This window comes from Thamnophis sirtalis, unplaced genomic scaffold, assembly GCF_051295495.1.
Source record: "Thamnophis sirtalis isolate CommonGarterSnake01/CBP01778 unplaced genomic scaffold, rThaSir2_p1.2 scaffold_7, whole genome shotgun sequence".
NCBI classification, from domain to species: domain Eukaryota; kingdom Metazoa; phylum Chordata; class Lepidosauria; order Squamata; family Natricidae; genus Thamnophis; species Thamnophis sirtalis.
In genome coordinates this window covers 66,489,306-66,551,118 of record NW_028261387.1, presented here as the reverse complement: position 1 = coordinate 66,551,118, position 61,813 = coordinate 66,489,306, and the positions used below count along the sequence as shown (strand labels likewise).

At 36.2% G+C, this 61,813-nt stretch overlaps 2 protein-coding genes across 2 annotated transcripts; both read right to left on the bottom strand.

Annotated features, from left to right (window-relative positions):
• Window positions 1-1,413: 1,413 nt before the first annotated feature.
• On the bottom strand, window positions 1,414-9,004 carry DYNLRB1 (dynein light chain roadblock-type 1). Its single transcript, XM_014053152.2, has 4 exons — window positions 8,903-9,004; window positions 5,601-5,676; window positions 3,441-3,608; window positions 1,414-1,776 (listed from the first exon to the last, which is right to left on the bottom strand). Exons 1-4 carry the CDS (start codon window positions 8,903-8,905, stop codon window positions 1,733-1,735), a joined length of 291 nt encoding a protein of 96 aa, XP_013908627.1. The 5' UTR covers window positions 8,906-9,004; the 3' UTR covers window positions 1,414-1,732.
• Window positions 9,005-11,733: 2,729 nt separating this feature from the next.
• On the bottom strand, window positions 11,734-60,601 carry ITCH (itchy E3 ubiquitin protein ligase). The gene is made up of 24 exons (XM_014053151.2): window positions 60,497-60,601; window positions 44,427-44,517; window positions 39,941-40,082; window positions 38,309-38,433; window positions 37,024-37,161; window positions 34,324-34,366; window positions 33,388-33,551; window positions 32,339-32,555; window positions 30,678-30,773; window positions 29,860-30,034; window positions 29,238-29,298; window positions 28,328-28,412; window positions 27,417-27,545; window positions 25,787-25,859; window positions 24,511-24,582; window positions 24,249-24,337; window positions 22,898-23,057; window positions 21,790-21,923; window positions 20,868-21,008; window positions 19,741-19,861; window positions 18,260-18,364; window positions 17,450-17,546; window positions 14,843-14,915; window positions 11,734-14,324 (listed from the first exon to the last, which is right to left on the bottom strand). Exons 2-24 carry the CDS (start codon window positions 44,494-44,496, stop codon window positions 14,225-14,227), a joined length of 2,610 nt encoding a protein of 869 aa, XP_013908626.2. The 5' UTR covers window positions 44,497-44,517; window positions 60,497-60,601; the 3' UTR covers window positions 11,734-14,224.
• Window positions 60,602-61,813: the final 1,212 nt, after the last annotated feature.

Sequence of the window (61,813 nt, the reverse complement as noted above, 5' to 3'; positions counted from 1 at the left end):
GCCCTTTTATAGGGTTCCAGCAGGGCCTTCAACCAATCAGATTTAAATGAGTTCCCGCTGGTAGCAGCGGACCTTGGTGGAAACTACATGCATTCAAGGTACTTAACATATTCAAAGTACTTAATAGTAGCCATAGCATTCATACCTAATTGAGAGTTATATATATTTTATATTAAAAATGCATCTACTGCACTGGTGGGATTAGATTTTTTTACTACCGGTTCTGTGGGTGTGGCTTGGTGGGCGTGGCATGACATAGCTTGGTGGCCGTGGCAGGGGAAGGATATTGTAAAATCTCTATTCTCTCCCAACTCCAGGGGAAGGTTACTGCAAAATCCCCATTTCCTCCTGATCAGCTGGCACTCAGGAGGCAGAGAATAGATGGGGGGTGGAGCCAGTCAGGTGTGGTATTTACCAGTTCTCCAAACTACTCAAAATTTCCACTACCGGTTCTCCAGAACTGGTCAGAACCTGCTGAATACCACCACTGATCTACTGTGGAAAAAGCTTCCTTTGAACTTTGTATCAATTAGCTCTCTATGATCATGTGCTCAGTCAAAAGATGTGCAAATTTTAGTAGCGGACATATTCCCCTATTACCTTCCTCGGAAGGTCATGCCACATATATGATCTGGAGCATTCTGGCTGCCCTCTAGCACAGACTGGGAACATAGAAAATAAACCAAGAAGATGACTGTTCAGGTACGTCAAATGTAGCTGATATTTATTTTCAGCTGGTCTATTCATCTTTGGAGGTTTAAAACATCTACTGTAGTAAACCAAATTTCCTAAATATCTAATTTAGAGCAGGGGTGTCAAACTCAAGGCCCATGGGCCAGATCTGGCCTCCGAGGTGCTTAGATCTGGCCCGCTGGCCAGCCCTGAAAACAGCAAAGGACTGGACCATGGTGCCTCTGATGTCCATTGCAACCAAAAATGGAGTTCAGGACCCCATTATCGCTGGTGGAGTGCTCAGGCCGCCACAGGTGCCCCAACACAAGTGATGTCGAGCTGCCTATGCCCCGCGAGGTCAAACAGAACCCTGATATGGCCCTTAATGAACTCGAGTTTGACACCCTTGATTTAGAGGGATTTTGGCCTTCCCCTAATCTAGATACTAACAAATTGGAATTACCTTTCCTACTGGAATACACTATTATAAGTTTCATGGCACTTATATTTGTGTATGTATGTATCTTTACAGAAAGGGTTTACTTCACAATAGGTTGACTAAATGACCAACAAATTGTCTTCCTTATTACTGACACCAGTAATGGAAGGGTTTGATTGAAAGGGTACACCAAGTATTATAAATAAACTGATTTTCAGAGAAATATTTCAATAGCATGAATTTCAAGGAGGAAAATGCTTTGAAAACCATGAGAAAACTTTACTGAAATCAACACACAAAGGTTTGCTTGATTATTTTAATTTGCTTTAAAAGAAACAAGTGCAAAATAAAAGGAAGACAAAAGAGATTTACAGTTATTACAAGTGTTTAGAACAAAGTTATTCAGTTATATATTTGCTAAAGAAACCATCCATCTTTGATCCTCTTTTTGGTTTCATGTTTTGTCTCCTCCAAGGAGTAACCCTTGAGTAATTTGAACAGACTCCTTAAATCTTTAGTACACTAAGAAAGGAATCTCAGACATTACCATGGACAATAATTACCAGTTTTAAATAAAAATATACAATTAAGTAAAGGAATGCAGGCCAGTTGGGGAAGTTTTCATTCTGTTGGATTCTGAACGACAATCAGGAAATAGTCCTTATCTGCAAAAATATAAAGGAATTTTGTTTCAAGATTTGATTGTTACTATTAACTCATAACTCTTGTGTCATGTTACACTATCTCAACTGCTTTGTAGAGAGAGATTATGCGCCTTCCTGGCATTATCAGTTACAAAGAAATTTGGTTAGTGGCACATGCTGAAAAGGACTTCTTCATGAGGTTTTGCGAATATAGTACACATAGTCCTTGATTTACAGCTGTAATGGAGCCTGCCTATCATGGTCGTCAGTGGTGACAATTGATTTTATGACCTGTATTGTGGAGGCCATTGAGCAAACATGGCAGTGGTAAAGTGAATGCCATGGTCATTAAGCGAGCAATTGTTCACAATGGGTGCAGATTTGCTAAAAAACGGAAGTGCCCATTTTCAGCCAAACTTTTGTAAAACACAGTCACGTGACTGCAGGATGCTGCTAACAGCCATGAATGCGGCCAGGTTGCCAAATGCCCAAAGGTCAGTCATGGGACCATAAGGGGAGAGGCAACAATTGGAACTTTGAATCCAAAGTAGATCCATCAAAACTTTGCCGGATCTAAGTAACTGGTTGTAAATTGGGGACTACCTGTACTAGTTGGAAAAAAAACAATACTGGACAAAGCAGATTATAAATACATACATGTTCCTCATGCAATTTCCTTTTTGGAAGCGCAGTTATATGAAATACAGAAAGGGAATACGATATAGTAACCCAAAGAAATGAAGGAAAAGGCACAAGAAAAGGCTAAATATAAACATGTAAAATCAATAAACCACATAGAAAATTCATTCAAATATTACAAACATTAGAGTTGTTAAATCAGATCAGGCCAAAAGCTATCTACTGCGACATTGTTTCTTAAAATGAAGCAATAGGCTTGATTGATATCTGGAAATATCATTTAGAACAACAGCCCCCAGCCTTTCTGGATTTGAGGACTGGTGGTAGGAAGGGGGAGGGGATGGTTCTGTAGAAGCGCACATGCAGCTCCATTTGCACAAGCGGTGGGCCCACGGGCCAGTTGCTTGTGTAAATGGAAGTGCATGTGCGTGCACTCGCCTGCTGCATGTGCAAGTGGAGCTGCACACATGCGCCCGCTCACCCACCACTTCTGCAGAAGGTCTATGACAATTCACCGTGGCTAACTCGCAACGACCAACTTGCCACAGGACAACTCACCACGGCCGTCTCACCACAGGACAACTTGCTGCAGGACAAGAGTTACACTAATATCAGAACTGGTGGATTTGAATCATTAAAGAAATGATGCAAAAGGAGGAACAAAATAAAATGTGAAGGGCAAAAATGAAAATATTTTTTTATTTATTTTAAATAATTAAACAGAATTGCTACATTGTCTCACAGTGAGTCATCCCTTGGTGAATTGGCCATGACATATATCACTAGTTGGGTTGGCTGCAACATGTTGGCCATGGTGATTTGGCTGCAGCAAGTTGGCTGTAGCAAGTTGTCCCATTTCCTTCCACGGACCAGTCCTGAATGGACCACAGACCTGGGGGTTGAGGACCCCTGATTTAGAACCCATTCTTACCTACATCTTTTAGAGAAAAGCTGTGGTACAGACATAGATTGCCTATTGCTGTTACATTGGGGGACAACTCTACCAGAGGCTCCAAAAGATCTCCCCCTCCAATTTTTAATTTTACCTGGTGCAACCATGATCTCATTTTTCTTGGAGCGAATCCGCAGGAATGTAAGATCATTCTGGGGATCTATGTCTCTGACAGTGCCCCTTGCCTTCATTATTAAGTTGTGCATTGAACCTGCATACTGCACTGTGGAGGAGTTGTCCATGGTGCTTTTGATGGGGATACCTGCAGAGTGCAAAAGGATTATTTGGATAAATTATTTAAGACATTACTTGATCAGAAAATCTTAAGATCTCCATTTTTTACTGAACAGTTTTGATATAAAATCCTTTTACTTCATGCGACAGTTTTAACTCTCCAATGTGGAATTCGCACAGAACTCCCGTTCATTGTTTTTTTTAATATACATTCCTCTGTTACTACTCTGAGATCCTTTGTGACCTCTCAAAGTATCCTAAGCCTGATAGTGGGGTGATTTTCACTGAATGAACATTCTTGTGGAAAGCAACAAGTGGTGTAGCATTTCCTCCATTTCCACACTATCAGCCTGACTGTGGCAACAGTTTTATAGTCTCTCCCAGCCTAAGGAACAGCAACTTTCTATCTGAGGTTTAGAAAGATCTCTTTTAATTATGCATGATTTGCTTCAATCATCCTGTGCAGTGAAGAGCCAAAGGTGGACACCCAGATGTGTTTTTAAATTTTGTTTATTAGATTTGCAGGCCACCCAATTCCCAGAACACTGTTTGCAGCTTAGCATCCAAGGATGTAAGACACGATACAATGCATTGTTTTTAGTACTGTTTATTTAACCAGAATTTATCTATATGTTAGTAAGATTTAGATCACTCTTACAGAACCAATGGGATGGTTTTTACTTTGGTTGCCAATTTGTTTTCTTTACTTCCATTCAGCACCCAGAAATCTGAAGTTGAGATCAGTAGCCATAAAAATGGAAATAAACAGATACACACCTGTTTTACATATACGATAGTGCTCTAAAATTAGCAGTCAACAGTCCTTTTGCACACATTGGCTAACATGGCTCAATGTAGACTGAATTTTTGTATGGAGATGTTCTCTCTTTCAGCCTCAACTCAATCTATCCTTTAAAAAAGTTAAAGGCAGACCAAAATTACACTATGTTATACAAGTTCTGTTTGGGGGGAAAAAACCAGAAATAATACTTTGAATTTCTAAAAAAAGCTTTTAAGAAGTTTAAAATTCCAATCTACTTTGCTTGTTGCTGTTGTAAAAGAAGGGGCACATAGCAAGCACATATGTAGATTATTTATTTCCATCTCTTTAGTAAAGATGGATCAATACAATTGCCTTATTATACTAACAAGAGTCAACCCATACATTGCAATCCAGACTTATCACAGAGGGAGAAAAATGTTTAACTCTTTTCTCAAATTATGGAGTTTGGAGGGGAATTCCCAAACTCTTATCTTTATTTTTATTTATTTTTTGCTTGGAATTGAAGTTTCAGTAATTTAGGGAGCTATTTAATGGATCTACAGTTTTGCTGTCAATCATTATATCACACACTATAAATCCAAGACAGCAAAATCTTATAAAAATGTTATAAAATAGATGTCTTTAGAGGAAGGGTTCTAGAATTAAGAATCCACCTTACAAAGTTCTACAAAGGACATACACATGAATAGCTTCTTGGCTATTTTGAAAAGATCCTGAAGAGCTAGAATGTTCCAGATCCCTATATATTTCTGGCTTAATAAATATTTATTAAGCAAATCTATTGGGCAGCCTACCTTGATCAATTGATTTGATTTATATGCTCTTGAATTAACAGAAGCCTATCTTATTTTACATTTTTGATAGTTATTTTATGTTGTGCTACTTTCATAGCTTGGATTTGTACACTCCACTGGTTTTAAAATGCCACTTTATAACTGTACTGGGGAGGCTCTGTTTCAAAAGACTTCAATAAATGTTTTAAAATAAATTTAAATCAGAAAGTTTATTACAATTTCTAAAAGAAGATACTAAATTAATGCACACTAATAATCAGAGTTAGCACAATTTCAAAATATTGTCAAGGCTTTTGATATAATGTGATTCACCTCCTCCCTAACAGCCATGTAATTTCAGCCTTAGTTTCATAATGAATGTCTGAGTCTTAATCCCAAACAACACTGATTATGTGCTATGAAAGGGCAGATTCCATTCCCATCAACTTAGCTTTCACAGTACCTTCTGAATTCACAATAATGATCCCTTGGACTCCCTTTTGACTCTGAATTCGCTTCAATGTTTCCTCCACCTCAGCCTGAGAGGGAGAAAAATATTAACAGCTTGAAATATGCAATTTTGTTTCTGGATCACACTCTGTGCTAAGGTATCTAGAATCGGAAGGAGCATAAAGGATTCAAAGAGATACTCTTAAATACTAACCCAAAAGCACAGCTATTTTGGGAACAGACGTATCAATGCCTACTTTTCTTAAACCCATAATTTTTCTCCTATCATTTAGAAATCAGCCTTGGATGCCAGACATTTGTTTCCTGTAATTTTCTAGTAGGTTTTTTTGTTATTGCACTCAAAACGTCACACCACATAGGATATATATAGTGGTTAAATCTTACTTGCTCAATTTCCCTGTCATAATATAAGGATCTTTTCACACACAATCTTCTATATGGGGATAATTTCTATCTCAGAAAAGATTTGCAGGATTCGTCTTTGAAAATGTAATGTAAATATTTAAATGCTGATTTGAACACATAATTGCAAAGTCAGCATCTGGAGTGTCATGGCTTTAGTGGCAATAACATGCTGACACAGATGAAACCTAAAAACCTTTAGCCAGATGAAATTATGCTTAGAAGACAGTAGTAGAGACTATATATACAAAACGTAGGGTTGACTGGTTGGATTTCTTGATGTTCTCTGAGACTAGGTGACATCATCATTGCCTGAGTTCCCAAGCACTGATGATGCTAGACTGGTAATGAAACATCTGTAGAAAAACAAACTCCAAGAACCCAGTTTGGAGACAAAATAGAAATAGCAAGAACATTGCGTGAAGTAAAATGTAATGCTTTTAATTCTTTATATTTAATTCTTTATGTTTCAGAAATTAAAGCTAAAATAATCAGACACATACTCTGAACTTCAAGGAAGCAAATTTAGATTCAGAGCAAATAATAAATATAATTCCACAAAAGGTTAGAGGTAAACTGGCAAACAAGAATTTCTTTTAAAAAAGAAAATAACAACATGATTGCCCACAATTCCAATGAAGTAAAAAGGAAGACGTAACTCATGTGACTATAAAAAGACTTGGGGATGATTTGAAATACATAGGAAGTGGAAAGAAAGAAGAAAGGCTATAAGGAAAAAGTAGCTCAAAATTTTAAAAAGTATCTGGAAAGTAAAAGAGTGAGCTGAGGTTTGCGATGGATGCTAAGAACGTTTTTTTTAAAAATTACATCTTCAGAAATGTTCAAAGAAGGACAAACCAGCTGCTATGTCATATAAATGCACTTGAAAAAGCAGAATATACAGTTTGCAAATAAACTAATTTTTAATATGAAATAATGCAGCTAAAGGCAGTGCTTGTTAATGCATTGTAAGATTCCTATTTCTTTCAACTTCAGGCTATGATGTAGTGATGAATAAAGTATAAAACTGAGTTTAGCTCACACCAGGACAGAGAGATAAAGAGAAGCAAATCTGCTAGCCTGGGATTCTGCATACACAGAAGCTTAGGTCATTATGTATGTATGTATGTATGTATGTATGTATGTATGTATGTATGTATGTATGTATCTATATCTATCTATCTATCTATCTATCTATCTATCTATCTATCTATCTATCTATCTATCTATCTATCTATCTATCTATCTATCTATACACATGTGGATGTAGATGTAGATATGGGCAACCGAAATCTGTGGGAAAATGTTACAGGAAACATCCTTTTTCTAAAAAGAATACTTCACTTCAACAAACAATCAAGCCATTACATAAGTAGAATGTGAAACTGCTTTTTAATTGTGCCATTACTCTGCCTAATTCAGGGAATTTTACTTCCTGGCTGATACTGTTTTCCATTAGAATCTGTTAGAACAACTTTTTTTCTTTCGAAAAATAAATGATTAAATAATTGAAGTCAGAATAGTGCCATGATCACTTTCTGATTAGTAATAGTGTGAGGATTTGTTTCCTTGGAAACACTGTTCTATTGATATTAATCACAATTCACTGACTGAAATCTTTTGAGTTTTGGTTCTCTGAAAGAAATATTTGAAGAGAGCTACTTCTGAAAACATTGTGATATCCTCAACTATGTCAATGAGTTCCTTATTTTTTAAATCATTAATAACAATATTGATATGATAACAAGAGTTGTTGTACTGATTTTAAGGCAAAGTAACAAACCATTCTTGGAGAACTATATATAGATCTGATTGCTTTTCAGCAATGGGCCTATAGTGTGGAAACATTGCTAAAAAAAATCACAAAACTGATCAAAGGGCTGGTTTGTTGAGCAAGACTCACAAGTTTGTGACAGGAGTTACAGTTGCTGAGTTAACAGAACACACGTAAGGTTTAAATAAACAGTCCATATTATGACTCAGTAAAATGGCCAGGTTCATACAACACAATAACACAACAACTGGACTTGTCCAACATTCAAAACCACAAAATATCCCCAACCACATTTTATATTGGCACAATCACAAAGTTCAGCTATCAAGTAAAGATGATCACTGCATATGATCACAGACTACATGACAGCTGGAGATACACACACACACACACACACATATCACAGGGAATTTTAGAATTTAGAATTTTATTAGAATTTGTAGGCCGCCCTTTTCCCTGAGGGGACTCAGGGCGGCTCACACAAAAACTGGGAAGGGGGAATACAGACATTAGGACAAAGACATGTAATAAAATAGCAAGCAACATACATTCATCATTCGGGAGGGGTAACTATCCTATCCCCAGGCCTGACGGGCGAGCCAGTTCTTCAAGGCTATGCGGAAGGCTTGGACGGTGGAGGGACTCTTTGGGGACACAAAGCATCACGAACTACTAACCAGTCACATCTCAATTTCCTCGGGTGCTGTGCAAAACCAGCCCTAGTACCCAATTTACAGCGTAAACCGGAAAACAGGGTTGAGAAAATCAGTTAACTTAAGTAAGCAAGGCAAAAGTGAAAAGGCCAGCTAAAAGGCGTATTTCAGAAGACATGAAAGCGATCGTATGCGGTGCAAAACAATGACAGGACACGCTTCGCCTCATCCCACGAGACTCTGGGCTGAGAACCGAGAAGCAAAGGGTGACATCTGCATTCCACGGGGGTGGGGTGGGGGATCCTCAGCCTTCCTTTGGACATCCCACCGCATTCCGGAAAGTCTCCGCCCGGGTCTCACCCATCAACAACCAATCCGTCACTCCATCCCCACTCAGAATTTTAAAGGGCGAAGCAAAGGCGGCGAGCTACAGCGATGCATCGACCGCCCCCCGCCCTCCCTTACCATGTTGCGGGAGAGAAAGCAACTCGGGGCTTTCTCTTAAGCCAAGGATCGCCAGCTGATTTCGCAGCCGAGCCCCTGAAAGCCTGCGCGCCTGCGCGTCTTTCTCAGACTATTTTAGGGGTGAGACCTAATTCAGCCAATCGTCGCAGGCGGGAGGCGGGTTCTGAAGGGTAGGGATCAAGAATAATTTCCTAGCCCCCCCCTCCCTTGCATCGGAAGGTTCACAAAGAGAGGAGTTAGGGGCCGTCGTTTGAAACGCACGCCGCAAAGATAGAATTGAAGGTTACTTAGGCATGCTTGTTGTTAAACAGGGCAAAGCCTGATATAAAAGGAGGAGACAGCAAAACCATAAATGCAGAAGAAAGAGATGTGTCAATGGGGTTTTGAAATCAGAATCAGGAAGAGCCAGTTTCAAAGTCTCGGGAGTGAAGCTGAATGGCTTTGGGGCAGAATGGCTTGTTGCGTCGAGAAAATACAATGAGGACGCCTCTCCATTAGTCAAGGGAAAGATATATTCTGGGATCCCATCTGAATCGGTCACTGATACCAGAGGTTTGTATTCTTCCAAGCGTTCGGACCTGAGCTGGAGCCCATCCTAAGGGAATGTGTCAATTTTTAAGATGCATGGACTTCAACACCCAGAATTCCACAGCCGGCAGAGTTGAAGTTCACGTTCTTAAAGTTGCCAATTTGAAAACTACTAGGGGAAATGAGAAGATATGCATTATTGGAGGTTGCTCTGTGCAAGTGTCCAGGTTGCCCTCTATAAATTCAAGCAGAGACAAATGCTCCAGTTTTCATGACAGATGCTTTATAAATAGAACAGAATAACAGAGTTGGAAAGGACCTTGGAGGTCTTCTAGTCCAACCCCCTGCCTAGGCAGGAAACCCTACGCCACTTGAGACAAATGGTTATCCAACATCTTTAAAACTTCCAGTGTTGGAGCATTTACAACTTCTGGAGGCAAGTTGTTCCACTGATTGTTCTGTCAGGAAATTTCTCCTCTGTTCTAAGTTGCTTCTCTCCTTGATTAATTTCCATCCATTGCTTCTTGTCCTGCCCTCAGGTGCTTTGGAGAATAATTTGACTCTCTTCTTTGTGGCAACCCCTGAGATATTGGAACACTGCTATCATGTCTCCCCTAGTCCTTCTTTTCTTTGAACTACACACACCCAGTTCCTGCAACCATTCGTTTTAGTCTCCAGTCCCCTAATCATCTTTATTGCTCTTCTCTGCACTCTTGGGAGTCCCAATGAGCTTTTTTTCTAAAAACACTTCAAGTTCAAATCCTCATACTGACAGCAATCCTTATTGAATGAAAAAATGTTCTGTGAAACCCTCTGCTCAAGCATAATCTGTACTAGCCAACAAATGGTTGTCCAGTGTCTTCTTGAAATCCTCTTAGTGAAAGAATACCTACAACTTCCAGAGGTCTTGTTCCGTTGATAATATGTCAGGAAATTTCTCTATAGTTCTGGTTTGGATCTCTCTTTAATGATCTTCTACTCATTACTTCTTGTCCTGTACTCGGGTGTTTGGAAAGTAAGTTGACATTCCCTATGACAGCCTTAGCCCTTCTCTTTGTTAAGACTAGGCATACCTAGTACTCTTAATCATTTATCATAAACCATATGGTTTAGCCTCCAGGCTCCTTATCTTTGTTGCTCTTCTCTGCTCTTTCTATGGTCTCAATATCTTTTTTGTATCATAGTGACCAGATTTGGATGCAGTATTCAAAGTATGGCCTTACCAGTGCAGTATAAAAATGGTACAATCACTTCCTGTGATCTTGAAACTTACTCTGTTGATGTAAGCCAAGACTGCATTAACTTTTTTGACAGCTCCAGCAAACTATACGGACACTTTGATCCTTCACAAATTGCTATTGTTGCCAGATAGCAACAGCTGTAGCTATTAGCTATCTAGACTTATGTACATTAAATAGAATAACAGAGTTGGAAGGGACCTTGGAGGTCTTGTAGTCCAATCCCCTTGAAGGTCTTTTAGTCCAACCCTCTGCCTTATATACAACTTCATAGTGCTTTACAGCACTCTCTAAACAGTTTAGTCAGCATATTTTCCCCATCAGAAGTAGCCTGCAGTACAGCACTATGCCACCTATTCTATATCTCTACATCCTATCTATCTATCTATCTATCTATCTATCTATCTATCTATCTATCTATCTATCTATCTATCTATCTATCTATCTATCATCTACCTACCTACCTACCTACCTCTTGAGCAATTTTTATTATTACAATTAACTGAGTATCTGAAGCTATACTTTGACAACAATTTAACAATGAACTTTTTACAACCCGGTGCGTTTGATCTCTCTTGTGATTCTGGGAAAGAAATGTGCAACAGTTTCTTCTCACAATAAGAGCTGAAGATACTAAATGGATTCAATTTAATCTTCAACTTCAGTTTGAATTCTGTTGAAGAATGTGTTAATGTGATCTGGTGATCATCACAATGAACATAATTGATGAAATTTCACCAAGTAAAAATTGGAAATATACATTTCATGTATCTTATCATGACCTTTCCTAAAGCCTAAAGAATATTCAGAGTGAAATATATATATGAGAAATATAATAGAAATTAATTTTTACAATTAATGTTTTTGGAGATATTGCTATGTGAGATATTCAAGTGGAAGAACTGTTTACTGCTGTCCACCTATATTTTTGAATTAATTTCTGACGAACAAATCCTACTCTTTGCAGAAAAAAATCTTGCCACTCCACCCTTCAAGCCATTCCACCCAGCAACTGTACCAGACTTCCACAAGCTTTCAGGTTCCCACAATGAAAAGAGATACAAACTGCTCAAATGATTTTTATTATTGCAACATAACAAGGCATAAGAACAAAATTTAGAAATTACAATGCAAAGGGGCCTTAAAAGTGTCTTTTTATTCTGATTTTAGAAATATTGCTAGCACAATGCTTACAATAAATGTTTTAACAAATACTTCATGGTCAAGACTCTGTTTGTTAAATATTCTCAGTTTGAATGTTTAAAATACTTTTTTTGTGTTTGGGATATCCACCCACCCCCCCCTTTCCCAGTAATGCAGCAGTAAAGACAAACAAAAAGCTATTTAAATTAAAAGTTTGAATAAGCTACACTTTTCCAGACTGCAAAAATATATACAAGCATTTGTTTTTTCCTGAACTAATCATCTAAGCCATAAAAATATTAAACAGCCATGCCCTATAGAACTAGGGCCTCAGCTATTTTAATTAGAGCTATCCTTTATTTTAAAAATATAGGGCAGAAAGCCTTTTGTATATTTATACATTAACAATATTTCTAGGTCACTAGATGAATAATGTAACATTGTGTAGAGCATCAACTATATTCCATACTTGTTACCTCAATTTTCTTTCTGAATTGTAAATGTTCAGTAATTAAATGTTATTAAAACAAATAAGCAAAGAATTCTAAGGCTTTTTCTCCTCCAAAATCTAGATTTTTAATATATACTTCAGATATTCAGGCAGATCTCTCTCCAGAATCAATATATGACCTTCTCCATCCAAGAAGTAGATCATTTGTGTAAGAAAAAATTCTGTGTATATTCCTTTAAATATATACTGAAGGGGAAGAAAATTAAATTGTTTTCATAATTCTCAGAAATAAAAATGGAAGAAGAATGGGCTATTTATACTGTTTCAAAGGAGAATTCTAAAAAAAAGTCAGTAATAAAAATGGTTAAGCCCATAAGCGTTCAATAGCCCTGAATTAATTCATTCTTAAGATGGGTAGATATGTAATGCTTGTCTTACTGGCCAATTGGTTTCATCTTTGACTATGCTGGCTAGTTCTCAAAGGATTCTGCTCTTTTCACGCAGTAGGACAATACAAGTATGTAACTATCAACATGCATTACTGATTTCTGAAAATGTCACCATCTCTTCTACTGAGTTCCGGAGCAGCATGCAGAACACAGAATTTTAACAACTTGGAGGAAAAGATGCAAGGTAGCAAAACTGGGCAACAGAACTAAGTGCTTTTGTTAAAAACTTGGGAGTATAGTTTAATTGCTATTGTCAGCTTTAATGGACATTATAAAAATATAATAATTGAAATTTAAACCAAGTGCTGCCTAAGTTGTTAGTAAGAGCTGATCAACAGTCTAAATCATAACAACACATAATTTCCACCCTCTAAAAAAAAGTTAATGAATTATTTAAAATAGTATTCGGAAGTATGCAGGAATGTAATTTTTGTGCCTCAGCTTCTTACCAACAGAATTCTATGCCTGTTTATTCAGAAGCAAGTTCCACTCTGTTCAATAAGATTTAGTTACAAATACACATGCAAAGGATTGCATGTCCAGATATATTCATGAGGCAGTTTTGTTGCAATGGTTAGACCACTACTGGGAAATAGGAAGCAATGTTCCCGCATCTAGAGGAGAACTAAAATTGACAGTTAATGGCCATTTGTATAGTTTTAAACTCAAGCTACAAAGAGGACTGGAAATAATTTCCAGTTGTTTCCATCTGAAAGAATTATCTTTCAAATTTACTATTAAAGTACCATAATCAAAACTAAGTACACCCTTAGCTGAAAATGGATTAAAATTCCTGCAAATTTGAAGAGGCACCTTCAGATGGAGGAATAACCTGAGGAATGCGATCATAGTGGTAAAAATAAATAAAAGTGTCATGCTGTGGATGCATGCATTAAGGTCTACATAACCCTCTACTCTGTTTGAACAGAGATGGCTTTGGGATATGTTTTGGGAGAGTGGAAACAGTCAAGCCTCAGTGGGTAAAGAACACAATAGGCAAGCCATGGAAATGCATTTAGCACCCCCAGAGTCTGAATACAAGCAAGTGCTGTTAGAAAAAGCCTGCTGCAATGCTACAGCTACGAGTGGACTTCCCAGTTCTTCAGCAGCAATACTTTGCTACTAAAACAGGAAGAGAAAGGAGTTATTTTAGAAAAAGAAAAGAGAAGAAAGGAAAGGAAAAGAAAAGAGAAAAGGAAAGAGAAAAGAAAAAAGAAAAGGAAATGCATTCCAGTTAATGAACATGATGCAAGACATAGCTCCAGAAGTACAACAACCTCTGGTCAAGGAAGATTTCATTTATAGTTTATCATTTTGGATTTCTGTAACGGATTTGGAAGAAATCTAAAAATAGGATAAAATGACAGCAACATTCATTTACTTACATACTAACATTTGTTTAAATAAATGAAGATCAAGTCCTGTTTACAGTAAGAAGTGCAACTAGCAGAGGCAGTGAAGAACTCACACCCTATATGAATTTATGTTCTTCTGATCCAAATTCCACAAAAAGTTACTCTTGTCCAAATCCTTCTGTTTCTTCGATTGCAAACAGTAACTTTTCCTTTAGCTGTTCATAACTCTTGTACGGTGGCAAATCCAAGCGATTGAAACTGAAAATAAGCAGTAAGCTTAATAACACTGAACATTTGAACAAAACGATGCAGAAGAAAAATAAGAGCATCCAACTCAACAAATGATTTTCTCTGCCTTGATGTTGAGCTACAGCAATACACTCTGAAGAATAACATGCATTTTCAGATGTCTATATCATGCATTAATCCACTTCAGTCTATTTTTTGAGCTTAACTATGTAACATATGAACTACCTGTATACTATATAATTAGCTCCTTTTACTGAATATTTGTACTTTGAATGATACCATGATATGCATGATATGTGTAAAACAGAGTAGACAAGAGGGAAATAGGAACAGTTTTAGTATAATTATCTAACAACTTTTACATACCTATTTCTAAAGGGAAAAAAATTACCTTGTGGGCCAACACCACAATGGCATGCAACTTTCTGTATGATTTAAAACATCTTAGCTATTTATTTACAAAAATATAAAAGTAGCTCTAATTGTTACAGAATGGACATAGTAACCTGAATCATCTAATTACTTACCATGTATGGCTTCTAGGCAACCAGTTTTCTTTACCAACTTTTTCAATGCAAAATTTTTGGGGTCCATTACTCCCTAAAATATATTTTTAAAAAAAATTAATATATGAGAGAAATTAAGTTGTATTAAGTAAATACAGTGAAAATCGAAGCTGCTGAGGAACAGACATTTTGTAAAGAAGTAAGTAGTAAGATCTTTTGTATATGTGTCATTATTAAGTAGTAGTCATATTAATTTCTGTGCCATCAGAGACAATGTATTAAAAACAATGCCATGTAAAGTTCTTCTATTTGTGTTGACTTGCACCTGAAATTCATTTCCAGTTCCATAAAACCAGGGAGTCTTGGCGATGGTGACCCATACCCACCAACATGCAGTTCAATTATTGCAACACACATTATCTAAAGATGACTCAGAAGCTGCAACTGGTAAGAATGCAACAGCCAGACTATTGGTAGTCAAGCCTACCATCGAAGTGCATCTCCAAACTCGGATTTAGGGACTGCTACTCCAAAATGTTTTTGCCCATTTTTATCAGATCATCAAGTGAATGCCTGTTCAAGATCTTGCTTCCTCAAGAAGTAAAAACATTGAGGATCACAGGCAGGCCTTCTCTGTGATAGTGCCATTTATTTTTGCAACATCAGCCGCCACCCCCCCATCCCAGACGAACATGAGCTTTTTAAAGGTTCTCTCCCTCCTAGTCAAAGTGAGTTATTCTAAGTTTCCTTTCTCATGTTTTCTCTCACTCTTTAGATTATGAAATAGTTACTTAAAGTCCCTTTTGGTTTTTTCATACCAAGGCCACTTCCTTCACATATGGAGTTTGCTTATCTGTAACTTTGCATATGGTGCCTGCATGAGAGTACCAGATCTCTCAAACACTTTGTAGAAGTTTGTTTGTAAAGAACAAAGGTAGAACATACCTACTTCTGAAATCTAACCAAGGTGAAAAAGTACATCATTAGGCTGGCTAACAAAATATTATTTTGAGTTGCATGATGAAACAGAGTTCATCATTAGTTATGATAAAAGTCCATTTAATTACAAAATAATATGGGCCATACAAATGTGCAATGGTTGGAATATCGTAACAGTTCTGAATACTTTAATGAGCCAGGCAATTTTTGCATTCATGTTTCTGAATTTTTAGAAGCACTGCACAGCCACAATAGATCAGTATAGTTTTCTAACATTTTGGAAGTGATTCATTCTGCACCATAAATGACCATATATCCAATAGTACAGAGATATGTACTTGAAGAAAGTATCTTTCTTCAAAATGCTGAAGAAATGGGATTTTATTCAGTTATTCTACTGCCAACAGAGAGTGAAATGACACAAAGATACAGAATAAAACAGTGTATCTACTTTTCCCTATTCCTATTTCTCCTACAATACTCAGCATTGTGTTCTAGAGAAATCCCAATCTTTCTTTTGCAATAACAGAAGCGGAAAAGGCAGAAATTATCTATGTTAAGATGCCAGAATTATCAAGGCATAAAAATAACCATTCTAAGAATCAATCTTTAAGAAGCTCAAGTAAGATAAAAATACTTTCCCCATTAAAGTAAGATACACCATTGTTCAAGGATATTGTGAAACTTACTCTTTGAAGATGTGCACAATATTCTTTCCACAACCCCATTTCTGCATAGAATCACATACATTTTAAATGTTTTGCCCTAGATAGAATCCAAAATATGGCTTATCTACATATTAAAAAAATACTCTGTGATCTATCTTATCTGGAGGTTGCTTCTTGTGAATGGAATATCCAATTTCTGTCTGGGCCAGATTGGTGGTTTTGTAAAAAGTTGTGTGGGGAAGCTTAACTTCATATGTTATGAATTAATGTGTGGTAGCTTCCTTAACGTGGGATTGATAATTTGTCCAACTGACAGACTGCAGATACTGAAATGCACCAGCCTTGTAATCAGCCAGGCTATTTCTCAACACAGATCTAGCATTTTCCGAAACAGTGCTAAATTTGTGTATAAAAATAGCCTGGTTGATAATATAAGCAATTGTTGCTGTGGCAGGCAGCTGTCCAGTCTCATCTATAGCTCAAGCCAAAAGGACTGTGGAGGGGAGCTCCCAGTGACAAGACGGCATGTTAGCTACTGTCTAAGGTGGCCAATAAATATAGAAAACTTATTGCTCCAATTTAATGGTCATCTGGATAGCTGCAAAGATTGTTCCAAGGCTGAATCCCACTGTTTTATATAGTCAGAATATCCACAACTATTTTAGGGTTTGGTTTATCTGAATACAGAACAGGTAAATCATTCTGGATTTTATTTTGTCCTTGTTGTGGCCAATATGAAACAGAATTTCAAGTATGCAATATTTGAATTGAAGCAAAACATTTTTTTCATTTCACACCTCTATTATCCATTAACCATGTGCAATGTATCCTACTTTAAAAATGGTTATATTTGGAAACTCGTATCCTGTCAAAGATAATTATTGATCTATTATCTGTGAAAAGGAAAAAGCTGATAAACAGATGTTCATGTTTCCAAATTCATGTATGAATGCCCAATGATTTGAGCTGATGCCCAAACAATATCCAACCATGCTAATCCAGCTCACATAATTTTGCTTACCCATGAGGTCAGAAAATCCTCCAACTGGCAATCGGCATGTTCCAGTAACAAATTGTAGTAATCTCATTCTCTTCTCATTATCTATTTCCTTTGAAAACTGAAATAAAATAGATCATTTAAAACAATTTGCAATATCTCCTGCCAATTCATGAAGTGTTCACAGCCATCGCTGAATATATCAAAATAACTCTTAAATCAAGAATTATTTTTAATACATTTGCAGGTTTTTACAAGCTGAAATGTTTACATGGAAATATTAAATATTTCTATAATTTCATTACGGTCCAAAATTTGAGACCCAGTTAGGAGTACCATTTAAAGGCATGGGGCTAAAAACTAAGAGTCTATGAGTTCTAGTTCTGCCCTAGGAATAAAGCCAGCTGGGTGACTTTGGGCCAGTCATTCTCATTTAGCTTTAAGAAGGCAGCAATGGTGAAACATGTCTCAAAAGTACTGCAAGGACTTATCTATGTAATTGTCAGGAATCAAGACTGATACAAAAATGTATAAAAATCCAATTTTATTAAAAAAAGAAAACACTATATTTTTAGTGTAGATGAAAATGATCCATCTGTCAACTATTAACAACTGATGCACATTCAAAAAGAAATAAAATGTACAAAATAAATTTTCCTTGGTATTTTAGCTTGTTTGTAAAGGAACACTAGGAAATGAAACAACAAAATTATTAGACCCTAGGAAAGTTTATTGAAATATTTTCCTGAATACCTGATGTTCAGACAACAAACATAACCTTAAATTTAAAGCAGGGTAGAGATGATAGATAGATATTACTCAAGCATTACAAACCTGCCAAAACCACACTATTTGTTTGCTTGTCCTGGTATAATGCCGGTAGATTGTATGTCTTTGCCAATCAGTCAGGTCAATCTCTTGCATTCCACATAAAAGCACCTGGGGAAGGGGGAAGAGATCAGAGAAGCACAACACAAATGAAGGCTTGATTAATGTACAGTACTTATTTGCCATGATTTGCAATGCAAGGGAAAAAACATCACTTAAGCCATGGTGAAGTACTAAATACTCTATTTGCAAGTTAACAAAGGCTGCAAAACAAAGAGTTTGCATTGTTTATGGATCAAATCTCATACAATTTATTTCCAGCACTGCTACAGTTCATTCCAAGTGACTTTTAATATTAATCCTCACTTAAAATGTGGAAACTTGAGAGACCGCCTTCTGCCAATTACCTCCCTGCGACCAATTAGATCTCATAGATTGGGCCTCCTCCGAATTCCATCTGCCAGCCAGTGCCGGCTGGCAACTACAAGGAGGAGAGCCTTTTCTGTAGTAGCTCCGACCCTTTGGAACGAGCTCCCCGTAGAGATTCGTACCCTCACCACCGTCCAGGCCTTCCGCATAGCCCTTAAGACCTGGCTAGCCCGTCAGGCCTGGGGACAAAGATAATCGCCCCTCCCGAATGATGAATGAATGTTGCTCATTATTTTACTCTATGTTTGTCTATGTCATTGTTTGTATCTCCCTCCCCTTATCCTATGTAAGCCGCCCTGAGTCCCCTCAGGGAAAAGGGCGGCCTATAAATGTTAATAAACCTTAAACCTTAAACCTCAAAGCTCTGGATAGCTTAGAGGCAGGGTAGATTTCTCAATGACGACAATTTCTGCATTGCCCTGTCTCAGGTTAACTCAGTCTTTTCCTTCTTCCTCTAACTTATGTATAAATGTATAAGCAATTTGCTATTACAATACTTAAAATGCAAACACGTAAAAAAAAAAAAAGAACTTCTACTTTAATGGCTTTTCAGCCACTCTATTTATTTAAGAAAGTACCAGACAATATGAAATAAAACCATGGATGTGAGGAAGAAATCAGAAGAAACCTTTGAAGGTTATTTTTTTACAGAGTATAGCTGGTAAACAGGGGAGATACCATTGTGTCCTTTTCAAGGATGCTGAATTAGCTTCAAACTACTTTTGACAGATGGGAGTGTAAAAAGGGATGGCAGTGTGGAAGTGTCCTAAAATTAATCTGCAGCTTGCCTGGTTAAAATTGACACATTACTAATTGCAATAGTGGACTTATACTCTCCCCATTCAAGTAGTAACATGGCAAACTAAAACTTTTGCTAAAATTTGGTAGCCCAGAGATTAAAGTACAGTAGCTTTTCACAGTAGCAACAGTAGCTGTCCAGAATCACGTTGGATAGTGAGATGGGTGGCATATGAATTTAATAAATACATAAACTGTCCCTCAAGTTATCAGTCGCTGTGAACCTAAGTTTTGTCTAAATTGCAGGTTTAAAGGTTTACCTCCAGCTCTTTGGCATCAAAGTACTGTAAGTACTGCTGTGATAGAATCTCATTGAATCCTTCAAAGAAAGCTTGTGTCTGCTCTTCTACACCCCGGGAAAGCCTCCATTCTGCTACCAGTCTTGAAAAGAAAATATAAACTCATATAACAACAGCCAATGAACCTTGATTCAGATGAATTATAATATTAATTACATGATGAACAATTATAGGAATTTGAAGCCATTCACTGTTTGAAAAGATAGCACACAAGAAGAAAGGAATATAGAATCTTGCAAAATATGTAGCTCAGGGTGTCAAATTCAATTTCATTGAGGGCCACATCAGGGTTGTGTTTGACCTTGGGGAGGGCATGGCCATGGTAAGCTCAACATCACTTGTGTCGGGGGTGCCTGCGGTGGCCCGAATGCCCTGCCAGCAAAAACGGGCTCCTGAGCTCCATTTTCAGCTGCCATGGCCTTCTGCAATTCTTTGCCAGCAAAAATGGAGTTCGGGAAGGCCGCGGGCTGGTCCTTCACTGTTTCCAGGGCTGCCCTGCAGGCCAAATCTAAGCACCGTGTGGGTCGGATCTGGCTCTTGGGTCTTGAGTTTGACAGCCCTGATATAGCTGAAGTGTTATCACCAAAGCAAAAGGACGTGATTAACTTCCAGCCTTGTGCGCTTCAACCCGGTGAAATCGTCTATTATATTCAATTGTACAGTTCTAGTGAACTGCAATTTGGACAAGGGACTTTTTCTGGGATTATGGAAAAGATTAAGGCACAAATGGGCAAACTGCATTACACTCACACTTGGATGCTCACACATACTGAAATGTAATCCAAAAATGCAGGGAGGTTGGCTCATTTTCTCTCACATATTAGCTGATCACGGCTCTGAAACAAGAGTGGGAAACTTGTGGTGCTCTAGAAATTGTCAACTATAGTTCTACAATCCAAGATAGCATAACCAATGGCAATGATTGATGGAAGTTGTAGTTTAAAGACAGAAGTTCCCCACTGATAAAAAAGTCGTAGTTCTACTCTGCCCAAGTTGTATGTATGAATAAAAAGAGACCTAATCAGAGAATAGCAGCTTGAATACAATAAAAATATGGTTAAAATATTAAAAAATATTTTTGAACTTACTTAATATATTCTTCTTTGTTTTCTTCAGTAACAAGGACGTTGCTACCATTGGGTTTCAAGTCATGGCTCTTTATTTCACCTAGAATTTCCTTATCAACTGAATAATACATTTCTAGGCCACATTCTTCAATATTGTTTTCCCTACAAAATCAATACCATGTGGTGTGATTAATTACTAAAATATTTTTTTACTATGGATATTTTGACAATAAACAATACCATGCTTAGGACTATAATTCATAGTTTTTAAAATCAGCACTCTTTCTCTGAAGCTGTGAGTCATGTTTCCTTTTTACATTATTCTCTGAAGATTACCAGTGCATGAGAGTGGCACAATGCCATTATGTAAATGTAATCAGCATTTTGATGAGGTTAATTTTTAAAAAATACAAGCTAGGTGTGTTGAGCCCAATGGAAGGTCAATGCATCTAACCTTAAATCTTTCAAAATATGGAACATCATGCCAATGAAAATCAGTGATACATTATTACATTTTGATGTTGGCATAGAACACCCCTATGAAAGAATGTTGAGGCTTTATTTAGCACAGTGGCGTATCCTGTTTTATCACAACTTATCTCCTGATGTAAAATCTACAGGCTATCAAAATTAGAAGTATGTGTCTAAATATATGAACTTCACAAAATATTATTGACCTTTTGGAGGATCCCAAAGACATGATTCTATTATCAGGAATCCTATGGAAGTATCTAGCTAGTGAGCCACCCAGAGTCACATGTTAAATGGGTGGATGGGTTGAATAAATAAACAAACAAATTAAATATCTCTATTAAAATATATATTTAAATGTGAATAGCAGAACAAGTTTTCATTAAGAGTTAAATATTTACTAATTTGGTCAAATATATAAACATTTGTTTGCATAAAGTTAATATTCAAAAAGTAGAAATAAGAAACTCACTTAACCCAGATGAGGGAATTATAGAACTCGGGATCTACAGATTCCAAGTCTTTTAATCCAACTGGTTTGTTAAGGATACGTTTGTAGAAAGGTTGAGAGAAACCTGTGTCTATAAATTTTCCATGGAACAATGCCTGAAAAGGATAGAAGGTATTACTTATCTTACATTAGTTGCACTTTGCATATCTGATTTGAAGCCTATGCTGCTCTTATCACTTTGAAAGAAATTTTAATGAAAGGAATCCTCACAATGGGATATATGCTACAATTATAGTCTCAATTTTCTTTCTTTTGTTTTTTCCTCCCTCGTTGGCAATTTTTTTCATGTTCACTTTAACAACTATCTCATTGAATAATTCCTCTGTTTTCCAATCAATGATTTTAAAGATGTCAAACACATTCAGTGTTTTCCTTGAAAATGAAGGCTAAAAGCACAAGGTCATATTGTGAAAGCTGGTTGACTTTGTTCTTCTGCTGTAACTTGATTTGGAACTTGTACATAGGTAATTTGTGATCTGTTCTATAATCAGCCCATGGTTATCTAACCCAATGAACAATGCTGAATAATTTAACTTTTGTAAGTTATTAGAACATGCAAGTCAATATAATTTAGATATGTTTAAAGTACTCAAAAACATCTCTACAATTTCATGTAGAACCAACAAAAAATCTATAGCCTATTTTAATCAAGCATATGGCAGACTATAATAATTTCAAGTTTTTTAAAGAGTAAATTCAGAAAAAAAGAATTATTCTAATAGCACTCTTATCCAAGATATATGATAGATTTTTTTTATCAAAGCCATGTTTCTCTTCTCACCAGGTATTAAGAAGAATAGCAAAATTAAAAGCTTGGCAGGCTTTTAAATATATTGAGCATTCAAATATAAAACTCTGTATGGAACACAAGAAAGATCACTGCTGTCAAGGATACCAATATGGTTTTCCTCTATCCAATTACATATTTACATAAGGTTTGCTTCCTATTTTAAAAGTAAGAAAATGAATAGAGATTCTTGTCTTCTAGAATTAACCATTTTTAGCTTTGCATGTGGTTTTTATAATATCTTAAATGTGTTATAAATTTTATTCCATGCACTGAACTCACCATAGCAATAAATCTACCAATAAAGCGGAAGTATTTCAGGTGATCTGGATTGATGTAAGAAGCTGGGTTTATCTGTAGGCAGTAGTTATCCTTCCCTGCATATTCAAACAGGCAATACATTGGATTCAGCACTTCATGCGACAATAGAAAGAACCATTCCCTGAAACCACATAAAGAACTCACAGTCAACACCACAAAAAAAAAACACATGCACACACACAACAAACATAAAATTTAGACAGTTGGGTATACATTTCTTCGGTGTAAAAACACTAACAAGCTTGAATATGCCTTTGTTTTTGCATCTATGCCATGAGTTTCAACAAATCTCGCATCTGCTAGACAACATCACACAAGTTCATAACGAAGAAACTTTAGAGTTATTCAGTCATGTCTACCCGCAATTCAGGAATCAATAACAAGTAATTTACAATGTTCACTTTTTGGATGAAATTTGTAGGAAAAAGAACGGCAGAACCTAGGGGTGGAGTCAAAAGAGGAATCAGCCTAGTCTCTATGTAGTCACAAATGGACTAAATCCAACCCCTCTTGAATACTGTTGAACTTTATTCAATGCCTAATGCTGTTAGGTGAGTAGATTCCTGTACATAGGCATGAGTAATAATAAATCAATTTAATTGGAGCTTCACATGTTGTCTAGGTCTTTTGTGCCTGACAAATTCTTTTTATTATATTTATTTCTATGACAACACAAAAGTTTTATTTTCATTACTATTTCAATCACTATTCTTGAAATCTCCATGTATTTCAATTGACAACTGCACTGCTTAAGAATACTGAGAAAAATTAATGATATCTAAATTGTTGTATAATATCTAACATATTATAGTTTACAAAATCACATTCCTGATGTTGATTTTTCAAGGTGTTTAGTTCCAATATTCATACAGATAGCCGATATGCTTATGTATTTGACTTTACAAGAAATCTTTTATGATCTGAAGAGTAGGCAAGGGTGCTTGAATGTGCTATACACCTGAAACTATGGATGAATACTGCATTGAAATAAATTTTTGGATGATAGTAGCTTCTTAAATTAGCAATTCCAACTGTTCTCAGATTTCTAAAAAATTAAATACTGAATTGGATCCAAAGATCATAATATTTTAGCAAAGGATTTAGTTACTGCAATTCTAGATCTTTGTTTTTAGTGAGTTTATAGAAAATATAACTAAATTTGAACCTCACAGTATATACTTTACAGAGGGCATTTAAAAAGCCTTTTAACATAATGGGGGCAATAATGAAAAAACTAAAACCTCAATTTCTTAAGCAACTTTCTACAGCAAAATTTTAGTTTTATGGTTTTTATGAATTAAGTCATACTAACCTAGCAACACCTCCATAATCTAAGCCTTCTTCTCCTGGAAAAATGACCCACAAGCGTCTTCTTAGGTCCACGGCACTGAGACTCATAATCTTCACAGGAAAAAAAAAATCAAACGTTACTTAGAATATTAATAGTTATTCACATAGCTATTTAGACTAAAGCACATGTAAGGCAGTGATCCAAGTTGCAATTAGGAAAAAATGTTGATCAAATAATTTTAGGAAAAAAATATTACTTAGTTCAAAAATTTCTGCTCATTTACCTGCTGAAATGAATCTTCAAACAGTGTTTTTCTGCTCACTGTTATTTTTATATGCTGGGGCATAGAGAGTTGCTGAAATGTAAGAAATACATTTGAAAAACAAACATATTAGATAATCATAATTACAAACATATTACACTCTCAGCAGGAATTCACTCCCTCAAACACTCTCAGGAGGAACTGTGAACAAATTAATTACTTATCCAGAATAGGAGGCACTTTATGTTCATGCCCAGCAATTTTCTTATTACAAAATAAGAAATATTCTTGCATTCATTTTATGCTCACGTAGCGCATCTGATAAAATACGGATACAGGAAATGTCTGATATATTGTATGAAAATTTAAAAAGTTGATAATTAAGAAAATCTTAATTGTAAACAAAATTATAATTCATACGTGCAAGGAAAGATGTGACAAGTTGGTCTACAGAGTCACAAAAGAAATGTATCTTAATGCATAAGGGTTACCCTCCAACAAGGCAAATTCATAAAAGGACAAACGGTGAACTCATTATAAAGAAACATTGCTATCTTCATGGTGAAGTGATCTGAATACAAAATATTACTGTGTAATCTTTTGGAAAAAGGTGACATGCCAATTCTGTAATTTTCCCATTAACATGTTTTTTATAATTAAATATGTTAATCACAGTTTACATTATTTACATTATTCATAAATTCAGTAATATTTATCTGTGAGTACTTCAAATTTGATTTCAAAATATGGATGCCTCTTCATAGCAACATAGCAAAATGCCCTCTCAAGTGAACCGGTAGTAAACCAGTTAGGAACCCACCACTGGGCAGGAAGGAGTGGTTTGTTTGTTTTGGGTCTACATGGCATTACAAGACAATTTTTAAATAAGAAAAACTGCTGCAGAGTGAGAGGAACCCAATAGTCCCCTTTTCCTCTTCAACCCTTATGTTGCTGGAGCTGTTTTAATACACATCAGCTTCAGAAAATCCAGGACTAGAAACTTAGTTGCAGGAGCTGATGTATAATATCAGAAAGCATTATGTAAATATTTCTTACTCTGAACATACAGAGGCAATTATAAGCTCTGATTTGATTAATCATGATTTTCAAATATGTCATGACTGAATTAAAAGCAATAATAAACCATGCCACAAATAAACCAAAACAATAATGCCAATATACTAACCTATACAAATCACAATATGGCATAACAAATTGCATGATTTCAGGCAAGATTAAATATTTTGCAGATAGCAAGAGCTTCATGATTACATTTCTAAAGGGAAGTATCTCTCACCTGACACCAAAATCGGAAATATTGGACCTTTGCTTTGAAATCACGAACATAGGCTATTTGAGGTCCATTGTCTCTGGAAGCAAAAACAAGGTGACACTGATTAAGCACAAATGTATATTCAGTTAAGGATTTTGCCTAAATAGCTGAATAAAATTGAACAGAAAAATATGCTATCAGAATGCATGCCATATTTCCCCAATGGAATTGGCCCATCCCACTGGTGCTGGCAGAAACAGCCCGCTGCAGATCGCACCAGCCAAGAAATTTTGGTTTGGTGGGATCCAGAAGAGCCTTTTCTGCCATGGCTCCTGTCCTTTGGAACATCTTGCCTCAGGAGGCAAGATCTGCTGCTTCTCTCTTAGACTTCAGAAAAAGCCTGAAAACCTCTTTCAGGCACGTTGTCCTGAAAGAGAAGCTGGCTAGAGGTAGGTGGTACACTAACAGAGAAGGCACCTCACCTCTGCCCCTTAAACCCTTGTTTTTTAGCTTGTTTTATTTTTTGTAATTTTAATCCATTTTTATATTTATAATATTTGAATGTTTATTTTATCTGAATGTAAGCAGCTCAGAGTAGTCTGAACTGCAAGATGGTACCAAATAAACTTGATTGATTGATAGATAAATAATAAATAAAATAAAATCCCTTCTCACAATAAAGTATTTCTCCATAAAAAATCATTACTTAAAACAGCAATTTCCTATCTTGTGTTAAATATAAACTTCCTTTTTAGAATTAGAAGGATTTTTTTAGTCCACCTTGGAGTGATGTGGGGTGTGTGTGTGTGTGTGTGTGTGTGTGTATTTATACAGTTGGCACTGCCCCAACTGTAAAAGAAGTCAAGGGGCATCTGTTTTCCTCCCTGATAGTACTTAAAAAAAACTGCTGATAATCCTTGGGAATTGCAGTTTATCCCAGAAAAGATGGACTTTCATCCTGGCATCAGAACTCAAAGAGAAGGATAGTCTATTTCAGTGAATGGATTTCATCACTTAGAATTTTGGGAGTTGAAGCCCATACATCTACAAGTTGCCAACCCTGGTCTACTTCATCCATTCCTTTTCTCTCATTCCTAATATACAACCCAGCCAGTGCAAATTAAATGGAAAGATTTGAAAAAGTGGAGGGAAAGAAGGTGATATGAAGAAAGATATATTGGAAGTCTTCTTTTCATTCTAATTTTAATGAAAGCAAGGAGAACAATTCCAAATAAGAAAGTGAAAGAACAGGAAAAATCTATTTGCCAATATCTCTAATGTTCAGTGTCACACCACTTTTAGTTTTAAATGGATTTAGCTGTGTAGCATTTAATGTAAATGTAATGTAATGTGCATTAAACATTAAAACACTGAAAAATAATTGCTTTTAAGCATTATCTTGTTTTGTTTTAGAAACTGCCCGGAAGCAGAAATAAACCTGACCTGCCTTGAGAATAAAGGGTATATAGAAGAGAAAAAGTTCAATATTCAGACTAGTATATTAATCAGTCTTATCAAATAATATTTGATCAGAAAGTAACAATGTAATTTAGTTAATATGAAAGAGACCTATTGTGTTAACTATTGTGTTAACCCTGTCCCTTTCTACAGACTACCTAAACACCATTGATATTTTAGGAGGAAAAAAACATACAAAGCAGATTTTCCAGTACGAGGATCGATATATGTTGTTGTTCTTCTGTTGTGATCCACAAAATATGGAATTCCATCCACAGTGAATCTCATTTCCCAGCCCTCTGGTAAAGGTTTTTCATTTAATTGACTATAAAAAGATACAAAAGATATGAACTGCATGTTATAAAACTGATAGACTATGCAAATCATATCTGCATCTTAAATCCAAACTAGTAGTTATTTGAGCAGAACTTTAATTGTACATTATCATTTACCTGGTACTCAAAGGGATAGTGTCATTAGAAGGGGGAAAAAACCAGAGACATTTAGTAAGAGAATATTAAAAATGCTGCTATTCCTGCTCAGTGATCGGAGGTCAATGTTTCTTTATCTACTAGATTATCAAAGAGAACAAATAACACTGTTTTCGTTACAGCTGATAAGTTTTTGTCATTCTGTTTCTTTTAAACTCAAAATATGCCATGACATCTGAATATTTTATAAGGTAGTAGACACTTGTTACACCTTAACTTTCATGTTGTTTTTCATTTTTATCATTTAAATATTCAACAAAATGGACAGGAGAAATAATCACCATTCTTTGAGCTCATATTTCAAACACTGATGCTGCAAGTATTCTATATGTCACATGTAATTATACTGCATCTTAATCAAATGTTAATATTTAAACAGTAAGATTTCCACTGAGGGTCCAAAGAGACAAATGTGATATCATCAAGCTCTACTCAATGTGCATGTGCATTTTTGAGTTATTACTACATTACTTATTTTAGCAAGAAACCATCTAAGTTAGAAGATTATCCATACCTTTATGAATTACAGATTTTTTAATACTCAATGTTACTTTCACTGCTTGTAAGGAAAAAAAGCATACCCTTTGGAATATTGTTGAATAATGCTGGATCTTACCCTTGACTCCTGGGATCTTCCCACTGTGTGATGCGAGTATTATGATTGACAAAATATACTCTGCCATTGCTGTCTGTTCTCTTTTCTGAGAGAAAATATAGTAATTATGTTGTTAATTTTGATATAAGACATATCTAAGTAATATTTATGTGAGCACATTTGTTCATGGAAAATATCTCACTCAACTTATATAAGACTTATTGCTATTGTTAGTATACACTACAACAATTTGGACGACCCTCCACTCAACCGGTTAAAGGGCTTCTAAGACAAACCTTAGGATGTGTAATAGGAGATGAACAGGTGAACTTGCTCAAATGGAACCTTTCAGAGGATGTAAGGAATTGCAAGTATGGAAATTATCACTGAGAAAGCATTTATTTTGACACCATCCAATTACATTTTGGCAGCTTTGAAATCACTTTATGTTGATTTTAATCTTAAACACTTTACCTGGAAATATGGTCTTTTGTAACAGTTATGTAGATGAAGTATTTAAATTAATCTAGAAGCTTAATTCCTCTTTATAAGGTGCCAGTGCAAGAGCAACAAAGAATAAATCTACTCTCAGAAAAAAATAGGTGTCACTTTTTTTGAGTAATGCTCCTTCAGCAGGATACATCCTCTCACTGTTTATCCCTTAAGAAACAATGGTCAAATCCTGATTCCAGATTTTGAACAATTATGCAGTTCTGCATGTAAAGTAGCAAAAATAATTTAACATTATGCATTAACTCAATAAATGGGGGGGGACATTTTATATGGCTTATACATCAGTGCCCCTGCATGTAAGCTTTGGGATCATGAATGTCAGATAAGAAAAAAAAATCCTGGTGATTACTAAATGAAATGAGTAAGAATAAATTCCAAATAAGTGATACTAGAAACTAGAACTTAAAAAATATCTTACCCCATCCATGTGGCAAGGGACCAAGAGGATCAAATTCTTTATTCTGTGTGAAATCTTGATTCTACAATCACAAGAAGATACATCTTAATAAACACTAATTAAACTGTCCTAGTGGTGATCTACAAACTGTGCTATACGTATATTATTTTAAAACAAGATTTCTCTTGCAAGACTTAAGGGGTATTTTATAAATAAGACTGAGTTCAAGTGAAATCCTGCAAATCTAATGTAATATTGCCAATGCTAATCTCTTTCTTGAATAAATTATGATTATAATCTCTATATTGGGCTAAATGTTACTTGTATTGTTCCAAGAATGGCATAAAACATAGTCTGAAATATCTAAGCCATACTACTCTGAAGTAAAGAATTATTTAAAATAATATTGTAAGAAGAAGTAATTTTTCAAAAACTATAAAAGAAAGAAAAACAATAATTTCTCTCTATAGCAAGCAAATCACATTTAAATTTTATTGTACTTCTTTGTTTTTGGAAGCTTAATGGATTCTCAATAGAAATTAATTAATATAGTGTTCTCTCAATTCTTAACTTTAATTAGATGGTGTTGTGCTAATGTATCTGTTATATTTGATTTGCAACCCATTCTTCAGTAAGTTCTCACCCCATATATGAACCTCTGGTTAAATTGCTGCATAGCTCCTTGAAGCTGGCTACGCTGAAGTTGCCATTGCTCATAATTACGAACAGATTCCAGAGTTGGTCGTTGCCAAGTGGTTGTTCTGGTGAAATGGTCAACGTAATAAATCCGTCCCATGTTGTCCACTCGGCGCTCCCAACTAAAGAACAAGGGTGATATATTTAAATGAAAGCAGCACAGACCACAAAGAACATAGCAATCAGATAAAAGAAGGAAAGAAAACGGAGAACCCATGCAGTACAAAGGACACACACACAAATAGGGAGCCCTATGTTTGCCACTTGGAGGTCCTGAATGAAAGCCAGGATATAAATCTACACACAAATAAAATGGGTCAAGCAAAATATTTTCTCAATTTTATTGGAACAGTGAGGAAAAGTAGTTTAATTCTATCCCTATGCCATTCTATTTCTCAATTCCAGCATTTTGATTAAAGCGACTACATTTTATTTATTTGTGTCTATTTTGCCTGTAATAGCAAAAATAAGGCTATTACTTTTACATTATTCAAGTGTATAATATGTATTTTAATAAATATATTAGTATATGAAAAATGGGATTTGATTGCTTTCTTGTCAATTGAATCAGAAAAAAGATAGGGGCAGTACAGCAAACCTAACTGCTGAATTTATACCTACAAGTTCTTTTACAACTGCTTGGGAATGTCCCAAATTTCTAGATCTATAACAACAACATTCAAAAGCAATAAAACACATGACTCCCAAAGCAATAACAACCTAGCAAAAAACAATCCATGAGTTAATATATTGAGAATTGCTCACCCTGGAGGAAGAGGCTCTGGCCTATCCCACGTTGTTCTTTTTTCTACATGATCTACATAATACACTCGGCCATGCTGATCAACTCTTTGTTCCCACCTGGAAAAAAACAACAACACGTGAATTTATTCAAATACCTTCACCTTGTTGCTTATTTGAAAGTGGCTTCTTAAGCCCTCTATAATTGCAATATATAATAAGTGTATTTTCTTCCTATTTAGACATTATATAAAGCAAAGTGTTCTGCCTCAAGCGCTGTAGGCTTGCTCGGGGCATGCAGTTAACTCCACATTTGGGAATCTCATTCAGATCGAATTTATTATCAGGCATTCTTAATAACAAAACTTACATTTCAGTGTTAAAATACTTCTGACTTTCTATAATCTGTCCCCTCACGTGGTGTAAAAAGATGATGATTTTGTTCCCAGGTTGAAGCACACACTTTGCTTTCCCGGTTCAAAATGACCGGCTATTGTCTCTGCATGCAGGCAGAATGCTTCAGTGGCCAATCAGAAACATAGATATGATCACATGTCATAGAACTACAATTCCCATAAGGCAGCCTCTACCTACATTTCCAGGAGGTGGTTTCTTAAAGGAGACATCTCTTAATTCCTACACTATCTATATACTGCAGCACACAAAGGCTTACTTTCATTTCACATTTGTAAGTTTGCTATTACTATAGTGCAATCCTTGATAAACAAAATTCTTCAACTATTTGCAATTTCACAAATTTATTGGACTAAAAATATTTGTCACATCTGAACTGTCCGCTTTTTAACTCAAATATGTAGGGTGGCAAATGTGGTATTTCTCATTTTAACCTCATAGTAATTCTGCAAAATATTGTAGGCTAAGAATTTTGGATCAACTACCCGTCTTAATTTGGCAGTTAGAATCTGAATCACTCTCTGTGATCTAGTGCTCTGACAGTATTCATTTCCCATCACACTTTTAAGTTTTGGTAAAAGCAGAGTAAAACCTGCTTGTCATTCCAATGAATTCTATTTTATTCATATTTTTATAGTATATATTCTATTTAGTTGTACTACAATCCTTCTAAAAGAAGCAGACCATTCAGATGTAGCCAATTTTATCTTTACCATATCACACTAACTTGAGAACAAGAATTTATGATCATCTAGTGCAGTGTTTTTCAACCTTGGCAACTTGAAGATGACTGGACTTCAACTCCCAGAATTCCCCAGCCAGCATTCGCTGGCTGGGGAATTCTGGGAGTTGAAGTCCAGACATCTTCAAGTTGCCAAGGTTGAAAAACACTGATCTAGTGGTGCTGCACTACTTGGAAAATAGCCACACTAGTTCATATTTCCCAATAATTTCTAATCATATGTCAGAAACAATATCATTTTATTTATAAACTGTATTTTCCCACCAGTATTGCAGAAGGCCATCTAATGTACCTGCTTAGCTGTTTGGGTGCTGCAATCAACATTCGTTGCTATAGGAATTTTGATATTTGTGTCATCATATGAGATTTCATAAAGAACTTTAAAAACTGGTTTATAGGTGGTATACAAATCATATTTTGGATGATTTCAGGCATGAAAGAGATGCAAGAAAGTGCTGCCTTTCAGAGGAAAAGCTGCTAAGCTCCAAAACTACTTGTAATACAGAATTTAACAATGTTGAACACTTGCCCAGGTGGAAGAGGACCTGTATGATGGGGCTGTGAAATGGGAGTTGCTGGCTGAACTTGTCTGCATATGGGTGGAGTAGTTACAGGAGATGCTGCAGGAAGAGCTGTCCCTGAAGTTCCTCCATCAGAACTTGGTTCTGCTGCTGAAGTGCTTGCGGTTGGCACAGTTTCTTTATTAGCTGCTTCTGATTCTGTGGAAGAAGGGCCATTGACACATGCTGCAGAGAATACAGATTGGAAAGAAGGCAATGATTACTTTTACTCTGGTACATCAGAGAAAACCTGTAGGTTTCTACAGGGTACATGATAATAGTAGCATTATTAGACTATTTTGATTAAGAATGGTCAAGTAAAAAAGCCTTTTAAAAATACCTAAATATCAAAATTCATTTATAACACTACATTAAAAATTAGGGATTGATTGTTTTGGAAAAGGTAGCTCCCAGTTAAATTTTAACCAATTCCATTTCAGGGAAACTCTAATTTCAGAAAATTAAGATGAACAATTTGGGATATAAGTTCTTGTTCTCTGAATCACAAAAATTTGGAAGTCTTTAATGAGAATATTCATTTTCAGGATGCAATATATAAATATATAAATTTGAAAAGCCAGGGTTTTTTGGGGTGTGTGTGTGTGTGTCATGTAAATGAATAAATAAATTTAAAAAATAAAGTTATTTCAGTATTTATTATGTAAATATGGTGAAATCTTCCAAACTTTAATCATCCATAACGTAGCATTGTATACTTCTCTTTATATAGTTTGAGAATGTTTTCCTGAAAGTCAGAAAGTTAAACAGTGCAGTGGGCAAACTGGCAATAGCACTTAGATTTATATACTGCTCCATAGTGCTTTAGATGCTTCCCTGAGCAATTTACAAATGTCAGCATATTGTCCCCAAAAATCTGGGTCCTCATTTTACCAATCTCGGAAGGATGGAAAGATGAGTCAACCTTGAACTGGTCAGGAATGAATTCCTGGCACCATTCATAAGTAAAATAAAATTTGAACTCAATTTGAAAACTAATCTCATATTGATATTCACATACCAACTGGAGCTGAAGGCCTACGCGGGGTGGGTGGAGGTGGTCGAGAGGGCCTTGGAGGTCTCGAAGGCTTGAAGCCACCATTTGCAATTAATGGAGAGTCACTAATATTAGCCCCCTTGTTTTCACTGGAAACAGCAGTCTCACAATTGTCAACACTGTCACACCTTAATAGAAAGGAAAACAAGATTTATCCCTGAAACCTGAAATTGGCATCTAGGTAAAAAGAGTGAGTTAAATTTCCAAATCAAATACTATCTACTGTGCTATATAAGAGGGAAAAGGATCACTGAAGATATTGCAGTTATATGATGACCTCCAGCGTTCCTTTTTGACAATGTCCATTGCCCCCATAATGAAGAGGGTAAGCACTCTTATTTTGCTTTGAAAAAGGGGAAGGAGAGCAAAACAGGTAAAAATATGCAGGTATGTTGTAAAAACTTCACGAAAAAGGTGAAATTTAAATAAGTGCAGGTTTATCTCATGTGTTATTCTGAAAAGCAATTCTTGACACAAGAGATACTAGAATGGATTTATAAGAAAAAATGGGCTGGGATCAAAAACACTTGGGTGGGGCAACACCATGGAGATGTTTGGATGACCTGCCAGCTCAGGATCCTCGAATAGGCAGGAAGTCAGTGTAGGTTGTTATGGTTGGCCTTCATATAGCCAGAGTGACATGAATAATTCTGACAGCATAGTGCTGAAAGACGAGAAGGATTTTATGACATTAGAACATAGATACAATTCACCAGATATTAAACCATGTCATTGAATCTGTTTATATTTATCTTCTCTCTGCTTAGTCTTTCTGAATTACTCTATTTACTTTAAATACATATTTAAATATAAATTTTAAATGTATTTATCCTGAGTCAATTATAGCTAGGCCAGCAATCATCTAGAGCTCATGGTAAGATACAACTGGAACCACCATACCTTGTTTCATTTTTTGCTTTGGAGCCATCATCTGGGTCAGGACCTTAAACATAAAGCAAATACAAATTTACAACATTTATCACACTAAAAAGATATAAACATTACATAATTATACCAGGCAACCTAATGCACACTAAATATAAGATAAAGTGGGGCTGTAGTTGTCCCACCAAACAGAAGAATCCAGAACCAGGATCCAGGAAACAATTCTTAGCTAAGCAACAGAGGAGGCTGGAAATTTTCACTAATAGCTCCTTTCACTTAAGTCTTAAGCCATTATTATCCCTTCAGTGTTGTTCTGAACCTAACCTCAAAATCAGGTAAGCTTTTTCAGGAGCTGAGAAAAGGGAAAGATAATTCTGTGATTTTATATAAATTAAAATCAGAAAAGACAGGGAATTTGTAGATACCATTGCTTGTCTTTGATTAAAACATACATTAGTGATGTCTGAAAATAAACAACTAACAAGTGCAGGAAGACTAAAGGCTATGGATAGCACAGTAGAGACAGTTACTTTTCTCCAACCTGTTGCCTTTTGATATCTTGGACTACGTTCTTTTAATTCCTAGTTCATGTGCCTACGGTCAATGCAAAATTGAAAATGATAGATTATATAGCTCAACACTTCTAAAGGGCCACAAGAAGAGAAACAGTTTCTCAGTAAAAGTAAAAATGCAGGGAAACGGGAAAAGTAGGTTTTTTTATTACAAACATTATCAAAGGCTTAAAGTAGAAAAAAAATTTCCAAAGGAAAATAAATTGATTCTGACAAGAAAACTTCAGTGAGATAAAAACTACTAAGACCTGACAACAAGGAAGGCTGATTCCCTCCACAAAGCAGGCAGAGCTTTACAATACCAGAAAAATATGATGGATGTATGCAGTATACAGCAGTTTGAGAAAAAAATATCTGTAAGTATTAGCGATCTTAACATATATACAAAGTATCTGGGCCCTTTTGTTCATGCTTCAGTGATCACAAGTCATGGCTCCCTGCCCTACAGATAACAAGAATTTATATTTAAGATTAGAGTCCATGACAATCATCTGAGTTCAGCCTCATGAGGAAACAGAAACTGAATAAATACTGGAACTCTATTTTATTGTTTATAAATGTTAACAGCACAATGTTGAAAGCCTGGCAGAGTGGAGGCTTGTAATAATCTGAAAACCAACCCTATCAAGCCACAATGGTTGTTTGTCCAGAAACTGGCTGGTTTACTAGTTACTCCTCTGCTGATAACTAGACATTACTAATTCTGAATATTATTTATTACATTTGTATGCCTCCAAATCTGCCAGGGACGTAACAAAAATCAACAATTAAACAGTATGGTCAGCAATCACACAATGAAAACATACCTGATAAATTTAAATAGTTTAAAATTATAAAATCTAACTTTTAAAATCTTGACATCATGATCCAATCTGGAATATGAAACCACAACACAGCAGTAATAACTAATTGATGGCAAATAACTTCCAAATACCTCTGGAACAGTTTTGTATTTACTATTTTGGAGAATGCTGTTAAAGGAAGAGATAAGCCTGAGATTATTTTTGGGGGAGGGCGGCTATTCCAAATAACTGGGCCCTTAACCAAAACACCTTAATATCCTAAGCAAGGTTAAGATTGTCTGGTAGCTAAGACTTTATTTAAGTCATTATGTTTATTGCAATAAAATATATTTTATTTAAAATTATGCTATTTAAAAATAGAATTGTTCTGGCAAGAAATTGAAAGCATAAGGGTAGAATATCGATGGTTTCAACAGACTTTTCTCACAGGAAATACCTCAGAGTGGGCTGAACAAAGATTGAGGACTTTGTTTATGCGATACAGATACTCTATAGCAGTGATGGTAAATCTTTTTTGGCTGCTGTGTCAAAAGCGGGGAGAGAACAGGGGTGTCGTGCACCAGCGTGTCACACCCATAATGCTAGTGTGCGTGGTCCCCAGCTTCCCTCCCCCTTTTGCCACCTTCCCCAGGCTCCAGAGGCTTTCTAGGAGCCTGGGGAGGGCGAAAACAGCCTCCCCACACTCACCCCGGACACCCTCTGGAGGCCTCAGGAGCTTCCCTGAAGGGTTCAGAGGGCAAAAAACTGACCTACGGGAAGCCGGAGGTTCGGGAATGGTGACTTCCGGTTTGTCCGTAGGGTCAATTTTCGATGTCCGGCGCCTTCATGAGGCTTCCCTGAAGGCTCCGGAGGGCGAAGAAACAGATCTACGGACAAACCAGAAGTCACCATTCTTGAACTTCCGGGTTCCCCGTAGGGCCCATTTTTGACCTCCGGAGCCTTCCCTGAAGGCTCTAGAGGGCAAAAACTGGTCCTACGAGCAAACCGGAAGTGACTTCTGGTTTGTCTGTAGGGCCAATTTTCGACCTCTGGGGCCTTCAGGAGGCTTTCTTGAAGGCTCCACAGGGTGAAAAACGGCCTTACGAGCAAACTGGAAGTCCATTCCTGAACTTCCGGTTTGCCCTTAGGACCGGTTTTTCACTTTGGAGGCTTCAGGGAAGCCTCCAGAGGGCGAAAAATGGCCTCAAAAGAAGACCGAAATCAGCTGGCCAGCATGCGTATGTGCGCTAGCCAACTGACAGGGCAATGCCTCACATCCCCTGACAAATGGCTCTGCATGCCACCTGTGGCACGCATGCCATAGGCTCACCAGCACAGCTCTATAGGAAAATATTACTCACTTCTTATGCTTGAGGCATCACCATTAGTCAGAAGCTCAGGATCTACCTGCATACCATCTAGACAGACAGACAACTCTCCAATTCCGTCAGCTGGTTCTTTGTCACCATTAAGATCCATGTTCACAATCACTTCCTCAACTATGTAAAAAACAGAAATAGCCTATTAAAATGTTTTAATTGTTTAAGGCTAAGCAAGTGTGTTAGAATTGTTAACAACATATTTAAATCCCCCACATATGCATTTTAAAGATTTGCTGATAGAGTTAACTGTAATTCAATGCTCCTTTCCTATTTTTCCCATTTATCTTTATATCAGCCCTTATTGTACCACACATTCTTCACTAGTCTATGGAAGTAAATTTCATTGATGAAATGAGCTCTCACCATTGTTCCATTATTGTACCAACTTAAAAAGGCTTAGATATTTTGACATTCACCAGGAGGACCACAAATGTTTTTCAGATGTTCTAAAGTTACCTGAATGCGCAATTCAGCAGCAAAGATTCCTGTAAAAGTTTTTGCTACTGCATTTTAAAATAGGATTTCCACTCAAATCACTCAACTAATATGATTTTTAAAAATCAGAGTTTTTTGCAAACACTTTTCTTATTTCAACTCATTTACTTCTGTATAATTGTAAATATCAACATCCCCTAGAAACCTCACCATACATTAATGTGCATTTCGAAGTGTTGAAAATGAATTAGAATGGCATTGTTTAAACTCTAAGAAATGACTCATCACTATTCTGCAGAAATAGACAGCAACAGAGAAAGTTTGGATAATTTGATTGACATTAGACCAACAGTTTCAAATATATACAAACATTATAAAATTGGGAAGATCCTTCCAGGGAAGAATTAGCAAACTGAAGATGGTTCTGCTAAAAGTGATGCTGATAACCACAATGGAATGAAGAGCCAACAAATAGATTGGCTCGTCATAATTCCTCTCCAGGCAAGGAGAGGACTTGAGATTTCTCACAAGTTCTTCAGACAATTGCTCCTTGTGAGTTGGTCCTCCTTAAATCTAATTTAGAACTCAGAACATAATTGGTTCAAGTTCAAAAATATTTCCAGAATGTACAGATAACCCAATTTGAACTTGAAAGAACTGTTTTGTTTTTTTTTACCTCCAAACAGATTATTTCGAATTCAATTGTTTTAATTTTGAAATTATAAGCATGCCTGCATCATACACAGCTATGGCGTTTATTTCTTTTTTAAAGAGAGCTCCATATATGTAAAAGTATATCATTTTCAGTAATTTGTTGCTACATACTTACGTTTCATATTATTTGCTTTTAGTGTCTCCTGAATGTCTAGAGTGGCACTTCCAAGTAAGATATCTGATTTCAATGTTTGATGACTCCATACACGAAAATGTAGCTTGCTAACAGGGGAGACAATTCTAAAGAAGCAGAAGCAATATTAAACATACTTTTCTTTCCTTCATTTAAATTATGCATCAAAATACCACAGAAATATCTATATTGAAAGAAGTTGCTAATAATATAAAATGTTGAAGGCTGGAGTTTTTAAGTGAAATATGAACTCTAATCAAAGTGTTAGTCACTTTACTATGTTAACTTCCTTTTTAAAGCTTTTTTTTAACACACATTTATACTAGTATTTTCAGCTGCCGATCAAGCATTTTCTGTAAGAAAATATTGAACTGTGGGAATATTCAGTGGTATGTTATCCAACATATAAATCTTTTTTAGTTATTTCAAAACAATATAATGAATAATTTTGAGTTCTTTCTTCCTACAATTGCTTACCCTACTCCAGAAGTCATTCCAGTGGACTACTTCTTTTTCTTAGCAGCCAAAAAAGCTGTTAAGGTTTTGACATTTGCTTTAATTAAACTATACTATTTTGGCCTTTAATTGAACTGAAAGGGGGTAAATTTCTACAAACTATAATGTTTGATACCTACAGATCATGCAACAAACTATTACAATATTGATCATTCCTGGATTTGGCTTTTCTTACAAATTTTTGGCATTTTTTTCTGGCACAATATATAGTAGAATATCCAGAGTCTTAGAAGTATCTCTAGAAGTATTTGTTTTATTGATTTTCAGTATTTTTATCCATTATTTTAATGGATGCTAAACTGATAACTGATATACAGGCTGTTACTGAGAAACAATTCATTAATGTTTCTTCTGACACTTCCTTGTAAAAAAACCCCTCCCTGCCAGTATCTCTCCCTGAATTTTGGATTAGTATGCACAATAAGTGCCAAGAAGTTAAAGAGGAAGCTACGAATATACTGATTCCATTTACAACAGTTAGTCAATGTTTTTCTACAGTTGTGGTTAGAAATAATAAAGATCAATCAAAAGTAAATGTTAAATGACAATTGAAAATAGCTACCTTAAAATAAAACCTGGATTTCAGGAGTTATAGAAAAGTTAGCAAGCTTCCCATTTAAAGTAACTCATTTCCAATTAAAAGGTATTCTTTTATAAACTCGTAATGTTTGTCATTGTTTTGACAAACACATTAACATTTAGTAAACACTGATATATGTACTTCTTTCCCCCTTATTTTAGACAGTCGTGGCATCAAGTAGCCTGAGAACTCGAGTCATTTATTAGGTTTAAAAGGCTGCCCAAATGGAGACTTTCTCCATTTATTTGGGGACCAATAGTTTTTAGACAGCAAATAGTTATGTTCTTCTTTCAGACTAATGAAAGTAGGAACTTCTAAGATATTTGATAGATTATGTAAACTGGGTAAAATGTCTTTAAATTTATCCAACAAATTTAAATAAACAAAATTCTGTGCCCATGAACATTTATACTCTTTCCTTATAAGCACTGCATTTTTCCATTATCAATATTCATCCCATAATATTATCTGATTGTATTTCCATTTTTCTTAGAATGAAATGATATTTCTCAATTTACACTGTAAGATGCTGTTTCCATTTTGGACTGTTGGTATTGTTGCATTTTTCTGTCTTCTTTGACTGACCATCAACCCAAACTTCCACATATGGGCTGGGTCCGAACCACTTGTTTTTGTTTTCTTTCAACTTTGCAGAAATAACTTGAAAAATAAGAAAGAACAACATAGTCAAAAACAACCTGCATATAGGTATCACATTGTTTCATATTATTCAGTTCATTTGTGAAGGAATGAAGCATTTATTACAGCTCAAAACTAAACTGAAAGATTGGAAAGATGTCCAATATTTAAAACAGATAGCAACATTATAATACAGATCATAAACACATTATTTAGAATGGAGGCCGGAAAGTATGTTATAGCTCCTTAAGTGTGCATTTCATTTGAATAAGCTAAATATGAGAATGAATATTAATATGTTTATATTCACCCCACCCACATGCATATTCTGACATTAATAGGTTGCTTATTAGTCAAAATTATATTGTGTATAAAACATTTTTTTTATTTTGTATGTAGCTCTTATGAAGTTTCTGAAGCTATTATTTTCATTTAAAAATTGTTCTATGCTTATTTTTAGGTGCTCAGAAACTTAAATGTAACTGTAAACAAATTTAAAGTATGTATATGTATGTATTTGTATCCTGCATTAATTTTACAAATAACTCAAGGCAGTGAACATATTCAACATACCTTCCTCCTCTTACTGTCCCCAAAACAACCCTGTGAGGTTAGTTGGGATAGAGAGAGCATGAAGCCCAAGTATATAGTGATATCAATAAGCATAGTCATGTGAAAAATATACAGCTTATTAAAATCTTGGAGTTTTTTTAATACATTTCAACATACATATATTTGATCTTCATTTCAATTATATTGATAAAGGGGAAACAATGCAATGAATACCATGTACCATTTACATTTTATAATCCATTGTGTAATTTAAATTAACATAGATGAAAATTCTGCATGGAGGAAAAAGTAAGCACATTGCTATATTTATCGGTAGCTCAGCTCAGGTGAAAAGGACATGGAGATTTCAAACCGCTACCGAGGCCAGTCTGTCCAAGCAAGTTCAGCAGAAGAGCAGAATGTAAGATATTGAAAGAAGTCTTTGAGATTCCCAGAATTGCATCACATGACCTACAGGTAGCTCTTACCACTGCTGATGTCACAATGCATGAATCTACCATTAGAAGGAATCTGTACCAATCAGATCTACATAGAAGATATGCCAGGAGAAACATTTGCTATCCAGAAAAAAAACACCAGGGCAAGACTGAAAGTTGCTCCTGAACACCTAGGCAAAAACCAGGATTTCTAGAAAAATGTGCTTTGGAGAGATTAACCAAAGATTATTTGGTCACAGCACCAGAACATATATTTAATGAAAATCAAGACAGCATTTCAATAGAAGAACCTGATACCAACTATAAAGCATGTTGGTGGAAATATAGTCAGAGCCTGAGAAGCCCACCATCACAAAATTGTTTGTTTGTATGTATGTATGTATGTATGTATGTATGTATGTATGTATGTATGTATGTAATGTATGTATGTATGTATGTATGTATGTATGTATGTATGTATGTATATTAAATTTGTTTGCTACCCATCTCACCACACGATGACAAGGAAGGAAAGGAAAGAGAAAGGTAAGGTAAGGTAAGGTTCTGGAATGAGCAAGTCAAAGTATGGATATAAATCTATGGGGGTGATCTGACACAGGTTGCAAGAAAGCCCTCAAACATTGCGGGGAAAAATTTATATGGAGAAATGGGGGGAAAAAATCTTTGCAGTCAATGTCAGAGACCAGTTGATAGTTATAAGAAACATATACTTGATGTTGTTTCTGCCAAATGGGCCAATGCCAGTATTAGATCTAAATATTATATATTATTATAAGTATTATATACAGTATATATATCTGTGTTCTAATTAGCTCTATTAGATCTACTGTATTAGATCTAATTTCATGACTGTATATATAAAAATAATAGTGACAGAATTAGGCTAACATCTAACATTCCCCCTAACCATTTTGTTTTGATATTAACATCACTATACCAGCTCAATTTGATTTAAAAAGTGTCAAGTCTCTCACTTCAATTATAAAAATGCAAGAGAACATTAGTTTTTGTCATCCTTGCCAAATTTAGAACACTCCTGCTAAGTGGTGATTTTTAGGCCAAGCATGAAGAAAATGAGCTTATGCCACAAGATTAATACTTAAGTGTAACATAACTTTCTTTTCATAAATGTTAAACCATTTATTTAAATTTATATAGCTGAACAATCTCGGATTTGTGGCTCAACTGATTAAAACAAGAAGGAACAGTAAACAAAATTAAACAAAAACAGTATGTATACTGTATATAAAAAACATTAAAAGGTAGAAAATGTATTTAGCAACAGTACAATTAATGCATCACAACCTATACGGGTAGTTCTCATTTAGCAAAGACATTTGGGACTTGCAACTTGGTTCTTAAACAAAATAGTTGGTAACTGAAATATGATTTTAGCGTTCACTTCAATTTTCCTTTACTTTATAGTTTGTGAAGATGGTAAAAGCAAGGATTGGTTGCAAAGTTACTTTTTTTATCAGTATCGTCACTGTGAACAGTCAGTAAAGAGGCAATCACTAAACAAGGACCACTTACAAAGTCATCCAGTAGGTTCTACACTACAGCCAGATTCCCAAGTATGATGGCAAAACCATGTCTTCAGAGTCCTCGGAAAAGCTAGGAAGGGCATGGTAAAATAGCTTTTCACTTTCTGCCTGTTATATGTACCAGTATCGTTTTACCAAAGGTATTCATATTTTTTATCAGCAAGGCCTCTTTACGGGGTATTACAATGTACACAGATGTACTTTCCCTTAGTGCACAATATAGGATATGAGTGGAGAAGGGCACAAAAGAAAGGAAGCTATCATTAGCTGCCTCCATGACTCCATCCCCTTGCATTCAGTCAAGGTTTTCCAGAGGGCTGATTCACTCATAGGCCAGCACAGTTCAATGTTAGCTAATGGCAATGTTAGCTGACAGTGTCGAGTGCCCATTAGCTAATGCAGCTCTGTAGGTCATCATGTAGATCAGGCCAACAAAGTCATACTCCTAAGGATTTTAATGGAAAATGACTTCCATATCCACTATGTTTCTCCTAGATACTTTTATTTTTTTTTAGTTTGGAATTTCAGTCCAAGTACATATTTTTAATCATTTGAGGAATCCCTGTATTGTGTTAACAATAGTAGTAGCTATGATAACACATGGTATGTCAAATCTTTTTTCATACTTTCTTCCAGCCAAAATCTGCTGATCATATCTGATCAAATCATACCAACACTAACAGCTATATTAGCAACAACATATAAATGATGGTAATTCCAATGGAAGAGGTTTAAAAAAAACTGCTGAAGAAAAAAGCATCGCCTTCAGATCTTCTAGTTCAGAATATAAAATCTGTCCAATAAAAGAGTATAAACTTTTGCCTTTGGTATTATAACTGATTAAAGGAAGACTTTCATTTAGAAGCCCCTAATATATGCAGAAGTCATGAGTACTTAAAAAGGCAAGCAGTATTTCTAAAATGTTTCTAAAACAGAAAAAAACTTTCAAAAGAGGATATAGCATATATTCACAATACCATCTATGTACTTCTCTAGTACAATGGGTTACTGTACTTCTACTTTGGATTATTGCAAAGTCCAAATGAGAAATGACAAGAGAGCAAGTGACCATAAGCAGAGCCTCCCCCTTTAGGAATGAGTGCACAGGGTGAATTTGTATAAAGGCCCCCACACCCACACCCACCCCAAGCCATGACTGCCATCTGCTCTTTAGGACCGGCAAGTCCAGAAGGACACACAATTTCTGCAACAGCTCTATTGAGGAGTACTACCCATTGACAGTTAAAGACAGCAACACTCTAGAACCAGGGGACTCCAAACCCAGAGACACTTTCTCTATATGGGGCTGCCCTTGAAGATCATCCCAAAAAATTCAACTGGTCCAGAATGCAGCAGTTGTCATCTGGTGGGATATCCATAGCTTCATCTACTGTACGGAATAGGGAGATACAAAGCTGAGATAGGGAAAACTGTATCTTTCTTCCTTCCTGAATGCTGTTAAAACATAGCTCTTCCCACATGCATTGTGTCATTATGTAAACTGAGCCAAGCTTTTTTTTCTTGAGAGGATAATATCAAGGTATTGGTGACTGTTAAGAGTTTTAATCTTGCATTTTTATTAATGTATATTTTGTTTAATTCATGGAAAATAACTATGTGGCTAAAAAGTGAAACTGATTTGATAGCACATAATTAATCAATGTGTTTGTTAGCTGCCTAATGTTGTTTTATATAATAAAACATGCAATATATTCAAACACAATAAAAAAGAAACAAAATATTTGGAGATGCTGTCAGAGACAGTATCTAAATCAAACCACAGGACTGGATAGATAGATAGACAGACTTACCAGTTACCTGAAGCTGTGATTTCATAGTTGGTCCACTGATACACTCTGTTTTTGACCCATTTCCAGCCATATCATAGGAAGGAACATGAACCTAAGTAAAAAATTCAATAAAAATACTATTTTAAGAACAAACACTACACTCCTTAACAACATGGTAGGACAGTCAAGTATATATATAAACTGGTTAAATCAAGGGAGCACCAGAGACACATATAGTCAATAAAGAATATGTGTTGATAAAACACAGAAATGAAATACCAATATTAATTGAAAGTAATTATAACTATTAACACAATTATTGTCAATAGTTCTGAGTATTTAATAGGGTAAATTGTAAAAATGATCTCCTTTTGTCCTATCTCAGACAGATTCTTGTTAGCAAAACAACCAGTAGCAAGGAAAGGAGCAATATGGGCAGTCTAGAAACATGAAATATAAATAAATAAAAATAAAATAAAGGCGAAAGAAAAATAAATTTGCGTTAACATGGGACAAAGTAAAGATATGCAAATTATAAAGTAGACTAATAATTACTATAAAGCCAAGAAGGTACGTTCAAGAAAAACAATCACTAGATTATTTTTACGACCTCCATGCCACCTAATTCAACATATTGTATTTTACAACAGTCTTATACTTAACCAAAATTTAGATAGCTACTACTTCTCTTAAAAATAATGTCAGGATGGTGAGGCCCAAATTTACGTAAATGAAAGACTACTACGAAGCTCAATATAAATTATTTTTTGGTTGTTTTACGGGCTAAAGAAGGTGGCATTTCTTCCATTTTCAAATACACCAACGTCTTATAGTGGTTACACATAGGTTTTGAAAGATATCCCACAGAAATCAATACTGAGCAACGTTTCACAACAGCCAAATAATTAATTGTTCAAACATTTTTTCTAATATATTAATAATATGTACTTGAGCAACTATTTTTCCCACTTCAGTATTTGCCTAGACTGATTGCTTTTGCTTGGCATGCTTATTTTCAAGGCAAAATATTAATCTTCATAGACCATCATAGGTCCTACATTATGTGAAGAAGCTCAATATTGTCATTTTTTTCTTGTGAAAAGTTTATGTTTTTTAAACTTGCAAGGCTAGCCCAAATATATATTAGCAGATCCCAAAGGAGCTGAGAGAAGAATCTAAAGTACCACTTCCAACTCCTTATCTTCATGAATGTTCAATTCTTTAGTTAATTTTCCTATCTTTATGTAATACCCCTTCATCTTTTTGGAAATGCACAAAGAAAACAATGGAGATATTCTTCTTACTAACTAATATGACCCATTAACATTTGCTTTGTTTTACACAAAAAGGACCCATGAATAATTCATACAAATGAGCATAATAACCGTAGAGGATAGAAAGAAGCCAAAACCTCATGTATCCTTCATTCTCCCTGCAATCAATTCTCAATTCAAACTTTCCCAAAGCGAATATTTCTGATGATGAAAGAATACATAAAATCTTTAATTCACTAATTTTGCTTGTAACAGATTTATGGTATGAAAAATGGAGTAAGAAGAAGAAAACAGAACTGACTTGCATTTGGCTTTTTGGTGTTTGTAAATATATATATATATTATATATATATCCGAAGGACAGAGAATGGAAGTGTGATCTTCCTCCCATATTTGGGCATACCAGGGGTTGTGACTTTAAATATATACCTTTCACCCTGGCCTGGCTGATAAGGAGTCCAGCTCTGTAGCTCAATGGTTAACACATCTGCCTAAGAGGCAATAGAGCACAGGTTCGATTCCCAGCAAGGGTATGGCTAGCTGATGAGAGCTAAATAGCTTGAAATAGATCTATACTAGTCTCCCTTTATTTATTTATCAGCACAAATATAACAAATGTAACAAAAAGGCAACAGTAAAAAATATTGGGTTTCTGTCTCGATGGTCTCTCGTGACGAGCCGAAGGACAGAGAATGGAAGTGTGATCTTCCTCCCATATTTGGGCATACCAGGGGTTGTGACTTTAAATATATATATCAGTGAAGTGCAGTCAGGGGAGGCAGAGCCTCACCACAGTCATCATGAAAAGAAAAGAAAAATGGAAAGGAAAAAGGTTGCGCTACTTGCTGCCAGAGTCACAGTGGATGACTCTGCTTAGTGCTTAACTGTTTAAAAAAGCCTCTAAAAAAACACCCTCTACAGGAGGAGGCCGGAGAACCACGTGCCTCATCTAATCTGACTTTATGATCACTCAAGCAGAGTTAAGCAAGGGTTAAAAGCTGAAAAATTCCTGAGGTAGGTGAGGCATGTGGTTCTCCTGCCTCCTCCTGTAGAGGGAGTTTTTTTAGAGGCTTTTTTAAACAGTTAAGCAGAGTCATCCATGACGACTCTGGCAGCAACTAGCCCAGCCTGATCTCAGCTCTTGCCTTTTTCTTTTTACATTTTTACCTTTTCATGATGCAGGCAAGAGCAGAGTTGAAATCCTCTGTGAACAGCTGGAAAAGGTATGTGTACTTGTGGGCCGGAGGGAGGGGGAGGAATTCAAACTTAATCCTCCTGGTGCAACTGTGTGTGTTTCTTTGTTTGAGATGAGTGAAGAGAGGGAAGGGAGTAGGAGAGGCAGGGAGGGCAGCCCGCCAGCTCAGGCAGGTGAAAGTCACTTTCTTTCGCCCGCCTCTGTATCCGCAGCAGCCTTTTGCCCGCGGATACAGAGGTGGCCTTTTGCTGCGCTTTCTTTTGCCCGCCTCTGTGTCCGCAGTGATGGACAGAGAGGTGGGCAAAAAAAAGCGGCAGCCCGCCAGCTCACCCGCCTGAGCTGGCGGGCTGCTGCTTTCTTTTGCCCGCCTGTCAGAGCTCAGGTGGGCGAAAGAAAGAAAACGCTTTAGTCAGTGGGGTGTCGGGGGAGAGGAGAGAATACTCAGGCATTCTCTCCTCTCCCCTGACATCCCACTTTCTAAAGCGCTTTCTTTCTTTCGCCCACCTGTCAGAGCTCAGACAGTGCAATGTCGGGGGAGAGGACTGCCTCACCAGCCATAAACCACACTGCACGTCACACACACACACACACACATATGGAGGGAGGGAGGGAGGGAGGGAGGGAGGGAGGGAGGGAGGGAGGGAGAGAGAGAGAGAGAGAGAGAGAGAGAGAGAGAGAGAGAGAGAGAGAGAGAGAGAGAGAGAGAGAGAGAGAGAAAGGCAGGCAGGCATAAGCCTGTGAATGACTATCCTTAAAAGTGGAGTCTTCATTGTATTCTTTCCAGTATTAGATAAGAGTTGGCTGGTTATTCTGCCCGCAGTCTCCAGCTGCAACATGGAGATCCTTAAGGCAGTAATATAACAATTGAAGACAATGTGTTTAAGATTGTTTGAATATTTTAAAGCATAATAATAATTAAAAGGTTTGTGCATAAGCCAGTCTTGGTGGTCCCAGAGGTTATTGGTACACTGGGTCCATACCAAAATTTTGTTTGAAAGCTCTTAGAAAATATGTATATTGATAAAATTTGCAATTGTCAATTACAAAAGGCCACAAAGCTTGGACCCACACATACCATATATTACACTGATACATTGCAATATCCTACAATATCCCTTTGGAAGAACTAGCTAAAGGATCGCAGTTCTGATTTTATATTTTTGTGTACATGATAATAATAATATTAGCATCAATTGCAAAAGACTGCTTGGAACAACTTACATCCTGTGGATGATATTTTTAACAATATCAGACTATTCCAAGTCGAAGGAGCTGGGCAAAAAAGCCAAATCCAGTCTAAACATATGGCTATGTGATGAACAATAATAAATTCTTACTTAGGACTTAAATTGTTAAATTTCCACCAGTCTTAAACTATGAATCTAACAGTAAATTACTCACACATAATAAGGATGATGTATTAAATTTATTTGCCACCCAATTCCAAATTATAGTAATTAATATTCTGCTCAGGAATTCTGCTTATCTCAACTAACTTTAAAAAAATAGTAATTCAGTTTCAACATAACATTGGTGTTGACACCACAAATCTGTATACATATCCAGGAATACACATCTCTCTAATCTGCCTTCCTTCTGAAAATGTTTTGTTAAAAACAATTGAACATTATGATTTCTCTTTGCACTAATGTTAATCACATGAAGCAGTGCCTTTTTGTAAAGCTACATGTTCAATCAGCACTACAAAGACAGGAATAAGTAAACTCATCTAATCATCTAATGAGTTAAGTGAGATTATTTAATCGGGGGGGGGGGGGTTACCTTTCTTGTTGGAAGGACTCTGCGGAGAGACTAAGGCTTATGCTCTCCTATCCTATATTGCCACCTCCTAATATGACTGCAAGGATATTTGAGAAATTTATTTGTATATATCCTGTCATTATTATTTTTATAAATAACTCAAGGGAGCAAACATAACAAGTTTTCTTCCTTCCTATTTTCCCCACAACAACAATCCTGTGGGTTGGGCTAAAAAAGTGACTGGCCCCAAGTCACCCAGCGGCTTTCATGCCTAAAGCAGGATTAGAACTCGCAGTCTCCTGATTACGATTTTGATTACCATTTGTCAAAAATATTATTCCGAATTTCTGACCTCAATAAAGAAAAAAGCAGCTACCATTGCTTTTTCTTGATTAAAAGACAAAACAGTATTTTGCATGGATAACAGAATCTGCTTTTAAATGAAAGTTGAGATCTTCATAACAAAAGCGTGTTTTTATGTAAGCTGGACATTACCAGAAAATCCACATTTACAGGTACAACTGCATATTTCTCAAATCTCACAACTACAATTAACTTATTTTAAAATTTTATTTCTTATCTGAGGCACAGAAAATCTGAGTTTTTACTACTCCAGAGTACTGGGAGATGAAAGTCTCATTAAAACTTGAAATTAAAATAAAAAACTTATAATGTTGGTGTGCATGTATACTCAAACATCTATATATAAAAATATGGGGCTAATTCATAATTGGTCTCAAACTGTATAGATATCTGAGATTTGAACACAGTTCCACAGAAACACAGATTGTCTTACTACAAGGGATCCTTCTGGAGGCTAAGAAGCAATTAAAACTGATCATAGCACAATAAACAGTATAATTTCCATTTCCTTTAATATCTTATATATACCACTATTATACATATTATAACAATGTTTATTTTGTTCACTGAAGACTTCATTCTTTACTACTGTACAACCTAAATTTTGAGCTCTTACAAATCTTAATACATTTTGAACAACAAAGAATGAAAATCATATTGTTTGTAACATTAATTACAGTTCCTAAGTACTAGTGTTAACTGCATAGATTAATAAATAGTATAATGACTATAGTTCATAAAAAATATTGTTTATGATTTCTGGGTCATAATCTAAACAACTGATGTGTATTTGGAGGCATAGGAATTTGGAATAATTTTGTAGCTTTGAATGGAATTAGTGTAGAATTCTTATATTTTGAATTTATCAGAAATACTTGATCATGATTCCTCTTTCAAAATGAGAACCAATATATAGAGGTTAAGCTATCAGAAGAGGTGTGTGAAGGTCTGTCTTCAGCAATGGAGGCTCACTGGTTGACTTATGCCAGTTGTGCTCTCTTAGGCCAACCTGTCTCACAGCATTGTTGTGAGGAATAAGAGGAGGAAGCACTCTCTATGTCAACTTGAGCTCCTATACAAAAGGCAAAATATAAATCTAGTAATACATTTTTTAAAATTGGAAATTGACATTTTAATGGATATTTTCAAGTTTTCCTATCAGGTATGACTACTTTCACTCTTATTTAGATTCCTTGATGTTCTCCTCTGAAATTTTCAGACACTATGCCTAGATCCTGCTAATCTGGGAAAAAGGAATATAGTACTTTAAGTATCCACCCCTAAAGAAAAGAAATAAAATATGACAGCTTACTTTCTAATGCAGAAATGGAATGCAATTTTAGAGGAATTCGTATGTTACAACTTTCCATGCTTTCCTTCTACAGTAAAGCTTCCAAATATCAATAGTTACATTTATTAATAATCTAGCATTTACCTAGATTTAAAGCTAACTATAACAATTAGTAAAAGAAAACAATAAAAATCTGAAGTTAAATAATATGAAACATAAATACATAGAAATACAAAATCAGCACATACAGATTCATCTTAATTTACAAAATGAAGTATGATTATCTCAGAAAATAAAAAACAAGTGCTACTAGAGAATAGCTGGTTAAGGAATAGGGTTCTCTATAGGCAGAAAATTTTATGTATTCTAAGAATTATTTTTATAAAACATATATAAACCTTTATATAAACTTTACAGTAAATGTTTGTGTTTAACATATACAAACAGCATATTTTGGACTTTTGACCTGACATCTGTTTGTATCCTATGTGTTCACAACAACGACTACATTGACAACAATGTGATTCTCACAAGATACTTGGCCAGAGGAAAATGTATAACAATTTTCAAAATCCAAACCAAATATTTTACTTAACAAAGTAATCTAATATCTGTAAAGGAGGAAACCAAATTATACATCATAGAATGTTAGAAAAAGATAAACCACTTACGTACCTTGCAAGATCTAGTAACATAACCCCAGGCTGAAAGGACTAGGAGGGAGGGCAAGCAAAAAGCACACATTGCTTCTCCTGTCCCATGACCATGCTGCATGATGGAAGGAAGGAAAGTGAGAAGCAGTAACTCTCCAGCTATCACCCCTTGGGATGAAGCTGCCTATGAAGAGCAGGCACAGCCTTGGGGTATGTGTGTGTCAGGAATCTGGCAGCTGAAACAACTCTACTGCAAGTGTGTCAGCTAAAGAGCCATCCCTCTGGCCTTTCTCCTATGGAAAAGGAAATGAGGGGAATTGGTTCTCCAGTCACCATATCCAAGCATAAAGTGTGGGATGAAGCCAGTCTTTTTAGTCCTGGGAGAACACCAAATTTTCCTCTTACACTTCTTTATCCTACTTCTTTTGCCCGGGAGAGCAGGATTGATAAAAATGATTCTTCTGCTCACTTTGCTTCAATCCTGCGGAGTTCCCCCCTACTAAAAGAATCATTTCCCACTATGACCCTTCCCTCTGCTTCTCATGCCAAGATAGGATAGGGTGTGGAAAAGTGCACAGCAAATTTCTATGTCACCATATTTTCCTGATGGCTCACATACTGGAAAAAAGCACTTTAAGGCTGTTATGTAGAGAAGCCAGATGCTACCATCTACTAAGTTTATAATAATTCATATCGTGACCTATCTCATCCATTTGTACCGGATGCATCAATGTTTTCATTGATGACTTGAAAGCTACCTTTCAAGGCTTCCAGGTCTGATACCTTACATCGTGAAATGCAGGATTTAAGTTGAATACAAAACTAAAACCAGTCACACCAAGATTATTCTGGAAAGCAGACAAATAAGTACTGACAAACTAGTTTCTTCTACTTCCTGGTGTGTCCTCCTAAACATTTCTGCAACTCTCTTTAATCACCCACTATTCCCTTTATCACCCACTCTGTCTCCTACAGATTCTTCTACTCAGAATACTCACCCATTCCTTGAAGTGCAAGCTGACAGAAAAAAGGAGACAAGTAGCTTCTAATCCTCCCAGACTGCCCAGAGTATACAGGCTTAGTTCTGTTATTAGTCCTATTGCTTAAAGCAGTGGTTCCTAACCTTTTTTGTTTGGCCATGCCCCCCCCCCGCCTACCCTTGACATATAATTCTTATTTTACTCAAAAAGTTAACTATACTCGTGCGGAAGAATCCTAAAAGCCATTAACTTGGTTTAAACAAGGTTCAAATTGCCCCCATTAAAAATTAAATTGTCCGCCCCCCTGTGGGGCCTGAGCCCCATGTTGTGAACCACTGCTCTAAAGGAAGTGGATAAGGTCCTTGTATATGTGAATTCAACTACCTAATTATTAGATCCAGGGCCTTCCTGGGTTATTAAGGCTTCCTGGTAAGTGACCAATATTTGGGTCCATTTGAGTCAGCTTCATCAAAGGAGGGGATGGTCACATTATATTCATGCCATCCCTGCTTCTTGAGTTGTGTTCATTACAGATCACTTCCTAGTGCAATTTAAGGTGCTGATTATCAGCTAGAAAGCTGTTCATGGTATAGAGCCTGATTATATGAAGATTCTGAAGAAAACTGTTTCTGGTTATTCTGGGAGATTAAGCAGAAAGGGCATGAGGATTCTTTGGTGCTCTTTGAGCTTGGTTATTTTTTGGCAGACGTTTCATTACCCAAACTAGGTAACACCATCAGTGCTAGAAAGGGCATGGTCAAGATCCTCCAATCAAATAATGTCATCTATCAGAATCTAGGTAATACAATTTCTGTGTTATGATGCAACAGTATGGGAGCCATTCATAGGGCTCCCACACTACATCTGTTCTGGATATTCTAAGAAACATAGATCTGTTCCCAAGCCTGCGTTAATATGGATGCTGAAACTTTGTTAGTTTTGTTATTGATGATGATCATTTTGGGTATATTTGGTTGTTTTTCCTTGTGTATGTATGTATGTATATATGTGTATATGTGTATATGTGTATGTATGTATGTATGTATGTATGTGTGTGTGTGTGTGTATATATATGTATATATATACACATACACAGACACAGACACACACACACATATGTGTGTGTGTGTGTGTGTGTGTGTGTGTGTGTGTCTTTATCGTTTAGTTTTTCTCTACTGGAAATTATCACAATTATCTGCAAATATTTGTAATTTTCTCAATGACAAACTGCCCCAGAGTCTTCCAGGAATCAAGTGGTCTCCAAATTTAATAAACACAAAACACAGCAAAGAAATTATAGATTACTAAATGTACACTGAAAACTTTTCAACTAGGTAAAACTTTTATTTTACGCACATACACTTACAATTTTACCAATCTCCTTACCAAGAGTACTTCGAGACAGGAATAGACTATATGGTATCTGTGGTCTCAATCTACCCTTCCTCACTTGGCTTATAACATAATATTTGCAAGGCAAGCTGCCCTATATTTTTATTCATAAGAATTAATAAGAATGCCTCTGAGTACTGTAATCAATTTTAAAACAAAAATATGTTGTATGGCTGTAACTAACATCCTAACTGGATGCATACCAACTTCTGGATCGGGGATTGGATGTAAGAGGGAACATTCTGGGTAAGCTGAAGGGATTGACAATTTCAGTATTTGTGACAAATTTTATTTCCCATCCCTTCACATTGATTTAATCTTCCTCGTGTTAAATCAACATTTTCTGATTGACCAGGCCTACACTTGTAGGTACTATATGAATAGACAACAATACCCATCAGCCTATTGATAAGATGATTATCAGAGACACATTTTGAGAGAACATCCAGAATATGCCTCCATATTAGCATAGTGGTGACAGAAGCTACAGGACTCTCCTTCAAATTATAACACAGCTAAATAATATTATTTAGCACTTCTATTTGTAGTCTTTCAAAGATGCCATACACATTTGCAATTATACTGCAGGTAATTCATATTTTAGTATATTAAGATTTAATTTTCTTAAAGATTGAAGATTGTAAGAATTTGAACTCCAATAAACAAATATTATTTTCAATTCCTAACACTTGTCTGGAACTACATTTTTATGAAACTCTGGACTCACACCATTAAACAACTAGTTAATCAACAGCTATGTTATACCAAGTTCATGTTTCAGACCAACACACTTAATGTAAAACCTAGACTCAGATAAAAATCTGTCTTTTGCTATACTTTGTCCAAGTCAAATAATGACCTCAGGGGCAAGAGGCTGAGCTCAGAAAACTCCAGGTCTCCCTGGTAATAAACCAATTTTCTCTGGAAGGAAAAAAAAGGAGGCTCTGGATCCACCAAAAGACAAATCTTTGTGAAATTTCGTAAATAGCCTTCTGAACATTCTTCACAGTGAGGCTGTCCATTCCTCACTTGACCAAATATCTCAGATTGAAGGTGGGAGAACTGGAGAAAGAGTCTGGAACATCTCTTTCTTCCTCTATCTGAAACAGATATCTAATAACTGGTTAGTAATTAATAGTATTTTATGTTTAAAAATATTGTGACAATGCAGATCAGCATTTCTCTAATACGAACTCAAACTTTTGAACTTCAGAGGGCAGAGAGTGTTTCGTAGGGCAGGGACTGGCATGGAAAAGTCATGCTTCCTGGCTTCCTATGACAATATATTTAGCGAAAAGGACTAGGAGCATGCTCACCACATCTGAACTGGTAGGCAGTTTTGCAAATAGCATGGCCCTGTGTCATATAGAGCTTTAAATGACCAGTGACTTGATTGCACCAAGAAACTAGAAGTCACACAACAATGGTGTTGTTACATAAGCAAACCTAAGATTCCCTATTACTCTGTGTGCTGTTGCATTCTAGACTAGTTGAGGTTTCCAGGTGACTCAAGGGCAGTCCCAGATAGAATGCTCAAAGTAATCCAGATGGATTAAGACATAACAGACCCTGAGAAAGGCCTCCTGGATCAGGAAAGGGCACAACTGGTGCATTAGACAAATCTGTTCAAAGACCTCCCTAGCCTCAGCTGCCAACTGCTTTCAAGCAGTAGTTGTGAGTCCAGGAGGACCCAAAATTGTGCACAGTTCAGTTCAGAAAATGCCACCCCGTCCAGAGTCAAAGATGAAGGATCATCTGGTCTTGGGATCTAGAAGCTGATAGCCACTCAATCTTGCTAGCGCTAAGTCAAAGATGCGGGTTCCTGTGCAAACAAGCCACCACATCTTTTGTTTGGCTAAGGGTGGAGCTATACTGTATAATTGGGTATCAGCATATTCACAATACCAAACCCTACACTGTTGGAGTCAATCAGACTCCAACAGTGTTGCTTGCAGAGGATGCTTGGGGTTATCCCTGCCCGCCCCCCCCCAAAAAAAAATCCTGTTACAGTGGAGTGCTAGATTTCTTGCAGCATTTCAGTTAGTCTGGCTTTGATATAATATTGTTCATGTTACTGAAACCTCTACATAATAAAATTATTTACTGAAAAAAACACAGGTGAACATTCTAAATAGCAATACAAAACACATTTCAATCTTAATCAGAACTTTATGCCCAAAAAGATGTGAAACATATTGCCCAATCTAGAATCTTTAAAGAAATTCAAGTTCACTTGAATTTTATTTTAAACATTAAGAAGAAGAAAAATGACTGTGGTTATTTTCAAAGAAAATAATGGGACAATCACTGGCAGGGCTTCCAAGCAGTATGAATTTATTCAGCTATTATAGAAAGTGAGCATAAGGCTTGGATAGGCAATTTTTTACAGCTAGTTTTTTAATCACCACTGATGACACTTGGCTATTTTGTTTATTAAGTATTGCTTTAAATTTTCTCCATTACAAAAGGGTGTTTTTCTTTATTTCAATTTCACATGTTTGTAATTATCATGCAGTATAGTTTTGGTTAATAATTTCAACAGCTTCGCTATAAAACACCTTCGTTTGGGCTACAGTACCACCAAGGTGTTGGCATCGATCCATTAAAATATCTACCTGTTCACTGCCAAATAAATCTGAACAATGATACTTTAAGTTTCTGGCCTATCACAAAATCATGATTATTTGGTCAATTATAATGTGATCCTGCTGATTTGATATGAATATAAACTTACTGCTGTGCTAAGAAAAAGCAGAAGCACTGGAATAAAAATCTATAAAATTTTATGATTTGTACACTATAATAATGATAATGGCAATCCATTCTAAAGAGGAACGTTTAAAAATCACAGGGTTTTTGTCAAATGTGGTAAGAGTATTTAAATTATTAATATTTAGCAACATCACTTTAGCTTTGCTTGCATTAGTGAAAAGTCAAAAGAAACAGATTTAAAAAAGTATCTGAAGGCATTCAACACAAAAGTGCATATTGTGACAAGTCAATATATATACCGAAAAACTCAATCAACTTGAAAGGTGTTTATATACCTAAAAAATAGCAAAGTACAAGCTTTAATTTATTAAGCAATAATCATAAGCAATAATCTGCTCTACCTTTTAAGAGATCATGTTGCATATATATAAACTGAAGTCCAACAGACAAAACATTGCTTAACAACCTCCACTCATTTCTAGGAAAAACATCCACCTCTGGAAATGGAAATTCAATCTTGTGATCTTCTATATCTACAAACATGCCATACACTTACCTTTGTGAGATGAGAAGTAAAAAGAAGGCATTTTGCGACATTTAATGCTTGAATCCACAGGATCTAAAATATTCCAATTCCTCCTAAACCAGCTGTTCTCAACCTGTGGGTCGGGACCCTTTGGGGGTTGAACGACCCTTTCACAAGGGTTGCCTAAGACCATCGGAAAACAAATATTTTCGATGGTCTTAGGAACCGAGACACCGCTCCTATATGGTTGGGGGTCACCACAACAATTAAAGGGTCACGGCATTGGGAAGGTTGAGAACCACTGTCCTAAACTCTTTTAGAATTGGGAAATAAAAATGTTAATCCTGATCAAGTTAAGGGGGAATTTGTAACAATAAAATAAAAAATCCAAAAACACTATAACTCTTACCATTTAACTTTAAAATCTCTTATCTGCCAGTGCTGATTTGCCAATCAATTTCCACTATATCATTTCTGTTCCAACTGATTCATGTTTTCAAATATATAAATACAAACTTAAAATCTCTTTTAAATGTAAATACTCCTTAAGAAACTAAAATATTCACCATTAATTATATTTCTAAGCTGGCCAAGTTGGAATTCTTTTGATACTATCTGTTCCCACAAGTGTATTGTGCTACAAAATAGGACAGAACAACTTATTGCTACTTACCTGACAAAGAGACTCTCAGCATAGATACAAACAAAACTGCTATGGATAATTCTTATAAATTGCTTTAATGTGACTAATGTTATGCTCCATGGAATGTTGTTCAACTCCTATCTATTCTAGATAGAAGAACAATTATAAGGGATAATCAGAACTGCAGGTTTGAGATCACATGATAGCCATGTTTTTTAAAAAAATGTTAACAGTTTTAATGTTAACAGTCTTAATCTTGTACTATTGCTTGAGATTTAACAATTCTTCTATTTTAAAATATGTTTAAATTAGTGAGTGCAAATACTGTTATTTATTTTTCAAATACTTAGCACATTTTCTTAAGTGTTACAAGATAAATGATCCTATTCTTCAACAGATTCAGGCTAACTTCGAGACAGGAATAGACTATATGGTATCTATGGTCTCAATCTACCCTTCCTCACTTGGCTTATAACAATATTTGCAAGGCAAGCTGCCCTATATTTTTATTCATAAGAATTAATAAGAATGCCTCTGAGTACTGTAATCAATTTTAAAACAAAAATATGTTGTATGGCTGTAACTAACATCCTAACTGGATGCATACCAACTTCTGGATCGGGGATTGGATGTAAGAGGGAACATTCTGGGTAAGCTGAAGGGATTGACAATTTCAGTATTTGTGACAAATTTTATTTCCCATCCCTTCACATTGATTTAATCTTCCTCGTGTTAAATCAACATTTTCTGATTGACCAGGCCTACACTTGTAGGTACTATATGAATAGACAACAATACCCATCAGCCTATTGATAAGAGATAATCAGAACTGCAGGTTTGAGATCACATGATAGCCATGTTTTTAAAAAAATGTTAACAGTTTTAATGTTAACAGTCTTAATCTTGTACTATTGCTTGAGATTTAACAATTCTTCTATTTTAAAATATGTTTAAATTAGTGAGTGCAAATACTGTTATTTATTTTTCAAATACTTAGCACATTTTCTTAAGTGTTACAAGATAAATGATCCTATTCTTCAACAGATTCAGGCTAACTTTCAGCCCATGATTTCCATATAGCAAGAAGCTCCTTCAATCAGAGTTAGACATTCACTGAGGTAAGCAATAAAACAAATTAAACAAACGGAATTAGAAGGTTTTCATTATCCCATTCCTATGGAACTATATTTATATCTTTTTATTCCAAGTAAGGATGTATGATATGTCAACTGTCAAAGTCCTTTGGACAAAATAAAACAAAATATTCAGCTGCATGAATAAAAATCTCAACAAAATCCTTTAATAGACTTAAATTATCTTTATAATTTTTCTATTATTCACATTACAATATGTGGAAACATACACAATTTTTCACATACAAAAAAGTTTACTTTAATGACAATATTGATGATCTAAGGTTTTCCACATTTCCACATATATAATATTTTAAGTATTTTGCAAATTGCTCTTTCTGCGCAATTCAATGTTTTATATTATCTGAACTAGATCTAAACTAAAAGAAACCCCTATTTTCAGTTATACAGTAAGAGCACCCTCAAAATATAGCAGTTGCACACTTCACTTTCAAAATAATGACTCGATTGCTAATTATTCACTGAATTTAATACTTATCTCATAACTTTTTAAGAGGTGAGGGAAGCATTTTAGCTTTGCGCCTAGAAGATTCATCCTTTAGGCAGCAGATATATTTGGAATGGTTAACATCTTAAGTCGAAGTGTCAAAGCAAATTAAACATAAGAGACGTGTCAAGGGAATTACAATTCAGCATAGCTCCACTAAACCTTCTCAAATACATAACACTTTAAGGATAGAAAAGAAATTGAATCAAAGTTCACTGCACTGATCAACCTAATAATCGAACTATTTGCTGCCTTCCAATGGGGTGGAGAGGGCAGGTGATGGATTTGCAACACTGTACCATACATTACTTTGGTGGCTTCATCAATTAGAAAAGGCATGCATACCAACAGAGGTGAGAGGCAGTGTTTGCCCATACAGTAACCTATAGACACTGAGTTAACACAATTGCCTAGTTTCACACAATACAATCCATCACCAACTAGCCAGCCACATTTTGGGCTAACCTCCACAACTCATCTAATCAGACAGTCAAAGAGCAGAGGGAAAACATTCAAGTAGCAACTAATAATATAGAATAGAATAGAATAGAATAGAATAGAATAGAATAGAATAGAATAGAGTGGAGCAGAAAGGAAGGGAACAGAATTCTTTATTGGCCAAGTGTGATTGGACACACAAGGAATTTGTCTTTGGTGCATATGCTCTCAGTGTACATAAAAAAAAAGATACATTCATCACAAATCATAAGGTACAACACTTAATGATGGTCATAGGTTACAAATAAGCAATCAAATCATACTAGGAAACAATATAAATCGTAAGGATACAAGCAACAAAGTTGCAGTCATACAGTCATAAGTAGGAGGAGATGGGAATGATGAGAAGATTAATAGTAATAGTAATGCAGACTTGGAAGCCAAATGAAAATAGATGACAAGGTCAAGAAGAAGAAATGGCTCAAGGTTCAGTATCTATATAACCAATCTCGATTTATACATGATGTACAATGACAATAAAGGCTATACTATTATTATCTGTAGACAATCCATTGGGGCACTCCAGAAGCCCAGAACCTTTTACCAGCCCTTCCTCTGTCCTGCATCCAACACCCATCCCACGATCACCCAGTCGTGTGGAATCAGAGCCTATCATAATAGAGTCTATCAAACTCTATCGCAGGGCTTGTCAGCTTGAAGAATGGACACCCTCGGGTCCTAAAAGTGCGCCAAGAGCTGTCATCTCATCGACTTTGAACTTTATTTCAAATATTCCTCAGGGACAACCCGGGCGCTTCGGTGGGGAAACAATACACCGATTCCCAATGCCGTGGATGTGTCAGAGGAGGGGTGAAGGCTGAGGAAGCAAATCCTCACCCCACTTGGGAGACACAAGTTCACGGACGACCCCGGTAAAACGGGGAGGGGGAGCAGCCACGCTCGGAGACCCTGAGGGGGGCATAAGCAATGAACCCCCTCTTCCTCCCTCATTATTCCTGCCTACCCTGGAAGAACCACCTGCTACCAAGCTCTCCTTCCGCATCCACCGCCCCCCCCCCCCAAGACACGGCCTACTTCAGGCTTTCCCCTCGCCTCTCTCCTGACAAATTCCCCAGAAACGTTTGCCCAGGCCGGAAAAACAGCCGTCCCTCACAGCCCAGCCCTTCGCCAGCCCCCTCGAGCAGCGCAACGGATTTCTTACCAGCTCTGAAGGCGACGACACCGCGACTAAGATGGCAGCCAGTCCAAGTCCAAGCTTAAGAGAGCGACTCCCAAAGCCGGGAGCCAAGGACGCATGCTCCAATAGAAAGAGTAGGGCTTGTGTGGGGGTGTGTTGTCGCACGGACGAAGCCGCGTATGACTACAATTCCCAGGAAGCTGCTGGGGAGTGCCGGTGTGCTATCATAGACTCCCGGGTAGAACCGTCTTTGACAAAGGAGTCGACTTAGATTCGCGCGCGCGGACCTCTGCTTTCTTGCTGTTTTCGTAGTAGTGGCGTTAGTTCTCGAGAAAATATATTAGGAGAATCATGGCCTTGACAATATATTCCTTTAGTGGTGTTTCTCACTAAATATTTTATAAACATTATACATTATTTAATATAAATATTAAATAAACGACGCTCTAGAGCAGTGATCTCCAACCTTGGCAACTTTAAGACCTGTGGACTTCAACTCCCAGAGTTCCTCAGCAAGCTGCTGAGGAACTCTGGGAGTTGAAGTCCACAGGTCTTAAAGTTGCCAAGGTTGGAGACCACTGCTCTAGAGCAGTGTTTCCCAACCTTGGCAATCTGAAGATGTCCGGACTTCAACTCCCAGAATTCCCCAGCCAGCTGGCTGGGGAATTCTGGGAGTTGAAGTCCGGACATCTTCAAGTTGCTAAGGTTGGGAAACACTGCTCTAGAGCACTGCACACCAAGATAACTAGACACAAGAACATCGCTCTGCTAAACACCATCACTCTGCTAAACAAATAATTCCCTCATCATTGTCAAACTATTCACTGAGGCTGCATTACTATTAGTCTTCTCATCATTGCTATTACCCATCTCCTCCCACTTATGACTGCAGAACTGTAACTTTGTTGCTTGTATCCTTATGATTTATATTGATATTGATTGTTTCCTGATTGCTTATTTGTACCCTATAACTATCATTGAGTGTTGTACCTTATGATTCGTGACAAATGTCTTTTTATGTATACTGAGAGTTTACGCACCAAAGACAAATTCCTTGTGTGTCCAATCACACTTGGCCAATAAAGAATTCTGTTCTGTTCTATTTGTCTAGATCTCGCAGAGCTTTTGCTATTACAGCTATACTATCATATTAATGTTTGATTCTAGGAAGATATTTTTACTCCTTCAACTCCCCCCTTATTTGCATAGATTTTGTGCTCCCTATCAATATAATCTTAGTTTATTTAATATTCAGCAGCAGATCAGCTTTTGTATTCTATTTCTTCATGTTCAGCCAGAGGTTCTTTCAAGTCCTCCTTGCTTCTATCTGTAAAAGTGGTA

What these genes read in the sequence shown, in the direction of transcription:
- DYNLRB1 (XM_014053152.2), bottom strand. An exon ending in CATTATTGTGAATTCAGAAG is followed by an intron (nt 3,609 to 5,600) that starts GTACTGTGAAAG and finishes TGCACTCTGCAG; the next exon opens with GTATCCCCATCAAAAGCACC. An exon ending in TGAGATCATGGTTGCACCAG is followed by an intron (nt 1,777 to 3,440) that starts GTAAAATTAAAA and finishes ATATTTTTGCAG; the next exon opens with ATAAGGACTATTTCCTGATT.
- ITCH (XM_014053151.2), bottom strand. Translation starts at nt 44,496, where the DNA reads ATGGCTGGAAATGGGTCAAAAACAGAGTGTATCAGTGGACCAACTATG. An exon ending in CCAGAGCCTCTTCCTCCAGG is followed by an intron (nt 30,035 to 30,677) that starts GTGAGCAATTCT and finishes CTTGTTCTTTAG; the next exon opens with TTGGGAGCGCCGAGTGGACA. An exon ending in TTGGTAGATTTATTGCTATG is followed by an intron (nt 21,924 to 22,897) that starts GTGAGTTCAGTG and finishes TATCCTTTTCAG; the next exon opens with GCATTGTTCCATGGAAAATT.